General features: G+C 44.1%; 1 protein-coding gene and 1 pseudogene across 1 annotated transcript; both read left to right on the forward strand.

Annotated features, from left to right (window-relative positions):
- Positions 1–25601: 25601 nt before the first annotated feature.
- LOC127304355 (uncharacterized) lies at positions 25602–28613 on the forward strand. Its single transcript, XM_051335042.2, has 6 exons — positions 25602–25671; positions 25740–25820; positions 26222–26314; positions 26394–26926; positions 27029–27308; positions 27394–28613. The coding sequence occupies exons 1-6, from the start codon at positions 25602–25604 to the stop codon at positions 28611–28613; spliced, it is 2277 nt and encodes a 758-aa protein (XP_051191002.2).
- Positions 28614–33395: 4782 nt separating this feature from the next.
- LOC127298367 (ornithine decarboxylase 1A, chloroplastic-like) lies at positions 33396–34841 on the forward strand (annotated as a pseudogene).
- The last annotated feature ends 37248 nt before the right edge of the window (positions 34842–72089 follow it).

Below are 72089 nucleotides of genomic sequence, written 5' to 3' on the forward strand. Positions count from 1 at the left end.
ATGAATGAAGTGATTCGAAGCAATGGTAAAGACAATGATTAAACAACTGAATCATATAACAAAGACTTTTCATGAATAGTACTTTCAAGACAAGCATCAATAAGACTTGCATAGGAGTTAACTCATAAAGCAATAGATTCTTAGTAGAAAGTTTTGAAGCAACACAAAAGAAGATATAAGTTTCAGCAGTTGCTTTCAACTTCAACATGTATATCTCATGGATAATTGTCAACACAAAGTAATATGATGAATGCAAATAAGCAAGTATGTAGGAATCAATGCACACAGTTGACACAAGTTTTTGCTTCTAAGATAGAAAGAAGTAGGTGAACCGACTCAACATAAAAGTAAAAGAAAAGTCGTTCGCAGAGGGAAACATGGATTACTATTTTTGTGCTAGAGCTTTTATTTTGAAAACATAGAAACAATTTTGTCAACGGTAGTAATAATTCATATGTGTTATGCATAAGACATCCTATAAGTTGCAAGCCTCATGCATAGAATACCAATAGTGCTCGCACCTTGTCCTAATTAGCTTGGATTTACATGGATTATCATTGCATAACATATGTTTCAACCAAGTGTCACAAAGGGGTACCTCTATGTCACTTTGTACAAAGGTCCAAGGAGATAGATCGCATTTGATTTCTCGTTTTTGATAGATCTCAACTAAGAACATCCATACCGGGACAACATAGAAAACAGATAATGGACTCCTCTTTAATGCATAAGCATTCAACAACAGATAATATTCTCATAAGAGATTGAGGATTAATGTCCAAACTGAAACTTCCACCATGATACATGGCTTTAGTTAGCGGCCCAATGTTCTTCTCTAACAATATGCATACTCAAACCATTTGATCATGATAAATCACCCTTACTTCAGACAAGACGAACATGCATAGCAACTCACATGATATTCAACAAAGGTGTAATAGTTGATGGCGTCCCCAGAAACATGGTTACCGCTCAATAAGCAACTTATAAGAAATAAGATACATAAGCTACATATTCTTTACCACAATAGTTTTTAAGGCTATTTTTCCATGAGCTATATATTGCAAAGACAAAGAATGGAATTTTAAAGGTAGCACTCAAGTAATTTACTTTGGAATGGCAGAAAAATACCATGCAGTAGGTAGGTATGGTAGATACATATGGCATAGTTTTTGGCTCAAGGTTTTGGATGCACGAGAAGTAATCCCTCTCAATACAAGGCTTTGGCTAGCAAGGTTATTTGAAGCAAACACAAGTATGAAGCAGTACAACAAAACTTACATAAGAACATATTGCAAGCATTATAAGACTCTACATTGTCTTCCTTGTTGTTCAAACACCTCACCAGAAAATATCTAGACTTTAGAGAGACCAATCATGCAAACCAAATTTCGACAAGCTCTATGGTAGTTCTTCATTAATAGGTGCAAATTACATGATGCAAGAGCTTAAACATGATCTAATGTGCAAAACAATTGCCAAGTATCAAATTATTCAAGACATTATACCAATTACCACATGAAGCATTTTCTGTTTCCAACCATATAACAATGAACAAAGCAGTTTCAACCTTCGCCATGAACATTGAAAGTAAAGCTAAGAACACCAGTGTTCATATGCAACAACGGAGCGTGTCTCTCTCCCAAACAAAGAATGCTAGGATCTGATTTTATTCAAACAAAAACAAAAACAAAATCATACAGACGCTCCGCTGGGGATGAAGAAGTCGTCGATGAAGAAGGGGATGCCTTGGGCATCCCCAAGCTTAGATGCTTGAGTCTTCTTAAAATATGCAGGGATGAACCACGGGGGCATCCCCAACCTTAGACTTTTCACTCTTCTTGATCATATTGTATCATCCTCCTCTCTTGATCCTTGAAAACTTCCTCCACACCAAACTCAAAACAAACTCATTAGAGGGTTAGTGCATAATCAAAAATTCACATATTCAGAGGTGACATAATCATTCTTAACACTTCTGGACATTGCACAAAGCTACTGAAAGTTAATGGAACAAAGAAATCCATCCAACATAGCAAAACATGCAATGCGAAATAAAAGGCAGAATCTGTCAAAACAGAACAGTCCATAAAGATGAATTTGTTAGGGGCACTTAACTTGCTCAGATGAAAAAGCTCAAATTTAATGAAATTTGCGTACATATCTGAGGATCACTCACGTAAATTGGCAGATTTTTCTGCGTTACCTACAGAGGGGGCTACTCAATTTCGTGACAGCAAGAAATCTGTTTCTGTGCAGTAATCCAAATCTAGTATCAACCTTACTATCAAAGACTTTACTTGGCACAACAATGCAATAAAATAAATACAAGAAGAGGTTGCTACAGTAGTAACAACTTCCAAGACTCAAATATAAAACAAAAGTGCAGAAGTAAAATGATAGGTTGTCTCCCATAAGCGCTTTTCTTTAACGCCTTTCAGCTAGGCGCAGAAAGTGTGAATCAAGTATTATCAAGAGATGAAGCATCAACATCATAATTTTCACAATTTGTCGCAATAGGTATATTAGATGCTCCATCATCCATAGTGGTACTAAGGGCTTTGTCAATTTTAGGCCTATAATAGTTTTTTGGCTTAGGCACCTTAGAGACATACATGAACTTTTGCTTCTTACCCACATAAGTTTTCTCCTTAAACTTAAGAGAAGAAAAAGTTGAACCCAAGGTTCCCATAGCTTCTTCAAGTTCACTAATCCTATGGGTTTGATTATCATGAGTAGCACAAGTTTCTAAGACGACAATTCTCTCATTAATTCCACTTAGAGATTTATCAAGTTTATCAGTGTTATCAAGTAATATTCCCAATTTAGTCAACACTTGGAAGATTTTTCTCTATGGCCTCCAACTTTTTCATGACATCTTCAAGATAAATTTCAATTTTAGCTTCATTAACAGGTGGTATTCCAACTAGACTCTCAATAATGCAACTAGCTTCTAAAGCAGGAGTGCCTAGGAAATTACCTCCCGCAAGAGTATCAAGAGCATACCTATTCCAGCTAGAGATACCAACATAAAAGTTCCTAAGTAGGATAATAGTGAAGTGTTTCTTAGTGCACCTATGATGAGCATCACTAATTCTATACCAAGCATCTTTAAAACATTCTCCCCCTTGTTGCTTAAACGAATGAACTTCAACTTCAGGATTACTCATTTTAGCAGTAATAAATAAAGCAAACTAAATAAAGTAAATGCAAGTAACTAATTTTTTTGTGTTTTTGATATAGAGAACGCAAACAAGACAGTAAATAAAGTAAATCAAGTAACTAATTGTTTTGTATTTTTGATGTAGAGAACAAACAAAGCAGTAAATAAAGTAAAGTAAAGCAAGACAAAAACAAAGTAAAGAGATTGGAAGTGGCAGACTCCCCTTGCAGCGTGTCTTGATCTCCCCGGCAACGGCGCCAGAAATTTAGCTTGATGATGCGTAAAGCACACGCCCGTTGGGAACCCCAAGTGGAAGGTGTGATGCGTACAGCAGCAAGTTTCCCTCAGTAAGAAACCAAGGTTTATCGAACCAGTAGGAGTCAAGGGCCACGTGAAGGTCGTTGGTGACGGAGTGTAGTGCGGCGCAACACCAGGGATTCCGACGCCAACGTGGAACCTGCACAACACAATCAAAATACTTTGCCCCAACGTAACAGTGAGGTTGTCAATCTCACCGGCTTGCTGTAAACAAAGGATTAAATGTATGGTCTGGAAAATGATGTTTGTTTGTGAAGAACAGCAGAGAACAATGATTGCAGTAGATTGTATTCAGATGTAAAAGAATGGACCTGGGTCCACAGTTCACTAGTGGTGTCTCTCCAATAAGAAATAACATGTTGGGTGAACAAATTACAGTTGGGCAATTGACAAATAGAGAGGGCATAACAATGCACATACATATCATGATGACCACTATGAGATTTACTTAGGGTATTACGACAAAGTACATAGACCGCTATCCAGCATGCATCTATGCCTAAAAAGTCCACCTTCGGGTTAGCATCCGCACCCCTTCCAGTATTAAGTTGCAAACAACAGACAATTGCATTAAGTATGGTGCGTAATGTAATCAACACAAATATCCTTAGACAAAGCATTGATGTTTTATCCCTAGTGGCAACAGCATATCCACAACCTTAGAACTTTCTATCACTGTCCCAGATTCAATGGAGGCATGAACCCACTATCGAGCATAAATACTCCCTCTTGGAGTCACAAGTATCTACTTGGCCAGAGCCTCTACTAGCAACGAAGAGCATGCAAGATCACAAACAACACATATATGATAGATTGATAATAACCTTGACATAGTATTCCATATTCATCGGATCCCAACAAACACAACATGTAGCATTACAAATAGATGATCTTGATCATGATAGGCAGCTCACAAGATCTAACATGATAGCATAATGAGGAGAAGACAACCATCTAGCTACTGCTATGGACCCATAGTCCAAGGATGAACTACTCACATATCAGTCCGGAGGCGATCATGGTGATGTAGAGTCCTCCGGGTGATGATTCCCCTCTCCGGCAGGGTGCCGGAGGCGATCTCCTGAATCTCCCGAGATGGGATTGGCGGCGGTGGCGTCTCTGGAACTTTTCCGTATCGTGGCTCTCGGTAATAGGGTTTTCGCGACGGAGAGTTTAAGTAGGTGAAAGGGCAGAGTCGGAGGGCTGACGAGGGGCCCACACCATAGGCCGGCGCGGCCCCATCCAGGCTGCGCCGCCCTATGGTTTGGCCGCCTCGTGGCCCCACTTCGTATACTCTTCGGTCTTCTAGAAGCTCCGTGGAAAAATAAGATTCTGGACGTTGATTTCGTCCAATTCCGAGAATATTTCCTTTGTAGGATTTCTGAAACCAAAAACAGCACAAAACAGAAACTGACGCTTCGGCATCTTGTCAATAGGTTAGTGCCGGAAAATGCATAATAATGATGTAATGTGTGTATAAAACATGTGAGTATTGTTATAAAAGTAGCATAGAACATAAGAAATTATAGATACGTTTGAGACGTATCAATGCACACAGTCAAAAAAGAGAAAAAGAATTACAGAAAAGAAAGATCCCGCTACAGAGATCCATAACTTGAAGCAACAACACTGACAACACCAGAAGCTCAGCTTCTTCATAAGCGACGCCTCTAAGAAAGAAACAGTGCACAAACGCTGTCGTCGCCCGATCATAGATCTTAGATTTTCACCCTGAAGAAAGTCATCTCTCTCAAAACAATGTCTTCAATTCTTTAACAAGTACGTTGCCAGGCACAACCAATTAAGGCCAAACTTTGGATTTTCACCCTGAAAGATAAGACTCTGAACTTCTCCTGTGCAGTCGCCCCCACATACCAGTCGATGTTACAAGTCACGAACCGCCAAGCCAATTCCACCTCAGCATCAAGATCCGACCATCATAGCTATACCACCGATCTCGGCTTGATGATCTTCTCCGCTAGCACCATGGAAAGAAAACGAGCTCCATGATATTAACAACCAGCAGAGTTTCGAAGCGTCACCTCTGAAACCAAACGGCCAGATAAAAAATATTGGTGCGTACGACCGAAACCATCCAATCCAGCAATCTTCGGGCATTATTCGCACAATGAATTCCGCAGGCAGGGCCTTCCGAAACACGATAATCATTGTCTTTAGATAACATGAAGTAGTAATACAGACATTATTCATCTAAACCAATGTACATGCCCTTAGCCGTATCTCGGGGCTACAACCACCACCATCATGCCGGAGCCCGAATTCTACCGCAAGCTCGCCATCGGAGCATCCCGCAAAACAGTGTCCATGCGTAGCAGCATGCACCCGTCTTGGGGGCGCTGCAGATACGAAAAGAGCAGAGCCAGACGACGCCGGTCAGAAGGTCCGCGGCCGGAGGCATCGGGGATGGAGGGGCAGACGTTGGTTGGGGCGTTGTAGAGAGCGGTGGAAGACGGACACCGCGGAGGACATTCGTGGCCGGAGGCGTCGGGCACGGAGGGGCAAACGCCGATGGTGGCACTGCGGAGAACGGCGGAGCGCCAGATGCCGGCGAGAGAACGAGTGGCCGGAGGCATCGAGACAGAGGAATGCACGGGCAAGGACATCCGGAGCTAGTGGCAAGGCCACGCCTTGGACGCCGACGCGGCGTACGGACGGCTCGCTTGGCGCACCGTGTCAATCAAAGTCAGACCGTGTCAACTACTTTATGAAACGGTAAACTCTAGAAATGCGGATATTCCATGGCGGCCAGTAATATAATTAAGTACCGCGCACGAGGCACGAAACATAATCAAACAGTTCGCTGTCAGACCGAGTCCGCAAGTCATCTGGAAGTACACAGTAATTCTCTTCACCTAATCATGTGACCGCGTTGCCAAATGATCAAGATTATACCTGGATAACGCGGCCATTGGTAGCGTCGTCAAGCACCGCGTATGTGACCTACTCCCTCCATCTAATAAAATTTGTCTAATATAGTTAGCTAACTATACAATTCTCTACACATGCTAAATAGGTAGTAGTGTTTACGTCCATCTAAATTTTAACATATCGAAGACAACTTTGGCGAGACGGAAAGAGTATGTTACTTAACTAACAAGGCAGGCACATACGTGGGCGTCACCATCACGGGCTGGAAGTTTCACACCTATAATCGGACGGGTCACCGAAATGTAGTTGCATTCTATTCTTGCAAAAATCCCCAGAAGTGATTAAATTGACAGTTTGGGTTTTAGCCACAGGCGTGACTAAGCCCATGAATTGGCACCTCTCCTCCCAGTATCCTTCCTGCTATCTTGGGTTTTTTCTATGGCAAAGTCCCTATCATATTCATATACGGCCTCACATACATTGGGCCAGGCCCAGGCCATCCCAATATCCTTCCTGCTAGCTTGGTTGCTGTACCATGTAGGGGCTGGGTGGTGTGTTGCCAGTTGATGGGCCTGGGCCACTCAGAAGCCAGAGAGGAGGTTTTTTTTTTCTTTTCCCAAATCCGAGAAATCCCAAAATCCCCACATCGCAGTGACCAGGTTGGGTTTCTCGTGGGGATTGCGCGTTCACGTTGGCGGATGTATCGAAACAGCAACACCTCATCCAGCAACGTGCAGATCTTACGGGATAAAAACCTACGGGGTGAGGTGCATGCACCTGGTTGGTTCAAATCAGTTTGCTCTCCTTGATTTTAGGATCGTGGGTTTGTTGTCAGCTCTCCACCTCAGCCCGTAAGTGATTCCCGTAGCAAAAATCCCGTAGGTGTAGCATTGCTCCCTCATCCAGTGGTATCAATCAGGTGACGTGCCGGACAGGAGGGCGCGGCGTCTCGCCAGTATTTCGTCCACCATGGCCTAGTTTTTTTTGCAACTTCTCTCTAAGTACATCTTCACCCACCATGGCCTAGTTGAAGGCGGACGTACGTGCCGGTTTAGGAGGAGGTGCCCATCATCTGCTCGACACAAGGCCACCAAAGCTGGGGGTGACGACGACTTCATCTCCGCGCGTGGCACCCCGCATGCACATATCTGCAAATGTGCCCCTGCATTTTACTTGGGTCGCAACTCGATGTTCGTCGCATGTTGCCACCGAAACTGAGCCTGCGATGGCGTCAAGTTGTTCGATGGAATGCCCGAACGATGACACCACTACGGAGCCGCTAGCGTCTGCACCGAGCGCGTGTCCCTTCCCTCAAGCCGCTGACAGTATTCAGGTTACAGCGTACGTTGTTCCTTCCCGAGAAGATATCAGTTGTTCCCTACAACCATAATAAGGTCTGCAGCAATATCAGTTGTTTGGATCGTGTTAAATGTTGTCCGACCACTACCATGGCCTTCGCTTCTGCTTAGCTGCACTTCCCCTAGATAATTTGTTCGTAAACAGGAGCACAATCGTAACTTCAGTGAAGGTCGACCGTCTGTACAGCTATGTACGGGCCCGTATGGTTCGTATTGTGGTGTACCTCGTTTTTGTACGTATCTATGGTCACGTGCGTGTGCCGAAATAGAAAGGTCCTATAAAGATCTTGCTCACGTGACTTTTTATGCGATATACGCATACCGTATCAAAATAGATGGGAATACATGGGCTGGATATGGATTTCGGCGCAGGAAAAAAAAACAACTATAACACTTCAACTTAGTCTAGGGGGAGCACCGGAGCAGCCCTCCATGGCCTTTCTTCCTGGACGATCATCCTGTTAGAGATGAGATACTGCTATGTTCCTGGACGAGCAACTGAGCTGATTTCAATAGAAGATCCCTTTGACGGGCAGCGATTTCGTCCGGAATTATCCATCCGTCATTCTACATACGGCAGCTTTCTCTTCCACTAGAACATGAAAGCGCGCATTGCCGCGCCCGTCCATCTTAAGAAAAGAAAAGAAGGGCATAAGCATTTTAGATAAACCACATGAAACCATCCCCGTTAATATTCAATCAAACATAGAGAAGTGGTCGATAGGAACCAAGGTAGTATTTCTGAACATATTATGCATAGAAGCTAGGAAAATATACCGCAGATAAAACATCAAGTATAATTAATTAGTACTTCCTCCGACCCATATTAAGTATCATTATTTCGTACAAGGTATCCAAGTTTGTGGAGCTGGCTCATCAAGCTACCAGTTCATATTCCAAACAACAATACTTGTATAAAGTCCACAGAGGGAGACTCAGAAATTAAGGAATAGTGAGTTGACCATAAGCATAAAAGCAAGAATTTACATGGCATCATACTATCTGTTTCTGTACCTACCGTTCATATTTACATGCTGTCATCTATATCATATAGCTCCATTTCATCCCACTTTGATTCAAAGTGGACATGCCTAGATGAAGACTCGTTTTCAGTTAAAGCTCCATGGTTAAGATATTTCTTTTTGCTCTTTCGGACCATGCGTTCGTAACTTAATGGTACATCAGGAAGCAATTAAAATCAGCTATGTGTAGTTTCATTTCAGTTCTATCCATCAAGTACAGAATACTGTTGTATGGTGTAACGCATTCTGACATGGGCTATGTCTGACAAAAGGTATGAATCACCTGACATCATTAACCTACAAACACCAAAGGCAACAAATAAATAAGCGCGCGGCTAAAGAACTGTAAAGAAGGCCTTTTGTAGAAACTAAGGAAGATATAAGCTTTGTATGGAGCGCGTGGAAAATTTAAATGTATCTAAATACACTTTAGTGTATAGATACATCCGAATTTAGACAAATCTCCGACATTCTTTTATGGATGGAAGGAGTAATAAAGATGAACATGTACGATTTCACTATAAAGAAAAAAACATATGAAAAGCTAATAAAGAAAAGCTATGAGTACCTTCAGCCTGTTAGATATACCTTGACAAGTGGCACAAAAGTGAAATAAATGCACACTTACAAAAAAAACTTGATTTTGCTGAAGCTGAGATTGAAAGCCTTGAAGAGACCGATTACCTCCTGACATGTGGCGATTTCTTTGGGGCATGATTCCGTGTTGCTTGTAGTAGCTCAATTTCCACAATTCTCATCCGCTTATGTTTCTGAATTCACCACCTTCAACAAATATAGCATATACACAAACATGAGATGATCAGTTCAGTGTAATAAGAGCATACTTCCGAAACAAATTGAATAATAACAACTAATACTTCAAAGGTAATAATGGTCCGACAGTAAAGAAATAGTAAGCGTAGAAGAGAGCGGTGAGCTAAATACATTGCCAATAGCAACTTCATTATTGCCTCTGGTTGGCATGAAAAAAACAGATGGATTGTAGCATTCTACAGGAATAAAAATACAAGTGTTCAGTAAACCCTTACGGGAAGAAAAACACTGAAAGGAAACCCTAACCTTCAGGGGAAGAAATAAAACCTGTTGTACTTTTGTTTTCATCCGTTTTCTGTGGTTGCTTGTATAGCTTCTCATGCCATGTTTGTGCTGACAGTTATCACTCAGGAAATACTCAACACTTCGCAATTCAAGATAATTTTAAAATGCCTAGAATGGAAAATTAATCAAACAGTAGCACAGTTGGCAAAAGAAATTTGCAAAAAGAAAGGAATAATTCTAACTACTATCACCGTACACACAATATAAGAATACAGAAATCTATGGCCTACGGTTGCTGTTTCATGGGAACTCAAACTTAATGGGACGAACTGCAATTATCTTGGAAATAAAACTGTTATATTGTGATCCAAATTCATATACTAAAGGGAGGCTAACTTCTGACGAGCGGAGCGACCGTCTATATATATTCCCTGTAAGCCGCCGCTAGGGTTTCATCGCATCATTGTACACCCACGGCGTTTGTAAACACCACCGAAATAGTGAAGTTTTGCTGGCTGGCGCCCGTGGTTTTTTCCCTTGTGTGTTGCAAGGGTTTTCCACGTTAAAATCTCGTGTCCCCTGCGGTGTTTTATTTTCGTTCTTCGTTCATTGTGCATCTCGATTATAACAAAAACAATGAATTATAGGAGCGTATGATGGACACTACAGGAAGGCTAAGCAGTAAAAATCATTACAACTCATAAACTTGTGGAAAACTTTATACAAAATTGTACACCAACTCTAGAAACACAAGGCGGTGAAAAAAATGACTCCACCTCGCTATGCTGTTGAGGAGGTGCAAAGAGTGTATGTTTCTTAGGAATAGCATCTGGCTTCTTCACCTCCTGGAAACAACCCCCTTAACACTGTTTGGTGGGTGGCACACGTCGTTTTCATCGTTGTAGCCTCTCCATCGTGGATGCCGCAAGGAAAGTGTGATAGAGGAGAGCATAAGGCCATGTTCAGTGTAGAGGCGTTTGCTGGGGTGCTTAAGAAAAAAAAGTGCCATCTACGTAACAGTCTACACCTCCAATTCTAATTGCAATTTGTAGACACTGACACTATTAGGAAGAAATAGATATCGTCACTTCTGTCCAACCCAAATGCAAGCGCTCACCCAATTTGTTGAATCTGGCCAGCTTGCCACGGCTGTGCCGCTTTGTTCGCCATGGACTTGCCTTTGTGCTTGTTCAACCACATGTTATACTTGGAGAAACAAACAAGAAGAACTGATTAATCATCAACTACTCTAATGGAAAACAAGGAGTACAACCGAGTCTACCAGAATGTCCGATGGAGAACCAAATCTTCTTCTGCAGAAAATATCGGATTGATTTGATCCTTCATGCACGTACCTTGCTATCGAGAAGGTAATCCTAGTGAATGTGTACTCGTGCTCCTCCTCCATCTGATTAGGGATCTCGATGGGCCATGCTCGCGCGATCCATCTCCGTCTCTCCCACGATCTGATCTTGCTGCCCAAGAGATTAAATGAGTTAGAAAGAGAGGGGTCAAGCAGGAAACCGGCGTCCATTACTGCCATTAGGTGAAAAAAGCGGAGGCCTGACCACCTTCCCCGGCACTAAGCAGCAAGAAGAGGCGGCGGAGCCACCGTGTCCTTCCCACTCCGTTGCTCCGCCTTCTTGAATGTCCCCTTTCGGCCACGCGGCCCATGGTGGTCCAGTTCATGAGAAGGCACCCAACACAACCTGTGGAGTTGCAGCCCTTTTAACGTTGGTTCGGCCCAAAAAAAATAGTAAGCCCTAAATCCATACAGGGAGTAGAAGCCCTCCAACAAAAAAGAGCCTGTTTACGAAAGCTAGATCGACAACTCTACATCGCTTTCGTTCGGGAGTTGCAAGATCGTTCAGACCGTCGGATGATTTGATCGGACGACTCAGAATTCCAAATGGTTGTGGAGGCTCTTAGGTGGTTCCATTATATTGTTAACTGTGGAGGCTCTTAGGTGGTTCCATTATACTGTTAACTAACATCTCTCTCTCATATAGGTTGGATGATTCTCCTACGTGTTTGGTTTTACAGACAACTGGTTTGGACTAATGTAGATGCTGAGATTACGTGATGTACAATCTTTACTATTAAATTGCAGTTGGGGATGGTGTCCACTTTGACATCAAACATTTGACAAATCTCAACCGTCAATCACAGACACAGAGCACATACAGAAGGAACCGCACACAGAAGGAAATACAATTAAAGACATCAATCACCGATCACATCAGATCCAGCGCAAACACGGAAGGAAATTGGTATACTGCGTCAATCAAAGAAATACACTTACCAATCGCATCATATTCAGCACATACTGCCTCAATCAAGGAAATACACTTAAACACACAAGGAAATTGGTATTCAACTCGAGCGCAAACACGTCCAGATCTTCCGCCGCCGTCCAAATCTTCGAGCCAACCATCGATTGCCGCCGTTGTGATCTTCCGCCGCCGTTGTGATCTTCTGCCGCTGCGATCTGCCAAAAGAACTTCTTCGACCCAGGCATCGATCGCCGCTGCCGTGTGATACGTCCCCGACGTATCCATAATTTCTGTCGTTCCATGCTTGTTTTATGACAATACTTACATGTTTTGCTTGCACTTTATGATGATTTCATGCATTTTCCGGAACTAACCTATTAACAAGATGCCACAGTGCCAGTTCCTGTTTTCTGCTGTTTTTGGTTCCAGAAAGGCTGTTCGGGCAATATTCTCGGAATTGGACGAAATCAACGCCAAACCTCCTATTTTCTCCGGAAGGCTCCAGAACACCGAAGAAGAGTCGGAGAGGGGCCAGGGGGCCACCACACCACATGGCGGCGCGGGCCAGGCCTAGGCCGCGCCGGCCTAGGGTGTGGCGCCCCCAGGTGCCCCCCTGCGCCGCCTCTTCGCCTATATAATCCCTTTCGACCTAAAAACGCATCACCAATTGACGAAACTCCAGAAAGACTCCAGGGGCGCCGCCACCGTCGCGAAACTCCAATTCGGGGGACAGAACTCTGTCCCGGCACCCTGCCGGGACGGGGAAGTGCCCCCGGAAGCCATCTCCATCAACGCCACCGCCTCCACCATGCTCCGTGAGTAGTTCCCCCATGGACTACGGGTTCTAGCAGTAGCTATGTCGGTATACTCTCCTCCATGTACTTCAATACAATGGTCTCATGAGCTGCCTTACATGATTGAGATTCATCTGATGTAATCGGTGTTGTGTTTGTTGGGATCCGATGGATGATACATTATGATTAGTCTATCTATAAAGTTTGTGAAGTTATTGTTGCTGCAATCTTGTTATTCTTAATGCTTGTCACTAGGGCCCGAGTGGCATGATCTTAGATTTAAGCTCTATATTGTTGCTTAGATTGTATCTACAAGTTGTATGCACATGTCACTGTCCGAAACTAATGGCCCCGAAGTGACAGAAATCGGGACAACCGGAGGGGATGGTAGTGATGTGAGGATCACATGTTTTCACGGTGTGTTAATGCTTTGCTCCGGTACTCTATTAAAAGGAGTACCTTAATATCCAGTAGTTTCCCTTGAGGCCCGGCTGCCACCGGCTGGTAGGACAAAAGATGTTGTGCAAGTTTCTCATTGCGAGCACGTACGACTATATACGGAAAACATGCCTACATAATTAATAATCTTGATGTTCTTTCTTAATGCTTTGATTCCTATCAATTGCCCAACTGTAATTTGTTCACCCAACACTTGTTACTTGTTATTGGAGAATTACCACTAGTGTAGATCGCTGGGAACCCCGGTCCATCTCTCATCATTATATACTTGCTCTACATGTCATTAGAAGTAGTATCAACTATCTTCTCGTGCCATTGCTCTCATATTGCTATTACTTTTTCATTTGTATTCTTTGTTACTACTGCTCTCATATTACTGCTACTTTCACATCACCCCTGTTGCTAGTGCTTTTCCAGGTGCAGCTGAATTGACAACTCAGTTGTTAAGGCTTATAAGTATTCTTTACCTCCCCTTGTGTCGAATCAATAAATTTGGGTTATACTACCCTCGAAGACTGCCGCGATCCCCTATACTTGTGGGTTATCAAGACTATTTTCTGGCGCCGTTGCCGGGGAGCATAGCTTTATTTGGAAGTTCACTTGGATTAATATTGTTCGCTGCAAATTCTCCATCATGGGTAAACCTCGCGATACTAAGACCGCCATATTACCATCCACTACAAGAAAAGGTACAATTCTGAATACCTCCGCTACACTTGATTCACCATCTGTGATTGATAAACTTGTTTCACCGCCACATGCTTCGCATGCGGGTACTTCTGCTGAATCTGAACACTCTCATAATATTGATAATGTTTCTGCTGTGCTTGATGATAGTGGTTCATTGGGATCCTTTCTAGATGCTACAATTGCTAGGTCTAGACAAATTGAAAATACTGAAACTCCTAATGCTACTACACCTGTTAGTTCACCTGAACTTGATTATTTTAGTGATGATCCTGAGGAAGATTATGTGGAGCTTAATGATGATTTTATTGAAAAATGCAATGCTACTACTGATGCAAGAAAAATTAAAAAGTTGCTTGCAGAACATACTGTTAGATATAAACTGTCTCCTGATCCTAAATTTGCCACATCTCCTATAAACATTAGGGATAAAGATTATGATTTTTCTCTTGATCTATCTCATATAGCTATTGTTGAGAAAACACCTTTCTGTGGTACTGAAAAAGAAAGTGCTGTTGAACACATGACTGAGTTATCTACTTTGAGTAGCTTGTTTTCTGATGATGTTAAGAAGCGTACTTACTTTGTTGCTAAAATATTTCCATTCTCATTAAAGGATGACGCTAAAACTTGGTATAATAGTTTGCCACCTAGTTCTATTAAAAGTCCAAAAGAATTGCTTGCTGTTTTCTTTCGGAAATATTTTCCTGCTAGTGCTCAACATGCTGCTTTGCAAAGAGTTTATAGTTTTGATCAGGGAGATGAAGAGAAATTGCCTGAGGCTTGGGCAAGATTTTGCTCTCTTATTAGAGCTCTGCCTGACCATGACTTTGAAAAGCATGAATTACTTGATATATTTTATAGTGGACTAACCATTGATTCTAGGGCATACCTGGATAGTTGTGCTGGTTGTGTTTTCAGGAAAAGAACTCCAGACGACGCTGAAGAATTATTGGCTAAAATAGGCCGGAATTATGATGATTGGAATACGCCTGAACCAACTCCAACGCCAATAGTGAAGAAGAGGGGTTTAATTAAATTGAATGATGAAGATATGAGGGAAGCCAAGAAGTCTCTCAAGGAGAAAGGTATTAAATCTGAAGATGTGAAGAATCTACCTCCTATAGAAGATATATGTGAGATAATTCCCCCTTCACCCATGATTGAGGTAAACTCCCTTCAACGCTTTACTAGGGAAGATATTCCGTATTCGAAACCTCCTGCACAATGCTTAGATGAGTTTGATAATTATATTGTTAAGCAAGAAAATTTTAATATGAGAGTAGAGAATCATTTAATGGAAAATTCTCAAGCTATTAGTGAATTGCTTGGTATTGTGGAGAGAACCTCCAATGATGTTAAGATGCTTGTTAAACATTTTCAAATGATTCAAACTCAAATTGATCAACTCACTAAAGTGCAAAATGACTTGTTAGGGAATAATTCTAAAGAGAAACATGCTTATGAAGTAACAACTAGAGGCGGTGTCTCTACCCAGGATCCTCTATATCCTGAAGGGCATCCCAAAAGAGTTGAACAAGATTCTCAACGCATTGAACCTAGTGCTCATTCTAGGAAGAAAAAGAAGAAGAAAAATAAAAATGTTGTAGAATCCTCTGAACCTGTTAATGATCCTAATAGTATTTCTATTTCTGATGCTGAAACTGAAAGTGGTAATGAACATGATAATGATAAAGATAATGATAAGAATGGTACTCCTGATAAAGAAGAGGTTGAAGAAGAACCTGAAAAGCATGCTAAAAATAAAAAGTACACTAAAGAAGATTTTATTGCTGAGAAACATGGTAATGAAAGAGAACCTTGGGTGCAAAAGCAAATGCCTTTTCCTGCTAAGAAACTAAAATCAAAGGAAGAAGAACACTATAATAAATTTTGCGATTGGATGAAACCTTTATTCTTGCAAATCCCTTTGACTGATGCTATTAAATTGCCTCCTTATTCAAAGTATATGAAAGATATTGTTACTAACAAAAGGAAAATCCCCAATGAGGAAATTTCCACTATGCTTGCTAATTACTCTTTCAATGGCAAAATTCCAAAGAAGTTGGGCGACCCAGGTATACCTACTATTCCTTGTTCTATCAAGAATAATTATGTTAAAACTACTCTATGTGACTTGGGAGCCGGTGTTAGTGTTATGCCTTTTTCTCTTTATAAGAGACTTTACTTAGATAAGTTGATACCTACTGATATATCTTTGCAAATGGCTGATAAATCTACTGCTATTCCTGTTGGTATATGTGAGAATGTTCCTGTTCAAGTTACTACTAACTGCTTGATATTAACTGATTTTGTTGTGTTGGAAATGCCTGAAGATGATAATATGTCTATTATTCTTGGGAGACCTTTTCTTAACACCGCAGGGGCTGTTATTGATTGCAACAAAGGAAAGGTTACTTTCAATGTTGATGATAGGGAGCATACCGTTTATTTTCCCAAGAGGATTGAGAAGGCATGTGGAGTTAATACTATTTCTAATGTGAGAACTATCAAAGTGGGAACTATTGATTGTCCTATATATGAGCCTAAGGAAGAATATCAAACTCTCGTGATTGGATCCATATCAATACAATTCAAGGTAACATGATTGATTTGAGGTTTATTTCTTCTTATGCTATGAAAAGGTTATTTGGTGACAAGACTTGATCAACCTTGTTAACGGATACTTTTTATATGCATAGAGGAGGTAAACAACATATCTTTCTTCCTCCACTTGCTCTAGTTGCTGTAGCACTTTTAATTTGCAAAGTTCTTTAGTTATTTGAAGATTTCGAAATTTTTCCTGGCCAGTAATAATAAACTAAATACCCAGAAATGTGCGTTTTTCAAAGTTTTCAAAAATTCACAAAAATTATACCGTTGGTCTTATTTTTCGACGAGGCACCTGGGAGTGCCAGAGGATGACCTGTGGGGCACCAGAGGGCGCCACACCACTGGCCGGCGCGGCCAAGGAGGTGGCCGCGCCACCATGTGGTGTGGGCTCCCCTCTGCCCCACCTTGTCATCTCTTTCGCCCAGAACAGTCTCTCTCCCGAAAAAACTCGTACCAAGTTCATCTCTCTCGCATTTTTGCTCCAGAGCTCCAGATTTTTCGATCTCTTTGCTCAGCCCAGATTTCTGTCTGAAATTTGGCACATTTGCTCTTCGGTATGTGACTCCTCCACCCATCCAAGTAGAATTTCATTTGGTTGAGTATATCTTGAATATTTTGCTGCTGTAGGTAACATGTTTAGTGAGCTTGCATGCTTGTTCTAAGTGGTAGAAACTAGTTTTGATGCATGATTAGTACTCTAGCAAGTTCCTATTGTAGTTTCCCTCAATTATATGTCACCAAATCAAATTTTTTATGTCATTTGTTGAAAATTTCAGAGAAGCTATGAAGAAGTTTAGCTTTGGAGAGTTGTTCAAGAAGGGGACAACCAGCACCGGGAGGCCTTCTAGGGCCGCCACCCGGATTAGGCAATCATACAATGAAGACATCCTCGCGCCTAGCTTCGCGCCTGAAGAGGACCACGGTCCCCCTAATGCTTCTACTTTTCCGTGTTATGATTTTCTAAGGAATGCAGGGATACTGGAGGATTTCTTGACCCTTGTCAACAGGGCAGGGTTAACCACCTATATGAGCGATGAAAGGGAGCAATACCACATGCTCACCAAGATCTTTGTCGAGAGTTTCCAGTTCGACAACAAACAATATGAGCCAACGGTTGCATTCAGAATCTATGGTAAGACTGTGACTATGCCGTTGAAGGATTTTTGTTGTGCCTTGGACATTGCCCCTGTAGGTACAGCAAGTAGGATTGATGACAACCCCCGGGACTTGCTGGAGCTCTACCGAGGGATCACCGAGGATGATTGTCGCACCATCCAGCGGGGCAAGATAAGGAACATCCAACTTCCCGCCATTAAGTATTTCGCATACTACATTGCTACTAGCATTCTTGGTAGGGAGAACACTAGTAATATCTCTAGTTACCATCTTGCTTTCTTGCATATTGCACTTACTGGTCAAACCTCCTATCACCTCGGTGCTCTTATTGCTCGCCGCCTGACTACCAGGGGGCCTATTTTTGGAGGAACTATCGCATTGCGTGTTTTAACATATCTTAATCTTCCTCTTGATCCTAATGATGTGCCATTGGCCCCTAGGAGACTCGATATTACTGCTATGAAGAGTCATCATTTTGTTACCACTGACTCTACTTTAGATAATATGGTGTATAGAATGTTGTTTTCTGACGGGGAGGAGAAGGAAATCCCTTTTCCCCAACCTGGTTTGTTAAGTATTGACAGGCAATCATGGTCGTGCACCAAGGAGGAGGTGGATGAACATATGAAGATACAAGAATTCTACCAGCAACATGACTCCGAGGATGTCGGGACCTACTACGACCACACCGTCACATATCCGGGTGCTTCTTCTAGCACATACCCGGAATACGACCCATCTTCTTCATATTACGGAGACACTACTTCATGGGATCGATGGGATTGAACTCCACTTAGGCCAAAAGCCTAAGCTTGGGGGGAGGTATACCAGCGTCACTCATTCTTTGCATATTATGATTGCTGGATACTTGTACATACTTGTTTTGTTCGCTTGAGTGGTTTTCTAATGAGAGGAAGATGATATTTGGGGAAGTGCTGCCTGAAAACAGATTCTGGAACGTTACTGTAAAAATCGTCAAAAATAGCCAGAGCGTCATTTTAAGTTGCCAATTTTTGTGCAGGTTCCCCAGGTTATTATCTAACTTTCATTAGTTGAACACTTTTCGATCTGAGCAACGTAAGATTTTTGTTAAAATCGATTTCTGTACTGCTGACAGGTTTTGGCAGATTTCTGTCATCCTGCTTTTCTGTGTTTCTTTTAGTTTGCTATTTTTTGTTTTGCTTTGTTTCCTTCCCAAAACACAAAAAGACCAAAAATATTTCTTTTATTTCTCTTCACCATTTGTTTGCTTTGGTTTCTTGCATTTGTTTCACTTTATTTGCTATTGCTAGTTTGCTATAAGAAAACCCAAAAAGATTTTGCTTTGTTTGTTTGTTTCCTCTTGTTCTTGTTTCTAATTTGAAAACACCAAAAATATTTGCTGTTCTTCTCTGGTTTGTAAAGTTCTTTATGAGTTCAATGGTCTTCGGTGGCTGGAGCGTGGTTTTCATTTCATATTATCCAAGCTGCACAAGTGAAAAGGCAATAATGACGATCTACGACAATCTGATTGTGGTGAGAGGCTGGTATGAACTCTATTTGTTTTCATTTTTGTACATATACTCATCCATATGAGCATGCTTAGTTGGTTCATGTGAGGTATATGTTATTTGAGAAAGTCTAGTAGTTTATGATCTCTCATGTTTAGCTCCAATTTATTAATATGAGTAGCATGTCATGGATGTTTGCTTGCATTGTTTTATTCATAAGTAAGTATGGCATTGTGGTATCCTCCTCTGAATAATTCATTTATATCGACTTGGCACATGCTCACGCATGCATATGACTGAACAAAAAGTCAATTAAGCCTCGATGATCTATATTGCTTCAGAGTTCTTGTATCACTTTTATGCCTCCGTTAATTTATTTTGCCGCAAGCATGATTATGACAGTTATTGCTCTCTTGATTTGTCGCTCCCTAGTCTATTGCTAGCCTTCACTTGTACTGAGCGGGAACGCTGCTCGTGCTTCCAAACACATGAAAACCAAGTTATTCCAGAGTGTCCACCATAAATACCTATGCATGGCATTTCAAACCATTCCAAGTAAATTCTCATGTGCTACCTTTAAAACCTTCAAAATGCTTCTCAATTTGTGTTTATGTTTCATAGCTCATGAGGAAGTATGTGGTGTTTAGCTTTCAACCTTGTCATTTACTTTTGACGGACTCTCATATGGACTAGTGGCACATCCGCTTATCCAATAATTTTGCAAAAAGAGCTGGCAATGGGATTCCCAGTCCCGAATTAATTAACTTAAATAGACACTCCTCCATGGTTTGTGATTGTTGGACGGCACCCGAAGGATTCGGTTAGCCATGGCTTGTGAAAGAAAGGTTGGAAGGAGTGCCAAATAAATATGCAATAATTCATGGGAGCCGCTCTTGAAAGTCCGGTTGGCGAGGTAGTTAGTGTACCCATTACCATTCGTTGACAACAACAAACACCTCTCAAAATTTTACTTTTTATGCTCTCTATATGTTTTCAAAACCAAAGCTCTAGCATAAATATAGCAATCGATGCTTTCCTCTTTGAAGGACCATTCTTTTACTTTTAATGTTGAGTCAGTTCACCTATTTCTCTCCACCTCAAGAAGCAAACACTTGTGTTAACTGTGCATTGATTCTTACATACTTGCATATTTGCATTCATCATATTACTCTATGTTGACAATATCCATGAGATATACATGTTGAAAGTTGAAAGCAATCGCTGAAACTTATATCCTCCTTTGTGTTGCTTCAATGCCTTTACTATGAACTTATTGCTTTATGAGTTAACTCTTGTGCAAGAATTTTGATGCTTGTCTTGAAAGTACTGTTCATGAAAAGTTTTGCTATATGTTATCTATTTGTTAGCAACTATAGATCATTGCCTTGAGTCACTTCATTCATTTCATATGCTTTGTAATAGTATGATCAAGGTTATGTAAGTAGCATGTCACTACAGAAATTATTCTTTTTATCGTTTACCTGCTCGGGACGAGCAGGAACTAAGCTTGGGGATGCTGATACGTCCCCGACGTATCCATAATTTCTGTCGTTCCATGCTTGTTTTATGACAATACTTACATGTTTTGCTTGCACTTTATGATGATTTCATGCATTTTCCGGAACTAACCTATTAACAAGATGCCACAGTGCCAGTTCCTGTTTTCTGCTGTTTTTGGTTCCAGAAAGGCTGTTCGGGCAATATTCTCGGAATTGGACGAAATCAACGCCAAACCTCCTATTTTCTCCGGAAGGCTCCAGAACACCGAAGAAGAGTCGGAGAGGGGCCAGGGGGCCACCACACCACATGGCGGCGCGGGCCAGGCCTAGGCCGCGCCGGCCTAGGGTGTGGCGCCCCCAGGTGCCCCCCTGCGCCGCCTCTTCGCCTATATAATCCCTTTCGACCTAAAAACGCATCACCAATTGACGAAACTCCAGAAAGACTCCAGGGGCGCCGCTACCGTCGCGAAACTCCAATTCGGGGGACAGAACTCTGTCCCGGCACCCTGCCGGGACGGGGAAGTGCCCCCGGAAGCCATCTCCATCAACGCCACCGCCTCCACCATGCTCCGTGAGTAGTTCCCCCATGGACTACGGGTTCTAGCAGTAGCTATGTCGGTATACTCTCCCCCATGTACTTCAATACAATGGTCTCATGAGCTGCCTTACATGATTGAGATTCATCTGATGTAATCGGTGTTGTGTTTGTTGGGATCCGATGGATGATACATTATGATTAGTCTATCTATAAAGTTTGTGAAGTTATTGTTGCTGCAATCTTGTTATTCTTAATGCTTGTCACTAGGGCCCGAGTGGCATGATCTTAGATTTAAGCTCTATATTGTTGCTTAGATTGTATCTACAAGTTGTATGCACATGTCACTGTCCGGAACTAATGGCCCCGAAGTGACAGAAATCGGGACAACCGGAGGGGATGGTAGTGATGTGAGGATCACATGTTTTCACGGTGTGTTAATGCTTTGCTCCGGTACTCTATTAAAAGGAGTACCTTAATATCCAGTAGTTTCCCTTGAGGCCCGGCTGCCACCGGCTGGTAGGACAAAAGATGTTGTGCAAGTTTCTCATTGCGAGCACGTACGACTATATACGGAAAACATGCCTACATAATTAATAATCTTGATGTTCTTTCTTAATGCTTTGATTCCTATCAATTGCCCAACTGTAATTTGTTCACCCAACACTTGTTACTTGTTATTGGAGAGTTACCACTAGTGTAGATCGCTGGGAACCCCGGTCCATCTCTCATCATTATATACTTGCTCTACATGTCATTAGAAGTAGTATCAACTATCTTCTCGTGCCATTGCTCTCATATTGCTATTACTGCTGCTGTGTTACTGTTACTACTGCTCTCATATTACTGCTACTTTCACATCACCCCTGTTGCTAGTGCTTTTCCAGGTGCAGCTGAATTGACAACTCAGTTGTTAAGGCTTATAAGTATTCTTTACCTCCCCTTGTGTCGAATCAATAAATTTGGGTTATACTACCCTCGAAGACTGCCGCGATCCCCTATACTTGTGGGTTATCACCGTGCTCTGCTGACGCTCCACCTTGATGTTCTCCCATTGGTAAAAATGAGTAAACAGAAGAATGTTGATCAATCTTCCAAGGGGGAACGTACCCCATTTCAAGATATAACCCAAGAATCTGCAAATGAAAATAATGGAGCAAAACATGGCAGTGGCAAGAAGCTGAGTTGGTATGCTCGATTGTCTCCTGAGGCAAAGCAAGAACACCTAAAGAAGTTGCGGATAGCTCGTGAACAAAAAAAAATGCAGCTACAAGCATTGGTAAATTTATCATCTAATTTTATTATCTGATGCATCTACGTTGATCACTCAGCATGCTCTTTTATCAGGAGGGCATACCACTTTCAAAGATAGGACCATGCATCTTATTTATCATCTTATTTTATCATCTGCCGCATCTAGGTTGATCACTGACCATGCCATGATATTTTATTAGGAGAGCATACCCCTTTCAAAGACATGACATACCGATATACTGATGAAAATGGAGAGCCGGTGCAAGGTATAAGACCATGCTCTCTTAAATTCACCGTTTTGTATTCATAATTACCATTGATCATGCTAAACTTAACACATCATGGGGCATGCAAAACGGTGCGGTGAGCTTGGTTGACGGAGTTTCGCCATCGCCGATAATACAGGTGGTCTCTCGATCATCTAAACAAACAAAAAATTCTGAGAATATTGTCAGTCTTTTATATGTTTTGATCTTCCTTGTCTCCTTCCCAATATTTCTACCAGATGAGGAGACTACATCATGCATCTGATTCAACCAACTCGGATCTTACCCCAGTTACAAACAAAACCAGTGAACAAATGGGAGTTCTAGGCAGCAGTCAATTATCTGGAGAGAATAATACTTTCAAAGACCGGACAAAGATATATAATTATGACAACCCAGAATTAGCACAAGGTAATTATGAGTGGACCATACCAGATTTAGATGCACCATTTTATATTTAGAATGACCGATGACTATGCAAAACTGAAAACATCAGGGAGCATCCAAAAAGGTCAAACATGTTCTGAGAACAATGCTTCGAGCTTTATGGACATATTTTCACCATCTCTGATGCAGGTAGGTCAGAATAACAGTGATATGTCAAGTCTCTTTATAACATACTGTAACACTTACCTTCTTTGTCTTCTTCCCTGTATTCCTACTAGATGAAGTGTCAAGATAATGCATCTGAATATCCTCTGGCAGAGCTTACCCCAGTTAGACATCAAACCAACAGTTGTGCAGATACAAATAGCAGTGTCACGAAGCAAAGTTGGTACCGTCGATTGTCTGCGGAGAAGAAACAAGAATACCTGTTGAAGCAACGCAGATACCGCCAATTAAAAAAGATTTCACCCCTAAATTTTGGCACTTTAGAAGAACCAAAACATCTTCTAGAGCAAGGTAATAAACATACTATCCAAATCTTTCTTTACAATAATGCCCTTATGGACTTGAATATACTAATAATATATACCTACTAGGATGTACTGCAATGAAACTAAATCAATAACCACGTGGGCATTCTTTTAGGTACGTCATGCTCTCACAAGATTGCGGCGAGCTTTTGATACGTCCAAAACGTATCTACTTTCCCGAACACTTTTGCTATTGTTTTGCCTCTAATTTGTGTATTTTGGATGCAACTAACACGGACTAACGCTGTTTTCAGCAGAACTGTTCTGGTGTCTCGTTTTTGTGCAGAAATCCAACTTTCAGGAAAATCCTCGGAATTTATGCAGAAGGTCCTATTTTCCCAGAATATTGGCGGAGCCAGAAGGGCAAGCCAGGTGGGGGCCCGAGGGCCCCACACACTAGGCTGGCGCGGCCCAGGAGGGGCCCGCGCGGCCCTAGTGTGTGGCGGCCTCGGTCGGCCCCCGACGCCCTCCTTCGGACTACTTATTGCCTTCGACCTAAAAACGCACGGAGAGAAGTCGAAGTCGCCAGAAACTCTCCAGAACGCCGCCACATCGCGAAACTCCGTCTCGGGAGCCAGAAGTCTCCGTTCTGGCACTCCGCCGGGACGGGGAATTGGAGGAGATCATCGCCATCATCACCACCGACGCCTCTTCATCAACCAGCCATGTTTCCCCCATCCATGTGTGAGTAATTCCCCCGCTGTAGGCTGAAGGGGATGGTAGGGATTGGATGAGATTGGTCATGTAATAGCATAAGATCGTTAGGGCATAGTGCCTAGTGTCCGTAATTGGTACTTTGATGATATTGTTGCAACTTGTTATGCTTAATGCTTGTCACTAGGGCCCGAGTGGCATGATCTCAGATCTGAACATGTGTTGTTTCATCATGATATTCATTGTTTATGATCTTACCTGCAAGTTGTATACACATGTCGCTGTCCGGAATCAATGGCCCCGAAGTGACAAGAATCGGGACAACCGGAGGGGATGGTAGTGATGTGAGGATCACATGTGTTCACGGAGTGTTAATGCTTTGCTCCGGTACTCTATTAAAAGGAGTACCTTAATATCCAGTAGATTCCCTTGAGGCCCGGCTGCCACCGGCTGGTAGGACAAAAGATGTTGTGCAAGTTTCTCATTGCGAGCACGTACGACTATATATGGAACACATGCCTATTGATTGCTTTGTACTTGGACACCGTTTTATTATTATCTGCAAATGATCTGCTATGATTGTTACATGAGTTTCTCTCATCCATGCAACGCCCGTTATCCGTCCCCGTGCCTGCAGTATTTTAATCCTGCTGTTTACTATAATCACTATTGCTGTCTCTGTTACTCTGCTGCTGTTATTTCACTACTGCTACTGCTATAAAACTGTTACTACTGATAAACTCTTGCGAGCAAGTCTGTTTCCAGGTGCAGCTGAATTGACAACTCCGCTATTAAGGTTTTCAAGTATTCTTTGTCTCCCCTTGTGTCGAATCAATAAATTGGGTTTTACTACCCGCGAAGACTGCTGCGAGCCCCTATACTTGTGGGTCATCAGCTTTGAGCACGGAGTTTCACCATCTCCGACTCACACTGAAAGTGACACAAATCGGGTAAGACAGACACCTAACATATCACGTCGGAATATGCTCACACCTGATGAAAGAGACGTCATGAATGCCCAAAGAAGAGCTGACAGGCAATAGTTAACTATTGATCAAAGGAATGCTAGCCAAAGAGCTCGAAGACAGAGGGATAGGACGACTTTACTAGCTAAGCGGAATGTAAAAGCCTTGGCTAAACGGAAGACCCCATGCGCTGAATCCATCGCAATGATGTGCCCACTTGGGGTATCCTCCATATCGACATATCCAGCTGTACCAAACACATCACCCGCCATGGATGCAGATGATTCACCTCATTCCTCCCCTTCAGCAGTCACACACAACTACGCGATGGAGACGGACGGTAATTATTCATATTTGCTTCACTTCCTATTTTCCAGTCAACTACTTACCGACACCATACTGTTGCAGGTGAATACCTTAGCAGGACATTTGACAATAACCTCATTCACGATGACTTGATCAACGACACACAGCAGACCAACGAGCAAGGTAAGGAGAGCAGATCTCATCGAAGGTCTCGAGAACGAGCAGAAAAAAGGGTGGAAGGGAACGAGACACGAGAAAGTAGTGCACATCGAAGAGCAAACAGACGAAACATACCACATGTGGAGAGGCATGCACATCAGCAACATTCTAATGCTCGGTTTGCAACTAAGCAGACCAGCCCATGCACACAGTCAATAACAATGTCATGCCCCGATGCATCTACCTCGTCTGCAAACTGCCCTATGCCAAACAGGCAATCATCACCTCATGAATCAGCATCGGCGAGCACACAAACTTACACCATTGGGACCGACGGTAACTTAGACGCATCTTTGTCAGATTCTTATTCTTAGACATATAATATATTAATTCTTTTACTTACCGACTCAAAAAAAAAATTAAAGGTGACATGGAGACGTTCCTATCCAGGCTCATGGAGGATAATCCCACTCCAGGCGATATCATGGATGATGAATATTATCTATTCGCCGGTGAAGGTACACCTTCACGCCTATATATGTTCTTCTTTCCTCATTGCGTCAAGCTAACATATACTGCATAACTCAATAATGACAGAAGGTTCCGCCGCTGGTGAAATGGACTTTGATGAACCAGAGTCAAACGTCAAGGACACCATCAACCTGGATCCTTTTGAATTTGTTTACTCAAACATGCCTGACAGCACGCACATCCTGAAGCACACCGAGAACTGCGAACATTGCAACGCCAAGAAATTCGAGTACGAGACTGATGGTTTCTGCTGTCGAAATGGGCAAACCGAGTTGCTTGAACCGGAGCCTATACCGGAACTCATGAGGCTGTGGTCTAGCTCCGATGCGGACTCTCGTCATTTCCGTGATATCATCTGGTTCTTCAACGGACACTTCTCCTTCACAACCCTTGGCGTCACCCTCGACAACAACTACACCAACATGAAGTCCGGGGTGTACACATTCCGAGCACAGAGAACGATGTACCACAATGTGCATTCATTCGGTCCAGGTTCTCGTCCAGAACATCTGCAACTATACTTCTACGACGATGACCCGAACCTAAACCATCGTGCCAAATCCACAGAGAATTTAGATCAGAATGTTGTCAAGATGTTGGTGGACATCCTCAAAGAAAACCCCTACTCAAAACAGTTTAGGAAACTAGGAGCCTAGTAGGAAAATCTTGATGAGTACCGCATTGAGCTGAACACTGACCAGAAGCTAGACCAAAGGAGATATAACAAACCTATATCAGATGAGGTGGCTGCTATTTGGGTAGAGGGCAACAACCTAGCAAGAAGGTTCGAGCGCAGCATTATCCTCCATGGTAATAACAATGAGAGATATGGTATACAAGCGACACAGGGCTGTTACGACCCTCTCTCATACCCCCTGTTCTTCCCAAATGCTGAGCTCGGCTGGCATCCTAACATACCTAAACATAATGTATCATACGCAGCTGCACAAAAGTCAAGAGCAGAACGGGATAACGATGCAGGTTCGATCTGCCGTATATATTCATATATTTTCTGCAATTCATTCCCATCTGATGCCTAATATTTTTCTCTTTTGCCTTTCGACAGAGGGAAGAAGCAGGATGTGCGTATCTGTCAGGGACTATTACTGCTATAGGCTGCAGACGCGTCCTGCCATATTCAACCCCATACTGCATGGAGGACGATTGTTCCAGCAGTTTGCTGTAGACATGTACATCAAGATTGAGGGTTGCAGGTTGAACTGGTTCAGGGAGCACCAGAAGGAGATACGTGCTGATTTGTATAAAGGCATTGTTGATAGCATCGCTGCAGGAGAATCTCGAGATGCCGCTGTTGGCATAAGGACAGTGCTCCCATCTACCTTCAATGGGGGTTATCGAGACATGAAGAAGAGACATATGGATGCCATGGCACTGGTGCAAACGTACGGCAAGCCTGACATTTTTCTAACAATGACTTGCAACCCAAACTGGCCGGAGATAGTTGATGACTTGATGCCTGGCCAGACCCCGCAAGATCGACCAGATCTTGTTGCCCGTGTTTTTAGAGCCAAGCTGGAGGCCATGAAGGAGATTCTCCTCATAAATCACATCCTCGGTGTTGTCACAGCACATGTATATGTCGTCGAGTTCCAGAAGAGAGGCCTCCCCCATGCCCATTTCCTGTTGATCATGGATTCAACATATAAGCCCGTTGTGCCAAATCAGTACGACCGTGTCATATCTGCCGAGCTCCCTGACAAGAAAAAGTACCCGGAACTCTATGCCATGGTCGTAAAGCATATGATGCATGGCCCATGCGGAGTTCTCAAGCCCAACAACGTGTGCATGCAAGATGGGGTGTGCAAATGCAGATACCCGCGAGCTTTCAACGAGAACACCGTACAAGGGAAGGACTCCTACCCTGTTTACCGCAGACGAAAGGACGGTCGTCACGCTAAGGTCCGTGGTCAGATTCTGGACAACAGATGGGTTGTGCCCTATAACCCATACCTTCTCCGCATGTTTAACTGCCACATCAATGTTGAGGTCTGCTCAAGCATCAAAGCTGTCAAGTACCTTTATAAGTACATATACAAGGGGCACGATCGGGCTTCGTACAACATCGACCAACCTGACAATGACGGTAACATAGATGAAATCAAGAGATACATTGACGCAAGGTGGGTTACTCCGGACAAGTCCCAGGTCACCGCACGCCAGGAAGAAGCGATGCTCGCCCGTCGCTACTCCCGCAACGGCGGTTCCTTGTGGCGCAGAACTGTGCGCATCGACAGAGCACAACAGCAGCGCGAGAAGAGGAGGTGAGTTCAACTTTGACATGTGGCACGAGGCCCTGCGCTTGTCATAAGAGTTCTTCCATAAGGAGTGCGAGGTGTTTGCCGCCGCTGCCATGTAGTCAAAAAAAGGGGAGAAGGTGGGCCAAGAGGAAGCAAACAATGGATCAACGGCAACATCTACGGGTTAGTTTTTACTGAAACAATCTGGAGAGGATTTGTATTTAGGTTGTTATTGATGCATTGTGGGTGTTTATCAAAATGTATTAACCACACATAAACTACAGGGCAGAGGAGCCGGTGGAAGGTAATGTTAACTTGGTTGTTTTTCTACTCTAGAGCCGATTATGTTTTATCTATAACTCCATATTCATCGTCTATATACTCTATGATTTGACAGTCATCTGAATCCTGCTGGAAAAATCTCAAGGTCATCAGCCAACATCCTTTAAAGCCAATAACAGAGGCGAATGAAAAGATTGGTTGTGGTCTTGTGGATATTTGAAGATTTTTCGTTACTTTATTTTCTTTAGCATATAACTATGAAAGAGAACTGATTATCAATGGATCTTTTTTGATAAATGATATATTTGCATAATGTTTATACCTGGCTTCTTCTGCTTCTTCTAAATCAGTACTATGGCAAGTGCACAGGGTGATTATTCTACTTGAGTATGATGTTCTTGGTTCGATTCGTATAATCGCTAAAATGTGTGCCTTCATGACTTATCTACCTGATTTTTGCATTCTACGGTTGTTCAAGGGGGTAGCTGAAACTTGCAGGACTCTCCTATCCCCTTCTTCATGCTATGTGCGCATGCACTTCCGACCAGTATGGTTAGCTAGAAATTTCAGCATTCGCCGCTTGTCGGTTGTGACATGCGACCACTTAGGTGAGAAAAAGGTTATATCTTACAGATCTCTATAATCTAGGATGATTGACATTCAATGGTTTTGTGTTCTGGAACGATATCGATTTTCTAATTCCAAGCAAAAAAATTGATTCACAAATGCATATGGTTATAAGCTATAAGGGTGAGGGCTTGATATGCACTTGGTTTTTAGTTGCAGAGGCACTACATTGATCAAGCATTGATATGTTAAAACTAGCATGGATACTAACTTGTTTTTTCTGATGATGTACTGTTTTGTTTAAGAAATATTTTATAAAGCATTTTGATTCAGTGGCATGTGAATTTTAAAGGCTTGATTGCATTGCCTGACTATTTCTCTTCATATTTGCAAGGTGAAGAAGCAAAAAATATGAAATGAGTGCACATGACAGCAGTGCCGAACTTCCCAACAAAAGGAACAATGCATCAGTTCTTCTGGTTCAAAAAGATGCATAGACGACCAAAGATGGATGTCGTTGGATCCTAGGTGCCATCCAACAGAGAACTTTAGTCAACAATTTTCAATTCACCAGTGCCCCCAATAGATCAACTGATTCCTAGGGGCAGTAAACTCCAACGAGTGAAGGCTACACACCATAGGCAGAGTGAGTAGAATAATATTCGTTGGGTGCTGACCTGGTATTAGAAGGTGTCCCCATCCTCATTGATGGTTGACAAGTTACATTACTAGAACAAGTGCGGCAGGTTCAGATGAACATTCACATTCATCTGATGCACGAGAGAGTAGAGAGGATCGAGAGAATGTTCTCCTATGAGAGTATGAAGAAGAGTGTGATGGATGCTGCAAGATGTGTTTCCCGCCAATAGATCATTATCATGAATTGTGTAGACGGTACATTGGTTTCAAGTCTCTCGAGAGAGAACATATCAACAACCTTGTCGCCAAGGAGCACAACCTAAAGATGTCTCATGATCTGAAGTAGCTTGCAAATAAAAGGAAATAAGGTGTGTATCTGGCGGTATGTAGTTTAGACCAACTTAACTTCAGATGGATTATTATTTCATTTGTAAGGATCATCATCATTCCACAAAAGAAATCAAAGATCTCAGGCCTAAAGCGACCTGGTGGCTTATTCATATATGAATAAACCAACCCTACTAGCTGCAGTCATACATGAACCAACCAACCATGCTAGCATACCAAAGATCGGAATTCCTTTGCAGCTCTATTTCAGTGAGGTAGGTCATTTATCAATAATTAAGAAGGTTCAGCAATAAAAACTCACTATTTCACTCAAAACATAGAATGAGCAAGAAGACATCACTCGGCACTTGACTGACAATATCAACACTATTTTCATAGGTATCAAAACAAGACTTGCACATACTTTGATCTTATCCCTGTTGTCTATCTTCTTTCAGTCTAAATCAAGCATGCACCCGACTCATGTCTTGGTCTAACAAGACTTGCACATACTTTGAACTTATGACTAATAAACCCGATCGAAGGGAGTAAAGAAATGGTTTGTCCAGTATGCATGGTGGGCATTCTACATTCTACATTTTGGTATTTTCACATTGAATCTTAATGCTAACGACATATACGGCTTATGCATGATGGTCAAGAGATCATGAAGATTTTTTTGGGTACACTTATCAAGAACGATGCATGAAAATGAAGTAGAAGAAATCCCTAACATTGTACATGATCTAAAGAGCTTGAATGAGTAGATATTAATAAAAGATAATTAATCACTATTCATTTCTTATTCAAAAGATGTTAAATTATACCTTTTATTGAAATAAAATTTTATGAGAGTTGGAACATTAATATTTTTAGAATATACTTTGTGGTTATTCTTTTCTTCATGTGAATGTTCGCGCTCATTATAGTGACATGATAAAAAAGCTGTAGCAACGCACGTGCATTGAACTAGAATCTATTAGTACGGCAGCTAGACTTTGTAATAGCGAGTATGAAGAATTAGGTAATTCTTATATTTGACACCTAATATGTGAGCTTTTCACTTTCACATAGACTAGAAGAACCTACCAAGATGACGATACATCGTTGTTTTTGGAATATGGTGACTTTATGATCGTTTGTGATGGCGTTGAATGAGAATTGGGAGCACATAACAAGAATGTGATAGAACTTAATTTTCGTGTGAGTGTGTTGGCTGTGATGAAGCAATGAAGGGATTATAGTTGCAAGTGAAGTTATATGAAGTCAAAGAAGAAGCATCGAAGCTCATAATTAATGATTCAAGTCTAGGTACATTGTTGTTCGTGCGTGGTAGCTTCAAGATGACAAAGGACATATTCGCTAAGGTGAAAATTATTGAGATATGTGTTAAATATGTGTACAAGTAGTGCTACAATTAGACTTGTAAGGCATAGATTTAATAGTATTGAAAAATATAGCATTGACATACATTATAAACTGATTATGCTGAAATAACAATGTAAAATTAGTATAAATGGCAAGATGATAAACCACGTTATTAATTATAACTTGATTGAGTCAATCACAATCATCATGGGCTTGTGTTTTCCTGTACTAAAACCATCATGTAACTCTTGTGGGATTGAATATAAACACGTAACCGAGTTGAGAACAAGGTATGGCTTCGTACACACACAAAAATCTATACCTAATAATAAAGGGAGGATTGTTTCCGTCGTCCAATATTTTTTTGGACCGTTCTACCCTCCCACCAAATTACATATTACCACTAATGCCATATAATGAGTGAAAAAACGTTTTGATATTTTATCCGTCCGAGTGGTCCATCAACCCGAACGTACGCATCGTAAATAAATCGATCCATGTCGTGTACGACAAGTTTTAATCTTCCGTATATAAGTACACATATATGGTGCGGCAATTGCCGAAGAAGTTTTTCGCGATATCGTCTAGCACAACTTTCTTAAAATTCGCCGGCAAAGAATCGATCGGATTCAATCCTGCCCAAGCACAGGCGGTGGACGCGCTAATTAATGGATCAACCAGACATGATGTGTTCTCCACCCTCTAGCCACGTGCTTCCCCAACGCCGGAAAATTCCGCTGCGAGGTCGTACCGCTGGAGAGCATGAGGCGCATCCGATAAGCGTCGCTGCCGAGCTCCGCCAGCCAAGGAGATAGCGGTTCATGATTTCACTCGCCCCGGCCGCCTTGGCGGCCCTCTCGACCCTAACAAGAATGTGTCGTACCCGAGGTCTACTGGCCGTGATGCCTTGGCCTCGATGCTCGGGTGCTGCTGCTGATCCAGGAGATGCCCAGCGAGAGGGACATCATCACAGCATCCCGCCGGCCGCTGCCGAGGTCATCAGATCAGATCATACCTGATCCAGGAGATGCCAGGCGAGAGGGACAGCATCACATCATCCTGCCGGCCGCTGCCGAGGTCAGATCATACCGTGCGTGGAATCGATGACCAACTTGAGTAGCTCTATCCTCCTTGATTGATTGGAAAAGTCTAGAGGTTTGGCTCCTATGCATGCAACTGAAGTACAACTTTCGAGAACGGTTCACTCCAATCCGGACAAGCGAGTATCTGAATTATGACACCTGGACCGGTACTTATAAGGTGTGATGTGAAAAATACACTCCTATATATGCCTCTCGTAATCTCTCCGTTGCAACGCACGGGCAATTTTGCTAGTACAAATAAAATCCCTACAAAATTAGCACGTGCTCTAGAAGCCAGCTGGATAGCGGGACCATGTTTTGAGTGAGCACTGATAAGATCCGCTTATCACGGGCCATGACCATACGTGGATTGTAGGCTGTTTTGGTGGCCCTGTGGTATGGTGCACAAATCATATATGCACGTACATTAATTAATCGACTGATTGGGAATGGAGTATGGATCTGATCTGATCGCGCGATATCGCCCATAAAAGGAGAGGCCGATCGATGTATGGCGAATCCAGCCAAAGCATACGGAGTACTTACGATTATCGTCGCCTGCCGCCGTCGACATATATACATACCTCATGCAGCAGGCGGTGCTCGTGGCCCCCGGGGTGAAGGGCAGGACGGTGGCCGCGTTCAAGCGCGACGAGCTCAAGCAAAAGGACGCCGTCTCCGGCCTCATGCGATCCATCATCGTTCCCGGCGGCGATGCGCGGAGCGCCTTCTTCGTCCTCGATCTCGGCGAAGTCGTCCACCTGTACAATGCCTGGCGCCGCGCGCTCGCCGACGTGCGTCCATACTACGCCGTCAAGTGCAACCCGGAGCCGGCGTTGCTTGGCGCCCTCGCCACCCTCGGCGCGTGGTTCGACTGCGCCAGCCGCAGGGAGATCGAGGCCGTGCTCGCTCTCGGCGTCGAGCCGAGCAGCATCGTGTACGCCAACCCGTGCAAGCCCGAGTCGGACATCAAGTACGCGGCGGAGGTCGGCGTCAACCTCACCACGTACGACTCCGAGGAGGAGGTTGCCAAGGTCCGGCGCTGGCATCCCGGATGCGAGCTCATCCTCCGCATCAAGGGGCCCGACAATGCCGAGGCCAAGATCGACCTGGGCACCAAGTACGGCGCGCACGCCGACGAGGTGGTCCCGCTCCTCCGCGCCGCCCGGCGCGCGGGGCTGAACGTGGCCGGCGTGTCGTTCCACGTCGGGGACAGCGCGTCCCGCACCGACGCGTACCGCGAGGCCATCGAGGCCGCCCGGGACGTCTTCGATGCGGCGGCCGCCCTCGGCATGCCGCCCATGCGCGTGCTCGACATCGGCGGCGGGTTCAAGGCCGGCCCCAAATTTGACGAGGCGGCGGGAGTCATCAGAAACGCGGTGGCGGGATACTTCGGCGAGCTCCCATCCGTGGAGGTTATCGGCGAGCCCGGGAGGTGCTTGGCCGAGACGGCCTTCACGATGGCGGCGCGCGTCATCGGGAAGCGCACGCGCGGCGAGGTGCGCGAGTACTGGATCGACGACGGCGTCTACGGCGCCCTTAGCTGCATACTCATGGACCACTATGCATGTGCCGCGCCCGAGGCCGCTCGCTTCCAGTTGCCCCGGTGAGCAGACATACACGTCGACGGTGTTCGGGCCGACGTGCGACTCCCGTGACGAGGTGGTGGTCGGCTACCAGCTGCCGGAGATGATAGTGGGGGACTGGCTCGTGTTCGACGACATTGGCGCCTATGCCGCCTCTACCGGCGCAAACTGCAACGGCTTCTTCACGTCCGACATAAACACGTACTTGGCGTACTCCAGCTAAGGCACAATCACATGATTTTATGTATGGATTTGCTATGTCAGCATTTCTTAAGTCACTTTTTAAAATAATTGGTGGCACTTTTATGGCAAAAAATAAACTTGGACCAAAATTTAAAAAAAATCTTAGACGACTGAGACATAGACAAATAATTTATGTAATATTGGTCTCATTTAAGAAATAAGAGAGCGAAGCAGTTAATATATTTCTACGTTTTTCTATTTTTAGCATCAATTCTATATTTTGATATGCGCTTGTCACAAACAACATAATGGGTCAAGCACTGAACAATTGCATGGGCCAAGCAACCAAGAGAAAAATAAGAAAGAGGCCCAAAGGAATGGTGATTGGTGAATCCTTTATGGCCACATGTACCGCACACCGTACAACACATGCGTGGTATGGGCCAGCCCGGTTAAGCCTTGGCAGTTTTTTCTTCCTTTTTTCTTCCTTTTTTCCTTTTATCTCATCTCCCCAAAAGGACGCCAAGTTTGAGGCGAACACGTCAAGCAACCCACTTGTCCGTCGGTTAAGAAACGAGGGGAGACATGGACAAGCAATTCTCAACATTTGTGTAATCAGTTCCTTCGGGAGAGTGTCTCTCTTCCTCCGTCAACACCAGGTTCATCGAATATTTTCCCATCAACGTGGTTGTATTTATATTAATGTGAGTGTTAATCAAAGTAGAGTTGCTACCCACACAAATTAAAAGTAGGGTTGCTGCATAGCTAGGTCGATGTAGATTTGTGGCTGGAATTAGGTATCAATGGTTGTGATCACTCACACGTTTTTTGTGTGGAAATGTTTAACTGCCCTAGCCTTGATGCATATAACCTCTTATTTCATTAGTGAATTTTTAAAATTTGACATATAATATCATAGGTTATAAAGGATTGATACATCAGTCAACCATCTGAAAACTGAAAAAGCTAGCAACATAGTATAACTCGCCAAAGTGAATACTACCTAATTATAGACATCTTACAGGCCCCCGGTCAATCTTGTTGAACAAATCATGTGCTACAATCTTTAAATGTCTGCACCCAGAGAACAGTCACAATGTATAGTATCATATAAAAGTATTATGTGCATGATACTACTATATGGAACTATCTCCATACACTGGTGGAAAAAGGGCCTTTGGTCGCGGTTCGCAACTGCCATTAGTCGCGGTTGCGCAACCGCGACCAAATAAGCGCGACTAAAGGCCCCCCCTTTAGTCGCGGTTGCTGGCCCGTCCACGTGGGCGCCAGGCGACCGTCGGGGCGGAGGACCTTTAGTCGCGGTTCTTCTGGCCAACCGCGACTAAAAGCCGCCGCAGGTTTAGGGTTTTAGCCCCCCCCCCCCCTAAATCTATTTTCTGTTTAATCTGTATTGTTTTGTTTCTTTTGTGCTTTATTTTAATTTTGAAGGAGTTTCACATATTCTACGGTACTACATACATGCATATGAATGTACAATTTGAAACAAATTTGAAATTAGAACCAAAAAGAATTCAAGAGAAATATACAATATATATTCAATATCATCGGATGACCATATACAATTTTGAACAAGTTTCCATACATAATTTAATGCATATGAAGTTCTACGTCCTCGTAATAGTGTTCTCCTTTAGGATGGAGAACTTCCCTCGTGAACCATCCAGCTAGTTCCTCTTGAAGTGGTCGGAAGCGAGCTTCTGGACTAAGCATCTTCCGGAGGTTATTCCTCTGAACATTGATATCACTCGGAACCCGCTCAGAGGTGTATCTCCGGATCATCTCACAGACATAGTATCCACATAGATTGGTCCCCACTGGCTGAATATTGATGTCTACGGGAGCTTCTATTCTTGTCGACAGTGTTGGGCCTCAAAGAGCAGAGGTTTGTAGAACAGCAGCAAGTTTCCCTTAAGTGGATCACCCAAGGTTTATCGATCTCAGGGCGGAAGAGGTCAAAGATATCCCTCTCATGCAACCCTGCAACCACAAAGCAAGAAGTCTCTTGTGTCCCCAACACACCTAATAGGTGCACTAGTTCGGCGAAGAGATAGTGAAATACAGGTGGTATGAATAAGTATGAGCAGTAGCAACGAAAGCACTTAAAAGTGCTTTGCTGTCCAGGATCGGCGTGTGATGGATGGTGGTAATATTGCAGACAGTACGGATGCGTAGAACAAAGAAACAAGCAGCGATAGCAGTATTGGAAACAAGGCCTAGGGATCATACTTTCACTAGTGGACACTCTCAACTTTGATCACATAACAGAATAAATAGATAGATGCTAGACTCTACACCCTCTTGTTGGATGATGAACACCACTAATTGTGTAGGATTACACGAACCCTCAATGCCGGAGTTAACAAGCTCCACAATATTCAATGTTCATATTTAAATAACCTTAGAGTGCAAGATAGATCAACATAACCAAATAGATCACATCAATACCATCATAGTAATAGTTAACTTCATAATCTACAAGAGATCACAATCATAAACTACGCCAAGTACTACATGATGCACACACTGCCACCTTTACACCATGCAGGAGGAATAGAGTACTTTAATAACATCACTAGAGTAGCACATAGATGAATAGTGATACAAAACTCATATGAATCTCAATCATGTAAAGCAGCTCATGAGATCATTGTATTGAAGTACATAGGAGAGAGATTAACCACATAGCTACCGGTACAGCCCCGAGCCTCGATGGAGAACTACTCCCTCCTCATGGGAGACAGCAGCGGTGATGAAGATGGCGGTGGTGTCGATGGAGAAGCCTTCCAGGGGCACTTCCCCGTCCTGGCGGCGTGCCGGAACAGAGACTCCTGTCCCCCAGATCTTGGCTTCGCGATGGCGGCGGCTCTGGAAGGTTTCTCGTACCGTGGCTTTTCCGTCTCGAGGTTTTAGGTCGAGGGGGCTTAAATAGGCGAAGAGGCGGCGTCGGAGGGTCAACGAGGCGGTGTCACCACAGGGGGGCGCGGGCCACCCCTGGGCCGCGCCGGCCTACCTCCTGGGGGGCCTGTGTCCCCTCTCTGGCGGCTCTCGGGTGTTCTGGATGCTTCCGGGGATTCTAAGATGCTGGGCGTTGATTTCATCCAATTCCGAGAATATTTCCTTACTAGGATTTCTGAAACCAAAAACAGCAGAAAATAGGAACTGGCCCTTCGGCATCTCGTCAATAGGTTAGTTCCGGAAAACGCATAAAAACGATATAAAATGTGCATAAAACATGTAGATATCATCAATAATGTGGCATGGAACATAAGAAATTATCGATACGTCGGAGACGTATCAGCATCCCCAAGCTTAGTTTCTGCTCGTCCCGAGCAGGTAAACGATAACAAAGATAATTTCTGGAGTGACATGCCATCATAAACTTGATCATACTATTGTAAGCATATGTAATGAATGCAGCGATCAAAATAATGTAAATGACATGATTAAACAAATGAATCATATAGCAAAGACTTTTCATGAATAGTACTTCAAGACAAGCATCAATAAGTCTTGCATAAGAGTTAACTCATAAAGCAATAATTCAAAGTAAAGGTATTTGAAGCAACACAAAGGAAGATTAAGTTTCAGCGGTTGCTTTCAACTTGTAACATGTATATATCATGGATAATTGTCAATGCAAAGCAATATAACAAGTGCAATATGCAAGTATGTAAGAATCAATGCACAGTTCACACAAGTGTTTGCTTCTTGAGATGGAGAGAAATAGGTGAACTGACTCAACATAAAAGTAAAAGAATGGCCCTTCGTAGAGGAAAGCATCGATTGCTATATTTGTGCTAGAGCTTTGATTTTGAAAACAAGAAACAATTTTGTCAACGGTAGTAATAAAGCATATGTGTCATGTAAATTATATCTTACAAGTTGCAAGCCTCATGCATAGTATACTAATAGTGCCCGCACCTTGTCCTAATTAGCTCGGATTACCTGGATTATCATCGCAATGCACATGTTTTAACCAAGTGTCACAAAGGGGCACATCTATGCCGCCTGTACAAAGGTCTAAGGCGAAAGCTCGCATCGGATTTCTCGCTATTGATTATTCTCAACTTAGACATCCATACCGGGACAACATAGACAACAGATAATGGACTCCTCTTTAATGCTTAAGCATTCAACAATTATTAATTTTCTCATATGAGATTGAGGATATTCGTCCAAAACTGAAACTTCCACCATGGATCATGGCTTTAGTTAGCGGCCCAATGTTCTTCTCTAACATTATGCATGCTCTAACCATTCTAGCGGTAAATCTCCCTTACTTCACACAAGACGGACATGCATAGCAACTCACATGATATTCAACAAAGAGTAGTTGATGGCGTCCCCAGGAACATGGTTATCGCACAACAAGCAACTTAATAAGAGATAAAGTGCATAAGTACATATTCAATACCACAATAGTTTTTAGGCTATTTGTCTCATGAGCTATATATTGTAAAGGTAGAGGATAGAAATTTAAAGGTAGCACTCAAGCAATTTACTTTGGAATGGCGGAGAAATACCATGTAGTAGGTAGGTATGGTGGACACAAACGGCATAGTGTTTGGCTCAAGGATTTGGATGCACGAGAAGTAATCCTTCTCAATACAAGGCTTAGGCTAGCAAGGTTATTTGAAACAAACACAATGATGAAGCGGTGCAGCAAAACTCACATAAAAGACATATTGTAAACATTATAAGACTCTACACCGTCTTCCTTGTTGTTCAAACTCAATACTAGAAATTATCTAGACTTTAGAGAGACCAATTATGCAAACCAAATTTTAGCATGCTCTATGTATTTCTTCATTAATAGGTGCAAAGTATATGATGCAAGAGCTTAAACATGAGCACAACAATTGCCAAGTATCACATTATCCAAGACATTTTAGCAATTACTACATGTAGCATTTCCCGATTCCAACCATACAACAATTAACGAAGCAGTTTCAACCTTCGCCATAAACATTAAAAGCTAAGAACACATGTGTTCATACGAACCAGCAGAGCGTGTCTCTCTCCCACACAAGCATTTATTCAAACAAAAACAAAAACAAGAAACATACAGACGCTCCAAATAAAGTACATAAGATGTGGCCGAATAAAAATATAGTTTCAAGAGAAGGAACCTGATAATGTTGTCGATGAAGAAGGGGATGCCTTGGGCATCCCCAAGCTTAGATGCTTGAGTCTTCTTGAAATATGCAGGGATGAACCACCGGGGCATCCCCAAGCTTAGAGCTTTCACTCTTCTTGATCATATTGTATCATCCTCCTCTCTTGACCCTTGAAAACTTCCTCCACACCAAACTCAAAACAACTCATTAGAGGGTTAGTGCATAATCAAAAATTCACATGTTCAGAGGTGACACAATCATTCTTAACACTTCTGGACATTGCTCAAAGCTACTGGAAGTTAATGGAACAAATAAATTCATCCCACATAGCAAAAGAGGCAATGCGAAATAAAAGGCAGAATCTGTCAAAACAGAATAGTTCGTAAAGACGAATTTTATTGAGGCACCAGACTTGCTCAAATGAAAATGCTCAAATTGAATGAAAGTTGCGTACATATCTGAGGATCACTCACGTAAATTGGCATAATTTTCTGAGTTACCTACAGAGAATTAGGCCCAGATTCGTGACAGCAAGAAATCTGTTTCTGCGCAGTAATCCAAATCTAGTATGAACCTTACTATCAAAGACTTTACTTGGCACAACAATGCAATAAAACTAAGATAAGGAGAGGTTGCTACAGTAGTAACAACTTCCAAGACTTAAATATAAAACAAAGTACTGTAGTAAAATAAACACATGGGTTATCTCCCAAGAAGTTCTTTCTTTATAGCCGTTAAGATGGGCTCAACAGTTTTAATGATGCACTCGCAAGAAATAGTATTTGAAGCAAAAGAGAGCATCAAGAAGCAAATTCAAAACACATTTAAGCCTAACATGCTTCCTATGCATAGGAATCTTGTAAATAAACAAGTTCATGAAGAGCAAAGTAGCAAGCATAGGAAGATAGAACAAGTGTAGCTTCAAAAATTTCAGCACATAGAGAGGCATTTTAGTAACATGAAAACTTCTACGACCATATTTTCCTCTCTCATAATAATGTCCAGTAGCATCATGAGCAAACTCAACAATATAACTATCACATAAAGTATTCTTATCATGAGTCTCATGCATAAAATTATTACTCTCCACATAAGCATAGTCATTCTTATTAATTGTAGTGGGAGCAAATTCAACAAAGTAGCTATCATTATTATTCTCATCATCAAATATAGGAGGCATATTGTATTCATAATCAAATTTATCCTCCATAACAGGTGGTACCAAAAGGCTACTATCATTATAATCATCATAAATAGGAGGCAAAGTATCATCAAAGTAAATTTTCTCCTCCATGCCCGGGGGACTAAAAAGATCATGCTCATCAAAACCAGCTTCCCCAAGCTTAGAATTTTCCATAGCATTAGCAACAATAGTGTTCAAAGCATTCATATTAATAACATTCCCATTAGCATGCATATAAAGTTCCATGGGTTTTTTAATTCTCTCTTCAAACACATCATGTCCTAATTCAAGATAAAGTTCATAAAGATCTCTCATATTTTTGTTGTTTTCCATTATGCCTAACTAGTGTAAACAAGAAACAAAAAGATGCAATTGCAGGATCTAAAGGAAATAGCTTCGAGCACAAACACAATGGCGCCAGACAAGCATCACATTACGGAACCGGAGTATGAGTGCCTTTTACCTTTCCTCCCCGGCAACGGCGCTAGAAAAGTGCTTGATGTCTACGGGAGCTTCTATTCTTGTAGACAGTGTTGGGCCTCCAAGAGCAGAGGTTTGTAGAACAGCAGCAAGTTTCCCTTAAGTGGATCACCCAAGGTTTATCGATCTCAGGGAGGAAGAGGTCAAAGATATCCCTCTCATGCAACCCTGCAACCACAAAGCAAGAAGTCTCTTGTGTCCCCAACACACCTAATAGGTGCACTAGTTCGGCGAAGAGATAGTGAAATACAGGTGGTATGAATAAGTATGAGCAGTAGCAACAGCACCAGAAAAGTGCTTTGCTGTCCAGGACTGGCGTGTGATGGATGGTGGTAATATTGCAGACAGTACAGATGCAGTAGAACAGTAAACAAGCAGCGATAGCAGTATTGGAAACAAGGCCTAGGGATCATACTTTCACTAGTGGACACTCTCAACTTTGATCACATAACAGAATAAATAGATAGATGCTAGACTCTACACCCTCTTGTTGGATGATGAACACCACTAATTGTGTAGGATTACACGAACCCTCAATGCCGGAGTTAACAAGCTCCACAATATTCAATGTTCATATTTAAATAACCTTAGAGTGCAAGATAGACCAACATAACCAAATAGATCACATCAATACCATCATAGTAATAGTTAACTTCATAATCTACAAGAGATCACAATCATAAACTACGCCAAGTACTACATGATGCACACACTGCCACCTTTACACCATGCAGGAGGAATAGAGTACTTTAATAACATCACTAGAGTAGCACATAGATGAATAGTGATACAAAACTCATATGAATCTCAATCATGTAAAGCAGCTCATGAGATCATTGTATTGAAGTACATAGGAGAGAGATTAACCACATAGCTACCGGTACAGCCCCGAGCCTCGATGGAGAACTACTCCCTCCTCATGGGAGACAGCAGCGGTGATGAAGATGGCGGTGGTGTCGATGGAGAAGCCTTCCGGGGGCACTTCCCCGTCCCGGCGGCGTGCCGGAACAGAGACTCGTGTCCCCCAGATCTTGGCTTCGCGATGGCGGTGGCTCTGGAAGGTTTCTCGTACCGTGGCTTTTCCGTCTCGAGGTTTTAGGTCGAGGGGGCTTAAATAGGCGAAGAGGCAGCGTCGGAGGGTCAACGAGGCGGTGTCACCATAGGGGGGCGCGGGCCACCCCTGGGCCGCGCCGGCCTACCTCCTGGGGGGCCTGTGTCCCCTCTCTGGCGGCTCTCGGGTGTTCTGGATGCTTCCGGGGATTCTAAGATGCTGGGCGTTGATTTCGTCCAATTCCGAGAATATTTCCTTACTAGGATTTCTGAAACCAAAAACAGCGGAAAACAGGAACTGACCCTTCGGCATCTCGTCAATAGGTTAGTTCCGGAAAACGCATAAAAACGATATAAAATGTGCATAAAACATGTAGATATCATCAATAATGTGGCATGGAACATAAGAAATTATCGATACGTCGGAGACGTATCAAATATCGCCACCATTCTTAGCCATTGACCGCATGAAATGTAGCTCTTTTTTGAAATCACCGACCCTTTCATCTGAGAACCGTCTCCAAACCCTACGAGGCAAAGAAAATTAAATGAACAAGAGAGTTATTAGTTACTTGATATTAGGAAATGAACGAAATAGGCCGATCGATATAGAGCGCAAATGAATGAAAATAATTACTTCTACAGCATTCTTCTCATGTCGCCCCAAAGATTTGAATCCAGAGTCAGAGAGTCGTGGACGAGACATGTGGAGGTGTCAAATTTAATTACTAGCAGAATCCAGTGGAACCTGCGGACACGATACATGCACAGTACGTCATGCATAACTCATCGATTAGCCGGCCACATACCATGCATGGAGTAAACAAAAGAGAATGTGCTCAAGACAGAAACACTCACCCAAAATGGTAAGGAAATAGAATATCACTTTTGAGTTCCTGCTTTGTAAGAAACTGCCACAGGTCTGCCTCCACGTCGGCGGGGTGATGCTCTAACACATATCCATTAACGATGTGTGGGTCAATGAACCCAACATCATGGATGTTCCTTACTCTACATTCCTTAATCTTCATTCTGCATGTATAATAGCGTACACAACAATATAGTTAAGACATATATATAGTGCAGGCAATATGAACGAGATGGGGTAGAAATAAATCACTTACAGAATGTAGCAACTGATGATAGATTTGTCGAGCTCGCGCAAATTGAAAAGCTGGAACAATTCACTCAGATGAATTTGTACATAGTAATGTTTGAAGTGATGCTCATATCTAACTTCCGCATAAATACATTCTTTGGCGTTTTTTTATTTTTTATGTAACCCTTGTACCATTTCAGCAGACTTGTCATTTTTGGAGGTAGATCCTCTTCCTGCGCAGGCTCGACGAGAGGCCCATTCGGCACATATGTAATTACTACCTCCTTCACTGGCGCCTCATCAAGGCCTAACAGTTCACGAAGAGTCATACCTAAGTTGGCTGCTTGTTCTCTGGCACTCGTTACAGTCAATCCCTGTGCTGCCGCAGCTTCTATGATATCGGGGGCATCCGGACCGGCGGCTTTCACTATAAGCGGGGCAATCGATTGTTTACTTTGTCCCCCGAGCTGGGCAACTCGTTTCCCGCTTTTTTTACTTTCTAATTCTTTCTCGGCCTCCTCCAAGGCTTTCTTCTCCTGCTTCTCCGCCCGCTCTTTCTTCTCCTTGAACATGAGTGCCTGCTTACGAAGTTCACGTGCATAGTCTTCAGGCAGATTCTTCGCGGCTTGGGACGGTGTGTTCAAAAATGACTTAGCCCACTTCTTTTGCTCATCAGAAAATACTGGCTTGGGCTCGGGCTCTCTTTTCTTCTTGCAGTCCGCCTTCCATTTCTCATAATCAGCAGTCGCGGCCGCGTCGACTTCCTCGGCACTACGTTCCCAAGGCCTCGTGGGGAGAGGCTTCAGTGATGGCTCCGGTACCTTTGTTATCTTAGGTACATAAGGGTCCGGGTTAATACTCCAGGACTGCTTCTGCTTCTTCGCCGGAGGTGGATTGGGGGGCGGCGTCTGCTTACCCGCCCGGGGCGGACTAGGGGGCGGCGGCTGCTTACCCGCCGAAGGTGAATTGGGGGGCGGCGTCGGCTGACGTGAAGGAGGTGTAGGTGAAGCACCACCACCACCACCACCGCCACCGCCACCACCACCGTAGGGGGTGGACTTGTTGGCCTTGGCGCCTCGCCTGGAAACTTGATAAACTTCTTTTGCCATAGAATGATATGGCGCTTGACATCTCCAAGTCTTCTCGCCCCTTCAGGTGTAGCAATGTCAATCTCCAGGTCCTCAAACCCTTGGACTATGTCCTCCACCGTGACACGAGCATAGCCATCTTGAATGGGGTTGTTGTGGTGGAGTGCTCCAGGTTTACATGGTAAAGCACTGCTAATGGCTACCTTCATGGACATGTTCCCGATAGGATAATACAGATGACATTCTTTCATCTCCTTTACATCGTCCACGGGGTAGCGAGGAGGCTCCGGTGCAGTAATTTCGATCGCCGGAGGCTCCGGTGCAGTAATTTCGATCGTCGGTGCATGTGCACCAGCCGGTGGGGCCTCCGTGGAAGCCACGCTGCTTCTCCGCTGCTGGCTTCCGAGATCCACTGGATGATCTTCATGCTACGCCCGAGCTGCATCTCTTTCTTGTACTAGTACACTCACGGTTTTCTTCATCTCATCCATTTCCGATGCCAACCGCACCACAACATCTGCATCCCGATCCATCTTTCTCTTACGGCTTCTGTAACCGTACGGGTCATCGTTCTGGGAGAACCCTATTTTCCACGGAATGTGCCCCATGCCTCGTACACGTCCTCTGTGTTCAGGATTCCCGAGGGCTTTTGTCAGCGCGTCGTTCTCTCTGTTGAACTTGATCTTCCCCTCTTGAGCATACTGAAGGAGATATGCCCAAGAGGCAATTATAAAAGTGGTTATTATATATCTTTATGTTTATGATAAATGTTTATATACCATGCTATAATTGTATTAACCGAAACATTGATACATGTGTGATATGTAAACAACAAAGAGTCCCTAGTATGCCTCTTAACTAGCTTGTTGATTAATGGATGATTAGTTTCATAATCATGAACATTGGATGTTATTAATAACAAGATTATATCATTGTATGAATGATGTAATGGACACCCCCAATTAAGCGTAGCATAAGATCACGTCATTAAGTTATTTGCTATAAGCTTTCGATACATAGTTACCTAGTCCTTATGACCATGAGATCATATAAATCACTTATACCGAAAAGGTACTTTGATTACATCAAACACCACTGCGTAAATGGGTGGTTATAAAGGTGGGATTAAGTATCCGGAAAGTATGAGTTGAGGCATATGGATCAACAGTGGGATTTGTCCATCCCGATGACGGATAGATATACTCTGGGCCCTCTCGGTGGAATATCGTCTAATATCTTGCAAGCATATGAATAAGTTCATAAGAGACCACATACCACGGTACGAGTAAAGAGTACTTGTCAGGAGACGAGGTTGAACAAGGTATAGAGTGATACCGATGATCAAACCTCGGACAAGTAAAATATCGCGAGACAAAGGGAATTGGTATCGTATGTGAATGGTTCATTCGATCACTGAAGTCATCGTTGAATATGTGGGAGCCATTATGGATCTCCAGATCCCGCTATTGGTTATTGGTCGGAAAGAGTACTCAACCATGTCCGCATAGTTCGCGAACCGTAGGGTGACACACTTAAGGTTTGATGTTGAAATGGTAGAACTTGAATATGGAATGGAGTTCGAAGATTTGTTCGAAGTCCCGGATGAGATCCTGGACATCACGAGGAGTTCCGGAATGGTCCGGAGAATAAGATTCATATATAGGAAGTCATTTTATAAGTTTGAAAATGATCCGGTGCATTTATGGAAGGTGCTAGAAGGTTCTAGAATATTCCGGAAGAAAGTCACTTTGGAAGGCGGAGTCCCGAAGGGACTCCACCACCATGGCCGGCCAACCCTAGGGGGTGGAGTCCCAGGTGGACTCCACCTATGGTGGCCGGCCACCCCCTCCCAAGGGAAGGTGGGAATCCCACCTCTAGTGGGAGTCCTAGCTTGGGTAGGTTTCATGTGATATGGACAGTTTTGGTTTGGGGTCTTATTCGAAGACTTGTAGACCAACTCTTGGGTGTTCCACCTATATAATGAGGGCCAAGGGGAGGGGGCCGGCCACCCCAACACCACAAGGTGGCCGCACCCCTCAAGTGGCCGGCGCCCCCCTCTCCCCAAACCCTAGCCGCCCCACTCCTCCTTCTTCCCCGCACGCTTAGCGAAGCTCCGCCGGGTTTCTCCACCACCACCGACACCACGCCGTCGTGCTGCCGGATTCAAGAGGAGCTACTACTTCCGCTGCCCGCTGGAACGGGGAGGTGGACGTCGACTTCATCAACACCGAACGTGTGACCGAGTACGGAGGTGCTGCCCGTTCGTGGCGCCGTGATCAAGATCTTCTACGCGCTTTTGCAAGCGGCAAGTGAACGTCTACCGCAGCAACAAGAGCCTCATCTTGTAGGTTTTGGAATTCTTCAAGGGTGAGTCTCGATCATCCCCTCATTGCTACCGTCTTCTAGATTGCATCTTGGCTTGGATTGCGTGTTCGCAGTAGGAAATTTTTTGTTTTCTATGCAACGAATCCCTACAGTGGTATCAGAGCCGTGTCTATGCATAGATGGTTGCACGAGTAGAACACAATGGTTTTGTGGGCGTTGATGCTCTTGTTGTCTTTAGTTTGAGTACTTTGCATCTTTGTGGCATAGTGGGATGAAGCGGCTCGGACTAACTTTACATGACCGCGTTCATGAGACTTGTTCCTCGTTCGACATGCAACTTGTATTGCATAAGAGGCTTTGCGGGTGTCTGTCTCTCCTACTATAGTGAAGATTCAATTTACTCTTCTATTGACAACACTAGTATCACCGTTGTGGTTCATGTTCGTAGGTAGATTAGATCTCTATCGAAAACCCTAAACCACGTAAAATATGCAAACCAAATTAGAGACGTCGAACTTGTTTTTGCAGGGTTTGGTGATGTGATATGGCCATAATGTGATGATGAATATGTATGAGATGATCATTATTGTATTATGGCAACCGGCAGGAGCCTTATGGTTGTCTTTAAATTTCATGTTGAGTAGTATTTAAAAGTAGTTGTAATAGTTGCTACATGGAGGACAATCATGAAGACGGCGCCATTGACCTTGATGCTACGCCGACGATGATGGAGATCATGCCCGAAGATGATGGAGATCATGTCCGTGCTTTGGAGATGAAGATCAAAGGCGCAAAGACAAAAGGGCCATATCATATCACATATGAACTACATGTGATGTTAATCCTTTTATGCATCTTATTTTGCTTAGATCGCGACGGTAGCATTATAAGATGATCCCTCACTAAAATCTCAAGATAATAAAGTGTTCATCCTTAGTAGCACCGTTGCCAAGACTTGTCGTTTCGAAGCATCTCGTGATGATCGGGTGTGATAGAATCAACAAGTGCATACAACGGGTGCAAGACAGTTTTGCACATGCGGATACTAAGGTGGCCTTGACGAGCCTAGCATGTACAGACATGGTCTCGGAACACATGATACCGAAAGGTAGAGCATGAATCATATGGTTGATATGATGAACACTTTGAGTGTTCGCCATTGAAATTACACCTTGTCTCGTGATGATCGGACTTAGGTGTGGTGGATTTGGTTCGTGTGATCACTAAGACAATGCGAGGGATATTGTTTTGAGTGGGAGTTCACCTAGATTTTTAATTATGTTGAATTAAAATTTGAACTCAATTTGTCATAAACTTAGTCTAAACTTTTGCAAATATATGTTGTAGAGATGGCGTCCCCAATCAATTTTAACCAGTTCCTAGAGAAAGAAAAGCTTAAGAGCAACGGTAGCAACTTCACCGACTGGTTCCGTCATGTGAGGATCTTCCTCGCTGGCGGAAATCTGCAATTTGTGCTTCATGCACCGCTAGGTGACCCTCCTGCAGAAACTGAAACCAAGGAAGTAAAGAATGTTTACGCTACTCGGAAAGCTCGGTACTCTCAAGTACAGTGTGCCATCCTGTGCAGTCTGGAATCCGATCTTCAAAAACGTTTTGAGCACCACGATCCTCATGAGTTGGTCAATGAGCTGAAAGCTATATTTGAGACTCATGCGGCCGTGGAATGCTATGAAGCATCGAAACATTTCTTTAGCTGTATGATGGAAGAAGGCAGCTCCGTTAGTGAGCACATGCTCGTTATGACCGGGCATGCGAAGAAATTCAGTGACTTGAGAATAGTGATTCCTAATAGACTGGGGATTAATCGTGTCCTTCAATCACTGCCACCAAGTTACAAGAACTTTGTGATGAACTACAATATGCAGAACATGAACAAGGAGTTACCTGAACTCTTTGGCATGCTAAAAGCTGCTGAGATTGAGATCAAGAAAGAGCACCAAGTGTTGATGGTCAACAAGACCACCAGTTTCAAGAAACAGGGCAAGTCTAAGGGAAAATTCAAGAAGGGTGGCAAGAAAGCTGCCACGCCTCCTATGAAACCTAAGAACAGCCCTAAGCCTGATGCTGAGTGCTATTACTGCAAGGAGAAGGGACACTGGAAGCATAATTGCTCCAAGTATCTGGCTGATCTGAAGAGCGGCCTTGTCAAGAAGAAGAAAGAAGGTATATCTGATATACATGTTATAGATGTTTATCTCACAGGTTCTCGTTCTAGTACCTGGGTATTTGATACTGGTTCGGATGCTCATATTTGTAACTCGAAACAGGAACTAAAGAATAAACGAAGATTACTGAAAGATGAAGTGACGATGCGCGTTGGAAACGGATCCAAAGTCAATGTGATCGCTGTCGGCACACTTCCTCTACATCTACCTTCGGGATTAGTTTTAAGCCTAAATAATTGTTATTTTGTACCCGCGTTGAGCATGAACATTATATCTGGATCTTGTTTAATGCAAGACGGTTATTCATTCAAGTCTGAGAATAATGGTTGTTCTATTTTTATGAATAATATCTTTTATGGTCGAGCACCTGAAAAGAATGGCTTATTTCTGTTAGATCTCGATAGTAGTGATACGCATATACATAACATTGATGCTAAGTGAATTAAATTGAATGATAATTCTATTTATATGTGGCATCGGCTGCCTTGGTCATATTGGAGTGAAACGCATGAAGAAACTCCATACTGATGGATTACTTGAATCACTTGACTTTGAGTCACTTGATAGATGCGAAGCATGTCTAATTGGAAAAATGACTAAGACTCCATTTTCTGGTATGATGGAGCGAGCTACTGACTTATTGGAAATCATACATACCGATGTGTGTGGACCAATGAGTGTAGCATCGCGCGGTGGTTATCGTTATGTTCTAACCTTCACAGATGATCTGAGTAGATATGTGTATATCTATTTCATGAAACATAAATCCGAAACTTTCAAGAAGTTTAAGGAATTCCAAAGTGAAGTAGAAAATCAACGTAACAAGAAGATTAAATTTCTACGATCTGATCACGGAGGTGAATATCTGAGTTATGAGTTTGGCATGCATTTAAAGAAATGCGGAATACTTTCAGAATTGACACCGCTGGGAACACCACAACGAAACGGTGTGTCCGAACGTCGTAATCGAACTCTCTTAGACATGGTTCGTTCTATGATGTCTCTTACTGATTTGCCGTTATCATTTTGGAGTTATGCATTAGAGACAGCCGCATTCACTTTAAATAGAGCACCATCAAAATCCGTAGAAATGACACCGTATGAATTATGGTTTAATAAGAAACCTAAGTCGTTGCTCCTTAAAGTTTGGGGTTGCGAAGCCTATGTAAAGAAGTTACAACCGGACAAGCTAGAACCCAAAGCGGAGAAATGCGTCTTCATAGGATACCCTAAGGAAACTATAGGGTACACCTTCTATCACAGATCCGAAGGCAAAATCTTTATTGCTAAGAACGGAACCTTTCTTGAGAAAGAATTTCTCACTAAAGAAGTGACTGGAAGAAAAGTAGAACTCGATGAGATTGATGAATCTTTACTCGTTGATCAGAGTAGCGCAAGATGCGGAAAGCTGTTCTGTACGCTTTGCACCGGCAACAGAGGAAGCTAATGATAATCATGAAACTTCGAACGAGGAAACTACTGAACCTCGCAGATCAACAAGGGAACGTGCCACTCCTGATTGGTATGATCCTTGTCTAAATGTCATGATTGTAGACAACAATGATGAGGACCCTGCGACGTATGAAGAAGCGATGATGAGCCCAGATTCCAACAAATGGCAAGAAGCCATGAAATCCGAAATGGGATCCATGTATGATAACAAAGTGTGGACTTTGGTAGACTTACCTGATAGCCGCAAGGCTGTTGAAAATAAATGGATCTTCAAGAGAAAAACAGATGCTGATGGTAATATTACTGTCTATAAAGCTCGACTTGTCGCAAAGGGTTTCCGACAAATTCAAGGAGTTGACTACGATGAGACTTTCTCACCTATAGCGAAGCTAAAATCTGTGAGGATTTTGTTAGCAATAGCTGCATTTTTCGATTATGAGATTTGGCAGATGGATGTCAAAACGGTGTTCCTTAATGGAGATATTGAGGAAGAGTTGTATATGGTACAACCCAAAGGTTTTGTCGATCCTAAAAATGCTGACAAAGTATGCAAACTTCAGCGTTCAATCTATGGACTGAAGCAAGCATCAAGAAGTTGGAACCGACGCTTTGATAAGGTGATCAAAGACTTCGGGTTTATACAGTGTCATGGAGAGGCCTGTATTTACAAGAAAGTGAGTGGGAGCTCTGTAGCATTCCTGATATTATATGTAGATGACATATTATTAATTGGGAATGATATAGAACTATTAAGCAGTGTAAAAGGTTATTTGAATAATAGTTTTTCAATGAAAGACCTTGGTGAAGCATCGTATATATTAGGCATCAAGATTTATAGAGATAGATCAAGACGCCTAATAGGGCTATCACAGAGTACATACCTGGACAAGATTCTAAAGAAGTTTATAATGGACGAAAGTAAGAAATGGTTCTTACCTATGTTACCAGGCAAGGTCTTGAGTAAGACTCAAGGACCGGCTACGGCAGAAGAAAGAGAAAGGATGAGTAATATCCCCTATGCCTCGGCAGTAGGATCTATCATGTATGCCATGCTATGTACTAGACCGGATATAGCACATGCTGTTAGTTTGACTAGCAGATATCAAAGTGATCCAGGAATGGAACACTGGACAGCGGTCAAGAATATCCTGAAGTACTTGAAAAGAACTAAGGATATGTTTCTTTGTTATGGAGGTGACCAAGAGCTCGTTGTAAGCGGTTACACCGATGCAAGTTGGAATACTGATCCTGATGACTCTAAGTCACAGTCTGGGTACGTGTTTATATTGAATGGTGCTGCAGTAAGATGGGCAAGCTCGAAGCAGTGCACGGTGGCGAAGTCTTCAACAGAATCAGAGTACATAGCGGCTTCAGAGGCTTCATCAGAAGCGGTATGGATGAAGAGGTTCATTGTAGAGCTCGGTGTGGTTCCTAGTGCATTGGACCCACTAGTCATATACTGTGACAACATGGGTGCCATCGCCAATGCACAAGAACCAAGGTCACACAAGAGGCTGAAGCATATCAAGCTGCGTTACCACTCGATTCGCGAGTACATCAAAGATGGAGAAGTAAAGATTTGCAAAGTACACACTGATCTGAATGTAGCAGATCCGTTGACTAAAGCTCTCCCTAGGGCAAAGCATGACCAACACCAGAATGCCATGGGTGTTAGGTACATTACAATGTAATCTAGATTATTGACTCTAGTGCAAGTGGGAGACTGAAGGAGATATGCCCAAGAGGCAATAATAAAAGTGGTTATTATATATCTTTATGTTTATGATAAATGTTTATATACCATGCTATAATTGTATTAACCGAAACATTGATACATGTGTGATATGTAAACAACAAAGAGTCCCTAGTATGCCTCTTAACTAGCTTGTTGATTAATGGATGATTAGTTTCATAATCATGAACATTGGATGTTATTAATAACAAGATTATATCATTGTATGAATGATGTAATGGACACACCCAATTAAGAGTAGCATAAGATCACGTCATTAAGTTATTTGCTATAAGCTTTCGATACATAGTTACCTAGTCCTTATGACCATGAGATCATATAAATCACTTATACCGAAAAGGTACTTTGATTACATCAAACACCACTGCGTAAATGGGTGGTTATAAAGGTGGGATTAAGTATCCGGAAAGTATGAGTTGAGGCATATGGATCAACAGTGGGATTTGTCCATCCCGATGACGGATAGATATACTCTGGGCCCTCTCGGTGGAATGTCGTCTAATGTCTTGCAAGCATATGAATAAGTTCATAAGAGACCACATACCACGGTACGAGTAAAGAGTACTTGTCAGGAGACGAGGTTGAACAAGGTATAGAGTGATACCGATGATCAAACCTCGGACAAGTAAAATATCGCGAGACAAAGGGAATTGGTATCGTATGTGAATGGTTCATTCGATCACTGAAGTCATCGTTGAATATGTGGGAGCCATTATGGATCTCCAGATCCCACTATTGGTTATTGGTCGGAGAGAGTACTCAATCATGTCCGCATAGTTCGCGAACCGTAGGGTGACACACTTAAGGTTTGATGTTGAAATGGTAGAACTTGAATATGAAATGGAGTTTGAAGATTTGTTCGAAGTCCCGGATGAGATCCTGGACATCACGAGGAGTTCCGGAATGGTCCGGAGAATAAGATTCATATATAGGAAGTCATTTTATAAGTTTGAAAATGATCCGGTGCATTTATGGAAGGTGCTAGAAGGTTCTAGAATATTCCAGAAGAAAGTCACTTTGGAAGGCGGAGTCCGAAGGGACTCCACCACCATGGCCGGCCAACCCTAGGGGGTGGAGTCCCAGGTGGACTCCACCTATGGTGGCCGGCCACCCCCTCCCAAGGGAAGGTGGGAATCCCACCTCTAGTGGGAGTCCTAGCTTGGGTAGGTTTCATGTGATATGGAAGGTTTTGGTTTGGGGTCTTATTCGAAGACTTGTAGACCAACTCTTGGGTGTTCCACCTATATAATGAGGGCCAAGGGGAGGGGGCCGGCCACCCCAACACCACAAGGTGGCCGCACCCCTCAAGTGGCCGGCGCGCCCTCTCCCCAAACCCTAGCCGCCCCACTCCTCCTTCTTCCCCGCACGCTTAGCGAAGCTCCGCCGGGTTTCTCCACCACCACCGACACCACGCCGTCGTGCTGCCGGATTCAAGAGGAGCTACTACTTCCGCTGCCCGCTGGAACGGGGAGGTGGACGTCGACTTCATCAACACCGAACGTGTGACCGAGTACGAAGGTGCTGCCCGTTCGTGGCGCCGTGATCAAGATCTTCTACGCGCTTTTGCAAGCGGCAAGTGAACGTCTACCGCAGCAACAAGAGCCTCATCTTGTAGGTTTTGGAATTCTTCAAGGGTGAGTCTCGATCATCCCCTCGTTGCTACCGTATTCTAGATTGCATCTTGGCTTGGATTGCGTGTTCGCGGTAGGAAAATTTTTGTTTTCTATGCAACGAATCCCTACAGATCCCTCATTGCGTTAATAAGGGCTTGGGTGGGTTTAATTATTTTGCCCCGGTAAACACACTCCCCTGTCTCCGGGTGTAGCGTTCCCCCATGCCCGTACCACCAGCTTTTGGCCCTTGGGTCCCATCCCTCCATACCTGGACGGATTCCTCGCGCCCTCAGCTCGTTCTCCATCTTCTCCCACTTAGGCTCCCAAAGGCGATACCCTCCTGGCCCCATAATATGATTTTACTCCTTCTTAGCCGCATTTTCCTTATTTTTTTCGATATTTGAATGAACTGCTCCGATTTCTTTTGCTTCACAAATTCTGGCCAATCATGTTTCAGTTTCTCATATTGTCCTTTGAAATCCGGAGTCTTGTTCTCGTTGACATAGTCACGGGCTAGATTTTGCTTGAATTTCCGAAATGCGTCGGCCATCTTATGAAGAGCGAACTGTTTGACTAGCCTCCTCCTCTCCTTGTTTTCCTCAATCTTGTTACCCTCCTCATCGAATTTGTTGTATTCCGGAGGTAGAACGAAATGTTCCATAAGCTTTTTGAAGCAATCTTTTTTTGTTCTCTTATCGACAAAAGTGAAACCAATTCTTGCCTTCTTTGGCTCATTCCACTCCTGGACGGTGATCGAGACGTTGTCTCTAACAACGGCTCCGCATTGGTTGATAAACTTGGTGGCGTTCTTGGGGGGCTCCAGCGGCCTGCCGGTTGCACTGTCGAAAACCTCGATGGTACATGTTTCTCCTTGTTTCATCGTCTTGGTTGCGCCACGCTTTGACGACGTACTCGATTGTTTCGACGATCCGGCTGAGGGCTAAAATAAGAAAGAGAGTCGCGCGCGTTAGTACACACATATTTATTCAAATCAGTTAGTTTGTATCACCAGAGGCTCAATGTATATATATACCTCGGCGCCGGAGGTGGTTGCTACTTCCAATTGAAGATCGTCGTTTATCGACGTTTGTTCGGCATCATCTTGCTGACGGCCTTCATCTTCACCGTCAAGGTTCAGATAAGAAGAGATATCATCTTCTTCTTGTTCGGTCGGCACATATAGAATATCGCCGTTTATGATGCCGAACATATGGTCTTCAGCGTCTGGATCATAGTTGGCCATAATCGGGTCAGCTCTATCGTCCACCATATGTCAGTCCTGAAAACATGTAGTAAAAACAAATTAATTGTGTATATGCATTATCACATCTCTTCTACATATAAAGAGAGAGGGCGACGAGGGAGGCGAGAGGGGGGACGCAGTGACCGCGTGACCGAGAGACCGGTGGCGGTGGCGAAAGGGCGGTGGCGGTGCCGAGGACACATAACCCTCGCCGCCCCCTCTCGATCCCAAAAAAAAACACCGCGCGTATACGGAAGGGGCGACGAGCGCTGCCCCCTCCGTATACGCGCGGTGGTTAAGTTATTTTTGTTATTTTAAAAGTGACAAACTTTTGTTAAGTTATTTTAAAAATGACAAATTTTTAAGTCAAATTTTGAGTTCTTTTAAAAGTGACAAACTTTTGTTAAGTTATTTTGACAAACTTTTATTTCGAAAATTTAGTTCATTTAATTGACAAAAAAATGGGAGAGATCGATGGAGGGGCTGGGGCGCCGCCGGGCGCCGCCCTAGTGCGTGTGTGTGGCGCGCGCCCCCGGCCGGCCGCCGGCCTCCCTCTCCCCTAGATCTGGTACGTTTAATTAAGTCAAGATTTTAAGTCAAAATTATTAAGTCAAAAAAGTCTAAATTTTAAGTCAAAATTGTTAAGTTTTAATTTTATTAAGTCAAGATTTTAGTTAATTAAGTAAATTTGTTGTTCAGTAAAAAAAAGTGTAATTAAATTTGTAACTCCGTTTTAGTTTTGTTTTTTGAATTTGTAACTAAGTTTTTTTTTAGTTTTTTGAATTGTTACTAAGTTCTTCACATATAATACACGTCCACAAAGTTGTTTCCTTTTTAATTAAAAAAACTTAGTTACAAATTTAAAAACTTAGTTACAAATAAAAAATAAATAAATAAACTTAGTTACAAATTAGTTCTTCACATAATAGACGTTTACAATTTAATTAAGTTACAATTTTAATTAAAAAAACTTAGTTACGATTTAAAAAAACAAAAAAAACCGGCCAGGCCCCTGGCCCTTCTATCCTCTCCTCTCTCTGTGTGCTTCATCTGCCGAGCGGGGCGCACCCCGCGCGCGCGGTGAGGGCGCCGGCGGCAAGCCCTGCAGCGACGACGGCCGGGAGGGCGGTAGCGGCGAGGGACACTCGGGCGGCAGCGGCGAGGGCGGCGGCGGTGCTGTCGTCTCCATCGTCGATATGCGCGGCGCGGCAGGAGCGGCGGCCGGGGAGGAGCTCGATCTAGCGCGCGCGGACGGGAAGGGCAGCAACATACACGGCTGCGGCGACGGACAACGGCGGCGGCGTGTCTCCGGGGCGTTGTCGATCGATCTCCGGGCGGCGGCGTCTGCTTAGTTCGCGCGAGAAATGGCGAAGTGTTCGGCGCGGCCGTTCCGCTTTGTATTTATACATCGGACCTTTAGTCGCGGTTGGTGAGACCAACCGCGACTAAAGCGGTACCTTTAGTCCCCTTTAATCGCGGTTGGCCAGCCCAACCGCGACTAAAGGCTTTTTTTCGCTGGGTTTTTCGTTCCCGCGCGCACAGACCTTTAGTCGCGGTTGGCGAGGCCAACCGCGACTAAAGGTGTTTTTCAAATTACTTTTCTTTTTCAAAATGTTAAAAATACATATAATATATCAATAAATTCAGAAAAATAAAACTAATTCATTTCAAAATCATAAAATACAAATAATATATCAAAAAATTCAGAAAAATAAAACTAATTCAATTCAAAATGTTAAAAATACATATAATATATCAATAAATTCAGAAAAATAAAACTAATTCATTTCAAAATCATAAAATACAAATAATATATCAAAAAATTCAGAAAAATAAAACTAATTCAATTCAAAATGTTAAAAATACATATAATATATCAATAAATTCAGAAAAATAAAACTAATTCATTTCAAAATCATAAAATACAAATAATATATCAAAAAATTCAGAAAAATAAAACTAATTCAATTCAAAATGTTAAAAATACAAATAATATATCAAAAAATTCAGAAAAATAAAACTAATTCAATTCAAAATCTTAAAAATACAAATAGTATATCAAAAAATTAAGAAAAGTAAAACTAATTCAATTCAAAATGTTAAAAATACAAATAATATATCAAAAAATCAGAAAAATAAAACTAATTCAATTCAAAATCTTAAAAATACAAATAGTATATCAAAAAATTAAGAAAAGTAAAACTAATTCAATTCAAAATGTTAAAAATACAAATAATATATCAAAAAAAATCAGAAAAATAAAACTAATTCAATTCAAAATGTTAAAAATACAAATAGTATATCAAAAAATTAAGAAAAGTAAAACTAATTCAATTCAAAATGTTAAAAATACAAATAATATATCAAAAAAATCAGAAAACCCAATTTCTTCCCTCATCTGTCTTCCTGCCCCCCGCTTCCCACCAGTTCTTCCCGGCCACCTCTGCCTTCCCATAAGTTCTCCCCGGCCTGTCTTCTCGCCAGTTCTTTCCCGCCTCTTTCTTCCCGCCTCTTTCTTCCCGCCACTTTCTTCCCGCCACTTTCTTCCCGCCTCTTTCTTCCCGCCACTTTCTTCCCGCCTCTTTCTTCCCGCCACTTTCTTCCCGCCTCCTGTCTTCCCGCTCCCATTTTTCCCGCCATTTGTCACTACATATATGTAGCCCGGCTTGGCCAGCATTATCACATCTCTACAATCTCTCATCACTCTCTCATGGCTTCCACCACACCCACTCTAACCTACCAGCAGGTGGAGGAGCTTTGCGCCTCGAACTACCCTTGCCCACCGGGCTACCGCGTCCCCGCCGGCTGGAGCCTAAGCGCCGGCGGCGTGCCGGTCCCTCCCGTCCCTCAGGGTACTGCGCGCCGGGCGGCCATCACGAACCACTACTACCTCGACCTCACGCCGGAGCAGCGGATGAATCCGCCGGCATCCCGATAACCAGCATACTTGGGACGCCTTCTTCATCAATCGGCGTGAGAGGGCGCTCGCTGTATGAGGAGGACGGTCTGCCTCCTGGGAACTTCCACGAGGCCGGCCGTCGGCTATGGTGGTACGGCCGGACTCTGCAGAGCGTCATGGACTACATCACGGCCGGCGATATCCCCCGCCTGCGCTACCCTTAGTTCGAGCCACGAGCGCCGCCCGACGACAGCGACGACAAAAGCGACGACGACGGCGGCAACTTAGAAGGCGACGACTACCAGTACAACGGCGGCGGCTATGAAGACTACGAGTATGCATATAATACGCCTAGGCAGGAGTATGACTAAATCACTCCAAATTTCATGTATCATCAGTGGTATCTCGAATCATTCGAAAATGGACACCAAACACATCACGGGTAATATAATTCACATGATCCATTCAACAAAGTTTGGTACAATAAATTATGACACATCATTTCTTCCCTTGTGTCCCTGCTTGCTTACGATTGTGCCGTATCCATGGAGCATCCTCATCATTTAACTTAATGCTTGGGTCGGTGTTCACTTTGAAGGGCGGAATTTCAGCAAACATATTATAATCTTCTGACATGTCTGTCTTGTCCTCCACTCCCACGATGTTTCTTTTCCCTGAAAGAACAATGTGGCGCTTTGGATCATCGCATGATGTACTGATCGTTTTCTTATCTTTCCGTTTCCTCGGTTTGCTACTCATGTCCTTCACATAGAAAACCTGAGCGACATCTTTCGCTAGGACGAATGGTTCGTCAAGGTAACCAAGATTGTTGAAATCCACCATTGTCATTCCGTATTGCTGGTCCACCTTTACCCCACCTCCTGTTAGCTTGAACCATTTGCACCGAAACAAAGGGACCTTAAAGGAGGGTCCATAGTCAAGTTCCCATATCTCCTCTATGTAACCATAATATGTGACCTTTTGCCCATTCTCTGTTGCTGCATCAAAGCGGACACCACTGTTTTGGTTGGTGCTCTTTTTATCTTGGGCGACCGTGTAAAATGTATTTCCATTTATCTCGTACCCTTGGAAAGTCGTTATAGTCGAAGATGGTGTCTTGGCCAACATGTACAGCTGATCTACAACATCATTGTCATTCATTAAATGTTTTCTCAACCAACTGCCGAAAGTCTCCATGTGGGCCTTCCTAATCCAGGATTCAGGCTTCCCCGGGTTGTCCAAGCGTAAAATATTCTTGTGTTTCTCAAAGTACGGAGCCACCAAGCTGGAATTGGTCAGAACTGTGTGGTGTGCTTCAGTCATAAAATGGCTGTCCATACATATCGTTGATTTCCTTCCGATCGTGCCTTTTCCACTTAGTCTCCCCTCGTGCCGCGATCGAGGAAGACCAATCGGCTTAAGGTCAGGAACAAAGTCAACACAAAACTCAATTACCTCCTCATTTCCATAGCCCTTGGCGATGCTTCCTTCTGGCCTAGCACGGTTACAAACATATTTCTTTAATACTCCCATGAACCTCTCGAAGGGGAACATATTGTGTAGAAATACAGGACCGAGAATGGAAATCTCTTCGACTAGGTGAACCAGGAGGTGCGTCATAATATTGAAGAAGGATGGCGGGAACACCAACTCGAAACTGACAAGACATTGGACCACATCGTTCTGTAACCGTGGTAGAACTTCTGGATTGATTACCTTCCGAGAAATTGCATTGAGGAGTGCACATAGCTTCACAATGGCTACTCGAACATTTTCCGGCAGGAGCCCCCTCAAAGCAATCGGAAGCAATTGCGTCATAATCACGTGGCAGTCGTGAGACATCAGGTTTTGGAACTTTTTCTCCGCCATGTTTATTATTCCCTATATATTGGACGAGAATCCAGACGGGACCTTCATACTGCTCAGGCATTCAAAAAAGATGACCTTCTCTTCTTTGGTCAGAGCGTAGCTGGCACGACCTTGAAACCATTCCGGATGCCGGTCATCAGGGTCTTTCAAATGTTGCTGGTCCTGCCGTGCTTCCTTTGTATCATTTGTCTTCCCATACACGCCCAAGAAGCTTAGGAGGTTCACGCAAAGATTCCTCGTAACATGCATCACGTCGATTGCAGAGCGGACATCTAGGACTTTCCAATATTCTAACTCCCAGAATATAGATTTCTTCTTCCACATGGCTACGTGCCCGTCAGCTCCCTTCGGAACTGATTGTCCGCCAGGACCCTTTCCAAAGATGACTTTCAAATCCTTGACCATATCAAATACCTCAGCACCAGTGCGTTCGCGAGCTTCGGCCGGTGATCTGCCTTGCCGTTGTAATGCTTGCCTTTCTTTCTTACTGGATGAATTTTTGGAAGAAATCGACGATGCCCAAGGTACACGTTCTTCTTACAATTTGGCAAATGTACACTTTCAGTCTCATGTAAGCAGTGCGTGCATGCATTGTATCACTTATTTGACAGTCCCGAAAGGTTACTAAAAGCAGGCCAATCGTTGATGGTTACGAAAAGCAACGCTCGTAGGTCAAATTCCTCTTCTTTGTGCTCATCCCACACACGGACACCAGGTCTGCCCCACAGCTGTAAAAGTTCATCAACTAATGGCCTTAGGTACACATCGATGTCGTTGCCGGGTTGCTTCGGATCTTGGATGAGCACTGGCATCATAATGAACTTCCGCTTCATGCACAACCAAGGAGGAAGGTTGTAGGTGCATAGAGTCACGGGCCAGGTGCTATGGCTGGAGCTCTGCTCGCCAAAAGGATTCATGCCATCTGTACTTAGACCAAATCTTATGTTCCTTGCGTCAGCTGCAAAATCTTTGAACTCTCTGTCGATCTTTCTCCATTGCATTCCATCTGCGGGGTGTCTCAACTCCCCGTCCGACTTACGGTCCTCTTTGTGCCATCGCAACAACTTGGCATGCTCTTTGTTCCTGAATAGACGTTTCAACCGTGGTATTATAGGAGCATACCACATCACCTTGGCGGGAACCCTCTTCCTGGGTTTCTCGCCCTCAACATCGTCACCAGGGTCATCGCCTCTGAACTTATAACGCAATGCAGTGCATACCGGACATTCATTCAAATTCTCGTATTCACCGCGGTAGAGGATGCAGTCGTTGATGCATGCATGTATCTTCAGAACCTCTAAACCTAGAGGGCAGACAACCTTCTTTGCTTCGTACGTACTGGCGGGCAACTCGTTATTCTTTGGAAACATAATCTTCAACATTTTTAGCAAGTTTTTAAATGCCAAGTCAGCTACACCTTCCTGTGCCTTCCATTTCAGCAAATCCAGTGTACAGCCCAGCTTTTTCAGACCATTATCGCATCCGGGGTACAGCGACTTTCTGTGATCCTCTAACATGCGATCCAAATTCTCCCTCTCCTTTTCAGTTTCGCAGCGTCTCCGTGCATCAGCAATGGTCCGACCAAGATCATCAACGGGCTCATCACGTGCCTCTTCTTCACCTTCCCCTTCACCTTCCCCTTCACCTTCAGCATCCTCCATGAAAGTATCACCGAAATGAGCAAGATAGTTTTCATCGATGAAATCATCCCCTTCTTCATCTTCTTCCATTATAACCCCTCTTTCTCCATGCTTGGTCCAACAATTATAGCTTGGCATGAAACCGTGCCGAAGCAGGTGCAGGTGAACTTCTCTTGAGGAAGAGTAACCCTTCTGATTCTTACAGTCAACACATGGACAGATAACAAAACCCTTCTGCTTGTTCGCATTAGCCACTACGAGGAAATCTTTCAAACCCGTAGTGAACTCGCCGGAGAGTCGGTTACCGTACATCCATTGCCGATTCATCTGCATTATTATAATATAAAATATATAATTAACCATCATTCATTTGTTAAACTAACTAGCTATAAACAATAGAAATTAAACAATGAACTACACACATGCATATTTTATCAATGACACACATGAAAGGTTCAAGTTGCTAACCGCGATCGAGGAGGAAAAAATAAATGAGGAAGCTCAAGTGTGGCTCCGACACTTCATATCATGTTTGTTTCATGCTCTTGGGGCATTTTATCAAACACCTTGTGTGCATAAGAGAAACCAAAAGCAAACCTACACCCCCTTGTGAAGCTTGTGAAGAGAAGTGGCACCAAATGGCTAAGTGCTGTGAGATGAGGCCCTTTTATAGGGATGTGCCTTTAGTCCCGGTTGGCCTGGCCAACCGCGACTAAAGGCCTTCGGGCCAGGCCTGGCCAACCGCGACTAAAGCCCCTCCCGTCCACCAGCTGGCCAGCGAGCGCGCTGGGCCCAGGTCTTTAGTCGCGGTTCGCCACCCGAACCGCGACTAAAGACCCCATTAGTCGGGGTTCCTATATTTTGGCGACTAATGGGGCTGGACGGAAGGCCATTTTTCTACCAGTGATAATGTATGGTTGTTATCACCAGGATTTGACCGAGTCAGAGGTGGGCCGCGATCAAGATGGACTTGAAGATATACATGGAAGAAAAAACGAGAATCGGCCTGTTATGCAAAGTTTGGGCTAGTTTGCCCTTGTATCTGTAACATAGTAGATTACGTGTCGGTTAGTTAGAGTTTGTCTCGTGCACGGTGGGGATTATTCCCACGTTAGAAAGTCCCTTGGACTATAAATATGTATCTAGGGTTTATGGAATAAACAACAACCAACGTTCAACCACAAATCAATCTCGGCGCATCGCCAACTCCTTCGTCTCGAGGGTTTCTACCAGTAAGCATCATGCTGCCTAGATCGCATCTTGCGATCTAGGCAGCATAAGCTTAATGTTGTTCATGCGTTGCTCGTACTGAAGCCTTTTTGATGGCGAGCAACGTAGTTATCATAGATGTGTTAGGGTTAGCATAGTTCTTCGTATCATATGCTGTCGTAGTGCAACCCTTGCATGTCTAGCCGCCCTTACACCTATCTTAGGTGTAGGGGCGGCACCCCGCTTGATCATTATTTAGTAGATCCGATCCGTTACGGTTGCTCCTTGTTCTTCAAGGATTAGTTTAATATCTGCAATAGTTAGGCCTTACAAAGGGTTGGAGGATCCAGCGGCACGTAGGGTGTCGTTGGCTAGTCCTAGACAGGATGTTCCGGGGATCAACCTCGTGTTGGTTTTTAGGCCCTATCTAGGATCGGCTTACGATCACCGTGCGTGGCCGCGAGGCCCAATCGTGAGTAGGATGATCCGATTATGCGGTGAAAACCCCAAATCGTCGTAGATCGAGTTAGCTTTATCTTGATCAAGCAGGACCACCATATATTCATGCACCTCGTACGAATCATGGGTGGATCGGCTCTTTGAGCCGATTCACAGGACAACCTGAGAGCCGATCGAGGCTCGTATTTAATGTTTACGTGTATGCCATGCAGGAAACTAAGCGAGGCATCTCCATCACCTTCCTGACCAGGTATAGGTCAGGTGGCACGCCCTTGCACCAGCATCGGACGTGTGTACCAGAGGCTTTGCGGGCCGTCGCTCGGAGGGACCAGGGCCAGCCGCAGCCCTAAGTTGTTCCCGGCTCTACTGTGTTGCCCGTCGCTGCCCGCCGGTGGGTTTTGACCGCAACACATTCTGGCACGCCCGGTGGGACTAGCTTCATCATCAACCACATCGCCATCTACCTCTGAGATGGCGGACGGCACTCCAGTCACGTACGAGGATCTGACCGACGAGCTCAAGAAGAAGTATGACGAGGTCAAAGCTATCCTCGAGGCCGATCTCATCGGCTCTTTTCACAGAACCCGTTCACATGGCATCAGGTGGAAGGGGTTCTCGCCTGACGGTGCGCTCGATGGGATAGACCTATCCGCCCCATCGGAAGAACGCACCAGGTCCCTGCGGCAGGAGATCAACTACTTGGTGGCTCACTCGCTACACCGCCACTCTGAGAACCTGGTGAACACTTTGGAGCGTGTCGCTCTTCGGGTGATCCAGGAGATCATGAGGCACCAGTACTCGCCGTCAGGACCAGCTCTCGGGACGCATCAAGGAGAGTTGCCACTCCAGTCCCGTCCACCGCTGCCATTTGCGTTGGCAGCATCAGAAGTGCCGAACTCACCGGCATTCGTCGTCTACAAGATCGGTGGTGACCCTAGTGACTGCCAGTTCTTGCAGGAGGCGCCTAAGGAGGTCCCTCACGGGTACATGTGCACGTATGTGCCAGATTGCGGTAACTGGGCGCTCACAAACCAGGCCACAACATCAGGGACTTCTGGGAAAACAGGAGGAACGTCAGCGACAGATCTTGAGAAGCAGACGTGGCTAGCTAAGTATGCCACCCCGACGAACCTCCAGAGCTCAGCTCCCGCAGTTGGCTCAGAGCTGGAAAAGCAAGCATGGCTGGCTAAGTACGCCACCCCGGCAAATCTTCAGAGTTCAACTCCTACAGCCAGCACAGCGGATCAGATCAGTACCATACTGAGAGACCAGTTCGGCATGGTGCCGAAAAGGAGGGCAATCGGCTATTCCAGGCCGTACCCCGATGAGTACGAGTTGATCCCGTTACCACCCAAGTATCGGCTCCCTGACTTCTCCAAGTTCAGTGGATCAGATGGTTCCAGCTCCATCGAGCATGTGAGCCGATATTTGGCACAGCTAGGAACGGCCTCAGTGTCGGATCCACTACGCGTGAGGTTCTTCTCACAGTCCCTCACGGGATCGGCTTTCGGGTGGTACACCTCGTTGCCACCAGACTCGATCCGGACTTGGAAGCAGTTGGAAGAACAGTTCCATATGCAGTACCACTCAGAGGCTTCCGAGTCTGGCCTTGCCGATCTAGCACAAACACGTCAGAAGCGTGGAGAAGCGTGACGAGAATACATCCAGCGCTTCAGGAATCTTAGGAACCGATGTTATTCGGTTCGTGTGATTGAAAAGGAAGCGATCGAGTTGGCGATGCGGGCCTTGCAGCGCCGCTCAAGGACATGGCCTCCCAAGCGAGACTACCCCTCACCGGCGCACATGGTTCGAAACTATCAGCATATGAACAGCGCCACCCGGACTTGTACCAGGACAAATTCAAGCGTGCAGTAGTCCTGGTCGAGGCAGAGGAAGACGAAGTTTCTGCGGGAGATCAAGAGGTAACAGTGGCTGAATGGACTCGGGGGGCAACCCCCGTGTCCTGCAAATGGGTAAAGCCACCAGGCCCGCCCAGGGGGTTTGATTTTGACGTGACCAAAACTGAGCAAATCTTCGACCTCTTACTCAAGGAGAAGCAGTTGAAGATACCTGAAGGTCTCAAATTCCCCACGGTACAGGAGCTGAACGGAAAGCCATACTGCAAATGGCATAACTCGCTCTCCCATGCCACCAACAACTGCAGGGTGTGGCGTCAGCAGATCCAAATGGCGATAGAACAAGGACGTCTGATTTTCAACCAGTACGCCATGAAGGTCGACACCCACCCCTTCCCCGCCGTTAACATGGTGGAATGCACTTACCCTGAAAGTTGCCAGCCAGGATCCTCGTTCAGCATCAACATGGTAGGACTTGGACACCACGCTGGCAAGGAGGGAGACGAGGGCAGCTGCTCTCGTAGCAAGGACACAGAGGAGGCCGCTCCACACGATCGGCTCCGTCATGATGGCAAGCGCTACGTCACAGAGGGAGAAGTGAAGAACATAAGATATCAGCGACCTCTCTCTGATCACCTCCTCAACAAGTATGTGAGTCAGTATGACCAACGCCGACGATCCAGCGATGATGATGAAAGAGATCGTCTGGCCAGAGAAGCCAGAAGACATCATCGGCATGATCGCGATGAGGAGGAGTACGAGCGCCGTGCCAAGGAAAAGTCAAGGGAGCGAGACGACGAGGATAGGCACTGGGATTGTCCCTTCTTCAGACACTGCTGGGATTCAGGAATGAGCCGATTGCCTACAATCGGCAATTGCCCAGAATGCAACCAGAAGAAGAAGGAGGCAGCCAACGTGTCTGTGTTCCAACGCTTAGGACCTCTCCCACCACAAGGCAAACGCGCTGAGTCCCCTCGGCTGGAAGATCTCAAGGATTCAGAAAACGAGGGAGAAGAAGAAGAAGACAGGTACCACCGACCAAGGTGGTGCCCTGATGGACTCAGCCGTTCCCAAAAGCGCAGGGTTCAGCGATTGCGCGGCTTGGAAGAAGCCGAAAGGTTATATCTGCACACGCTAAGGAAGGCGCGACCTGATCTGGCTGCGAAAGTTCAGCGAACCCTGGATGAAGAGGGTCGACCACGGAAAATGGAGTGGTGCCCCAAGCAAAGGAAAGCCGATGATGAAACATCGGCTGGCACAAACATGGTGCTCGTCCTTCCGACGGAGCTTAGTGCTCCACGAGTACACGATGCACTCAAGGTGGACGACAGCGAGCGCATCAACATGACAAAGGATGAGGTTGGGCTGGTCTTATCCACTGGCCTGACCGAGTAGCAAGAACAAAGCAATGAGCAAACGTGGCGAGGCTGATCCTTGTGATCGGCCCCAAAAATCTATGAAGGGACGTTACAGAACTTTCACTGAGCGCTTCAATCAATATGGAGGCCGATTCTAGCAATCGGCCAAAATTATTTTCACCACATGTTCTGCTTATGTTCAACATCGATCTACTGGGCAGCGGTCACGTCGGCGGATGGAAGTCAACACGAATCCTCGCGAAGCCGACGTGCAAGTACAGTGCCTTGGCTAACCACAAAGCCGATATCTGCAGTCACCTGGCAGATTCGGCTCGGGGGGTATCTAATCATCAGATGAACAGGTGCAGATGAACATGTGTGCAGCAAAATATTGGGGGCCGATAGAAGAAATCGGCCAGTAAAAAAAAATTCATGACATACAGCCGATGCAAGGGCATCGACTTTAGAACTAAGAAGCAAAGCCGATGCGCAATCATCGACTCTAGTATAATTACGCAGGATCTACTTCCTCGAGGGATCTTCATCAAGTCCAGTTCAGGTGTGGGGCCTTCTGCTTCCTCGAGGGAGTAAAACGGTAAGAGCTTCCTCAGCGGCCTTGAGCCGATTCTGGTGCCTGAACCTTCTTATCGAGGATTTTCAGCCCTTGGTGCTAGTTCAGCAGTGCTGTCAGAAGAGATATATCGGCTTTCGAGGGAAGAAAGGTGGTTGGCTTTGGTGCATCCTCACCGACATCCTCGCCTTGAGTAAGGCTCGGGGGGCAACTAACTTGGTAGATGCCCTGTTTCTGGAGCCGATTGGAGTTACATCGGCTGACCCTGCATCGTAATCTTCTCCGAAAGCAGTAAGGTGTTGCAGAAGAAGACTGCTAAAGCTACGGAGAGGAGCCGAGAAAGGAAGCCGTCAGCTTTCGCGGGGTTTGGACCGTCCTGTTGCTGCGAGGAAAGAAAAGAGACTGGATTCTCAAAATAGCCGATGAATAGTCATCGGCTATGGGATTGCGAAATTTTATGGTCAGGTATCAAATCGCAGCCTGAACTTGAGAAGTACTTGATTGACGGTCTAAGCGATATTTGAGTCCGGCTTCACGGGCGTCTAGGGAAAAAGGATCCGATACGTTGCTATCGGTCTTGGTGTGGCAAGCGGAAGGATTGAAATTGGATTAATTGAAAGATGAAATGGAGGAACAATTTTCATTAATTCAAAGGAGCGGCTTTACAGAAAAAGAGCCGATGGCTCTCAAAAGAGGGATCTGGTGCCTAGTGCACTGCTACTACTAGTCCTACTCTACTAGTCGTCGCTGTCCTCGTCGTCGCCGTCGTCGATGTCGTCGGCGCTGCTCCCAGGAAGTTCTTCGTCGCTGCTGCCCCAGCCCTCGGCCGGAGCTTCGTCTTCCTCGTCATCATCATCATCCTCGCTGTCCGCCCAAGAGCGGAAGCGCTTTGTCGGCGGGTACCCGATGGAGGAGGAGGATTCATCTTCCTCCTCCTCTTCCTCCTCGTCATCATCATCGTCTTCGCTGTCCGCCCAAGCGCGGAATCGCTTTGCCGGCAGAAGCTTAGCGGGGGAGGAGGGGCCGCCCTCCTCCTTTTCCTCTTCTTCCTCTACTTCTTCCCCTTTCCCGTCGGAGAAGGTGGGGTTCACCCAGGGATGAAGGTCGTCTTCGCTTTCGCTTATCAACTCCCCTTTGATGAGGAACTTGAGGTCGTATTCCCCATCGGTCAGAGGCAGGTCGCCGTCTGGTCCGTGATCGGAGTTCCACTCCGGCTCGCTCGAGGAGAAGGATTGGAGGGAGAGGCCGGAGGAGACGGAGGAAGAGGAAGACATTGCTACAGGGGAAGAGGGTTTTTTTGTTGCCGATAGCTAGAACAGAGGAAGGTGATGAAGAGGGCTAATCGACCGGCACGGTTAAATAATGAGGAGCCTGGTGGAGATTTAATGCCATTGTAGTTTCCGAGGAGGTGATGCCAAAGCTATCGAATTTTGCAGAGAAGCTGAGAAGACAGGGCATAATGATGAAGGATACTGCAACGGTTCTGCTCTGCCACGACATGACCCTTCGAAGGAAAAACAGAGTGGTTTTGAAATTATCATTACCAAAACCAGGGGGGGCATGTGTTATCACCAGGATTTGACCGAGTCAGAGGTGGGCCGCGATCAAGATGGACTTGAAGATATACATGGAAGAAAAAACGAGAATCGGCCTGTTATGCAAAGTTTGGGCTAGTTTGCCCTTGTATCTGTAACATAGTAGATTACGTGTCGGTTAGTTAGAGTTTGTCTCGTGCACGGTGGGGATTATTCCCACGTTAGAAAGTCCCTTGGACTATAAATATGTATCTAGGGTTTATGGAATAAACAACAACCAACGTTCAACCACAAATCAATCTCGGCGCATCGCCAACTCCTTCGTCTCGAGGGTTTCTACCGGTAAGCATCATGCTGCCTAGATCGCATCTTGCGATCTAGGCAGCATAAGCTTAATGTTGTTCATGCGTTGCTCTTACTGAAGCCTTTTTGATGGCAAGCAACGTAGTTATCATAGATGTGTTAGGGTTAGCATAGTTCTTCGTATCATATGCTGTCGTAGTGCAACCCTTGAATGTCTAGCCGCCCTTACACCTATCTTAGGTGTAGGGGCGGCACCCCGCTTGATCATTATTTAGTAGATCCGATCCGTTACGGTTGCTCCTTGTTCTTCAAGGATTAGTTTAATATCTGCAATAGTTAGGCCTTACAAAGGGTTGGAGGATCCAGCGGCACGTAGGGTGTCGTTTGCTAGTCCTAGACAGGATGTTCCGGGGATCAACCTCGTGTTGGTTTTTAGGCCCTATCTAGGATCGGCTTACGATCACCGTGCGTGGCCGCGAGGCCCAATCGTGAGTAGGATGATCCGATTATGCTGTGAAAACTCCAAATCGTCGTAGATCGAGTTAGCTTTATCTTGATCAAGCAGGACCACCATATATTCGTGCACCTCGTACGAATCATGGGTGGATCGGCTCTTTGAGCCGATTCACAGGACAACCTGAGAGCCGATCGAGGCTCGTATTTAATGTTTACGTGTATGCCATGCAGGAAACTAAGCGAGGCATCTCCATCACCTTCCTGACCAGGTATAGGTCAGGTGGCACGCCCTTGCACCAGCATCGGACGTGTGTACCAGAGGCTTTGCGGGCCGTCGCTCGGAGGGACCAGGGCCAGCAGCAGCCCTAAGTTGTTCCCGGCTCTACTGTGTTGCCCGTCGCTGCCCGCCGGTGGGTTTTGACCGCAACAATGGTATCATATACTAGTATCATAATTTTCTTATATTAATTAGAATCTCAATGCAAATGTATGTACACGATTTACATGATATTAAATTTTCTAAGGCCCCCGGTGGCTGTCGTCGGCACAGCCGGTACTCGCGCGCCGAGCCGAGCGGCAGACCAGCAAAAGTCGTTCCGCATACGGCCGGGGCGCATCGCCGTCCCCCATCCGCTTCCCTCCCGGTAATTTCAACCACTCTTTGACTCTCTTTTCAAAGTCCTTTTCATCTTTCCCTCGCGGTACTTGTTCGCTATCGATCTCTCGCCTGTATTTAGCCTTGGACGGAGTCTACCGCCCGATTTGGGCTGCATTTCCAAATAGTATGTGTTATGATACGGCATCTACCTATGATATTAGTATCATCTCTCTCATCCTTAATTGCACTGCCACATCAACATTTTGCATGTATGAAATACATTATACTATGATACTCTCATTAGGCTAAAGATATGACCATGTGTGAATCCAATGTGTAGCTAATTGAGATAACATATGTCATGTCTCTCATGTGGAGATGGTGGCTGGCAACCTCCAGCTACGAGCTGGTACATGAGGCTCCTCCAAGTGGGATATGTACGTCACCTCTAGGTACAGTTCATCGTGGTCGAGCTGATAGTAGTAGCTACACCATCGGCGCCAATGAGTAGACATGTTGATTGTATCTGGGATGACGTGTGGCTCCTATGACGAGGTGGTGGTCGGGTACCAACTTCCGGACATGATAGTAGGGGACTCGCTCTTGTTTGACGACATTGGCGCCTACAGTGCTAAAACTTAAACGGCTTCTCGATGGCCGACGTAAAGACATAATTGGTGTACTCTAGCTAGGGTTGTAAATTTGTGGGAAACATGAATGCAGTTCCACATGTTGTTATGTGATGTTGCTCTCAATTATGAAATGGCTAAGAAATAGATATATTTCTACCATTTTGATACATGCGGATGAGCAAGATGTACGCTTAGGTTATGGATGTCATCAAAACACCATGGCATTGCTACTAAAAGTGCATTCTCTAACGTTAATTGGTTTTGTTTGTTTTTTAACAACCCTAGCGAACGTTTACCATGTGCTAAGTGTTGTAGGAATTAAATGCATAGCACAAGACGATATTTAGAGCATACGGACCGCCCAAAGGAAAACAATCTCAATGATCACTGCTTCCACTTGGCCTAAAGTTGCAAACCCTTTATAGCTACATAAGTTCAGGGGTTCCTTGATTCATAGGGTAGCAAAAAACATAATAATATGAAAAGCATATGATTGGGATGTCATGCCCATTTGAATCCTATGGAAAGATAAAGTTTGTTTGATTGTAGCAAAGTAATTTTCATGAGGTATAACCTAATGTTTTTTTCCTATAGAATTTGCACTACAAGATTCCTATAGAAATAGTTCCTAGAAGATGCGTTCATATGAATCAAACAACTTGTATAAAAAAATTCTCATATGATCCAAATCCTACATAATTTTCTTTGCAAATCCTATAAATCAAAGGAGCCCTCAATTATTGCAGTCTCTACTTTTCACAACTATTACCTCTATTCACTCTAAAGAAAACTATTGCCTCCGTTCCAAATTATAAATATTTTTTTAAAGCTAGCTTAGCTTTTTAACTTGTTATATTTTAAAAGGAGGTAGTATAACAATAACCTTTGTAACCAACCAGCAACTTTGCGATAGTTGGATGGTTGGGACTTTGGAGCTGATACCCTTACATGAATCAGAAATTCAATTCGGCTCCCGGGTGCATATGCCCCCTCGGCCAAGAAAACATATTTCGAAGTGTTGAAAAATTTAATAATTTTTTTTGCATGTGCTTCGCCATAATATATATGTGTTGGTCAAGTTTCACGGAAAAAACGATTTTTTGTGGTAAAAGAGAGAAGCTTATTTAGTGAAAAGGTTTATTTTTAGCACCAAATTTTGTCTTTTTACACATACCACCCACGAAAAGTTAATTTTTCATTAAATGACTTTGTGGGCACATAGCACGTGTAAAAAAATCAAATTTTTTGACTCTTAAATATGTCTAAAATGCAATTCAAAATAAAGAGATCATATGCTCCATGAGCCAAAACTGAATGGATCGCCAATTTAGAAGGTTTGAGGTCATTCCATCTAGCTAGTATCCAGCAGTGTCTCCGCTAGATATACATGATTTGGATTAATTTACGATATGGCTAATACACTTCACTTTCGGATAAGCCCTACACCATATATAAAGCGAGGGTATAATCACGAC

Source organism: Lolium perenne, chromosome 5, assembly GCF_019359855.2.
Source record: "Lolium perenne isolate Kyuss_39 chromosome 5, Kyuss_2.0, whole genome shotgun sequence".
In the NCBI taxonomy this organism is placed as follows: domain Eukaryota; kingdom Viridiplantae; phylum Streptophyta; class Magnoliopsida; order Poales; family Poaceae; genus Lolium; species Lolium perenne.

Excerpts from the sequence above, each read along its gene's own strand:
- LOC127304355 (XM_051335042.2), top strand. The coding sequence starts at position 25,602 with ATGGATGCAGATGATTCACCTCATTCCTCCCCTTCAGCAGTCACACAC. Across the intron at positions 25,672-25,739 it reads CTACGCGATGGAGACGGACG|GTGAATACCTTAGCAGGACA; the intron begins GTAATTATTCAT and ends ATACTGTTGCAG. Across the intron at positions 27,309-27,393 it reads AGAACGGGATAACGATGCAG|AGGGAAGAAGCAGGATGTGC; the intron begins GTTCGATCTGCC and ends GCCTTTCGACAG.